This window comes from Trachypithecus francoisi, unplaced genomic scaffold, assembly GCF_009764315.1.
Source record: "Trachypithecus francoisi isolate TF-2019V2 unplaced genomic scaffold, Tfra_2.0 Lachesis_group16, whole genome shotgun sequence".
NCBI lineage: Eukaryota > Metazoa > Chordata > Mammalia > Primates > Cercopithecidae > Trachypithecus > Trachypithecus francoisi.
Window position 1 is genome coordinate 71,226,167 of NW_022681461.1, and position 63,555 is coordinate 71,289,721.

The window sequence follows — 63,555 nt, forward strand, 5'->3', positions numbered from 1 at the left end:
AGTCCCATTCTGAGGTTCTAGTGGTTAGGATGTCAACATGCAAACTGGGGATACAATGCACCCATAACAATCTCGCATTGCTTGTTCTTGGTTTCAACTGCAGTGACAATCCAAGGTGCTCTCATACGTTTCCATGTTACAGTTATGCCAGGCAGGCACTGATGCCCTGAAGCAATGCATGGGAGAAGGAAAGAATAGGAGTCACGCCTGTCCCCTGGTGAGGCTCCCTGTCCCCATCTGTCTCTGGCTCACATTTCCTTCTGAGTCAAGATTCCTTCCCCTGCAGTACCCCAGAGTTTTCCCACAGGTTTTGTGCTATTTCTTCAGCAGCTCCGTGCCTCCCTCTCCTTCCATGTCCCTCCAGAATTCAAGTTTTGGTGGTGGGGGCAGGAAGAGGGGTAGCGAGGATGGAGAAAACTATCTAGCCAGAAATCCCCATGATCTGATCACACTTTAGAAAGGTCTTTTTGGCTGGAGTGTAGAAACTGATTCAGACATGGGCAATATTGGAGGCAGAGAAACCAGATAAGGGACTATGGCAGCAGATAACCTGTTGACATCCTAAAAAGAGGTTCTGGCAATGGGAATAGAGAAACAGATGGTGTTGACAGGACTCAGTGCTTTTTTACAAGTGGGATAAAAGGCAAGGAAAAGGTCCAGAATGATTCCCAGGTTTCTGGCTTGGGCCACTGGGCAAATGGTGGGGACTTTCACTGTGATATAGGATGTAGCAGAAAGGGGAGGTTTTGGGGTTGAGGGAGGTGGATGGGGAGTGCCCATAAGACATCCCAATTGAGGTGTTTAGCAGGCAGTTGGAGCTCTAGCCCTTGCACCCAGGGGAGAAATGGGGACTGGATGACTTTGGAAGTCAGCAGCCTATGAATGGTAATTGAAGCCACTGGAATGGATGAGCTAAAGTGAGCTTCCTGGGATGGTGTGAGGAGGGAGAATAGAGGACCCAGGATATAACTCTGAAAACCACAACATTTAAGGGCTGATCTGAAAAAGAAGAGAGCAAAGGAGGCTCGGAAGGAGCTGCCAGTGAGATGGCAAGAAACCCAGGCATGTTAAAAGAGCCATGAGAAGAGCAGGTGTTAAGAAATGTGACCAAGATGGGCACAGTGGCACACGCCTGTAATCCCAGCACTTCAGGAGGCCAAAGAGGGAGGATCACTTGAGCCCAGGAGTTCAAGACCAATCCCGGGCAACATGGTGAAACCCCATCTCTTCAAAGAAAATAAAAAAATACAAATATTAGCCAGGTGTGGGGACACATGCCTGTAGTCCCAGCTACTCAGGAGGCTGGGGCAGGAGGATCACCTGAGTCTGGGGAAGTTGAGGCTGTGGTGAGCTGTGATCACATCACTGCACTCCAACCTGGGCAACAGAGCAAGACCCTATCTTAAAACAAATAAGTGAAACCAGAGGACTGAAAGGTGTTCCCTGGATTTAGGGACATGGAAGTCATCAGCCACCTCTGCTCCCAATAGGGGAGGTTGTCATTTTCACCATTGTGACAATAACAGTGATCACAGTGGTATCACCTTAGAATTATGTAACATTTTATACTTTTGTAAGCAGTTTATGTTCCACAACCTTCTTCTGTTTTATGGAAATTGTAGATCATAAAGTCACATGTTAAGGAAGTAGGGAAGTTTGTTCCAGAAAAGAGAAGATTCAGGGGGGATATTCTGAACATGCTGAGAGTTTTCAAATTCCCAAAAGGCTGTGCAGAGTCTTCCAAGCAGAGCTTCAGAGGGCTGCGGACATCAGGGCCTGACTCAGATGTTTGTAAAATCAGAGTTGTCCAACAACAGGATGTGCTACCTCCAAAGATAATGAGAGCCTCACCCCCACTCTACCCACTCCGCCTTCTCAAGCACTTTCAAGTTAATTGTCTCATTTCACCTTTGAAACAGTTCTGTGGGGAGAGAGAGGTGGTTTTCCCTGAACTTACAGATGGAGAACCTGAAGCTTCACTTCTTGTTCCAAGAGCAGTGTTTTGGCCATGCCTTCCATTGGAGACATCTGGGCTGAGCAGTCACCTGTCAGGGAAACCCAGCAGGAATTACTGCCCAGGGGGCCAGGCACGGTGGCTCATGCCTGTAATCCCAGCACTTTGGGAGGCCGAGGCAGGTGGATCATGAGGTCAGGAGATCAAGACCATCCTGGATAACACAGTGAAAACCCATCTCTACTAGAAAATACAAAAATATTAGCTGGGCATGGTGGTGGGCGCCTGTAGTCCCAGCTACTCGGGAGGCTGAGGCAGGAGAATGGTGTGAACCTGGGAGGCGGAGCTTGCAGCGAGCCGAGATCACGCCACTGCACTCCAGCCTGGGCGACAGAGCAAGAGACTCCATCTCAAAAAAAAAAAAAAAAAAAAGAATTACTGCCCAGGGGAAGGAGGAGGGAGCGCATATAGGAGCTAGGGGCCCCTACTAGCTGAGGTTGCTTCTAGCTAAACCATCAGTAACAATGGTTTTCTTTATCACATGGGGTAACGCTCTTTACAGATGAGGAAACTAAAGTACAGAGAAAATGTTAGTGAAAAATAAAGGTCCTCCCAGGTTGCAGTGAGCCGAGATTGCATCATTGTACTCCAGCCTGGGCAATGAGAGTGAAACTCCATCTCAAAAATAAATTAATTAATTAATATATAAATAAAATAAAACTCCTCCCACAGACCCACCAAAGGCAGTCCTTCTACAGACCTCAGCAACAGCATTCTAATCTCACAGGGTTCGAACAGTTATTGATCAGTTTTTGATGGGTTTGTCTGGAGTGGTGTTCTCCACACTGATGGGGCACTGGTCAAGGAATTTCTGTCTCTGTGCCCTGCTGGAACAACCCCTTAATGACTGTGCCCTGCACAGGATCAGCAGTGCCCTACACTCAGACTCTGGGTTACTGCTCTTTGATTCACACTCAGAAAACTCAGCTCTTCTTCTAACAGAGACACCATGTCAGGGAATAAGGACGCAAAGGACCTTGTAGGGCAAATTATGAGCAGTGGCACAATGTTACTATCCAGAAACAAGAGCAGCCATAGACTGCTTCAACTCTTGAGCAGAACTGATCTCTTCAACCTAGGAGAGTCACTGAGACTTCTGGACATCTTGGTGGAGGGTGGAGGGAGGGGGGAAGTGGGAAGCTGGATCCTCACGGATGACATGGAAACTTTCTGCTAATTGGGACAGGGAGTGCTTCTGCAATTAATTTGAAAGAAATGATAAGCAAATGCAATTAATTTGAAAGAAATGATAAGTAAACCAAGTATCTGTCAACAAGAGAATGAATTGATAAATTATGGCATTTCCACATAGCGAAATACTATATAGCATAAAAAATGGATAAACAAGGATATTCACATGTAAAACATCATAGTAGATTTTAAAAGGCAAATTGTATAAAAATGATGTCATATATACAGTATGACAGAATTTAATGTAGTTCAAAACCTGCAAAATAATGCTTTACATGGCTTAAGGATACACATTTGCCAGTGCAGTAAAAGTATAAGTAAAATGACCGGGAATGATAAAAAGCTCATTCAGGGAATTGGCTACTTACTGAGCAAGAAGGCGGCACAGAGGACGATGTGACAGGAAAGGGATGCACAGGAGGTTCTATCATATTGGAAAATCTTTGTTTCTTAGGATCGGTTGGGTATACCCACCTTACATTATTCTTTATGCCTTATTGCTTTCAAAATATGTTTCCTAATAATTTTTTCTGACCATGCCTATCCCCAAAGCGAGTAAGATAAGTCATAGCTATCACATTTATTAACAAATCTGCCTCCTCTGCTGAAGTGTGAGCTTATTCTTTCTTGAGGTCAGAACCACCCAGCTAATCTGGTCCCAGATTCCCGGTCCACAGAAACTGTGTAAAATACCAAATGTTTATTGTTATATTAAGTTTCTAGGTTTGGGAATAATTTGTTCCACAAGAATAGAAAAGTATTATGAGGAACAACTGAGTATTTTTGAGAAAGCAGAGACATAATGAAAGTGGTATTTTTCCAGACTATCTTGTAATCTCCAAAGGACCAAATAACCAAATTTATTTTTGATCTGCAAAGCCCCAGGGGTTAGCACAAATCAGGAAGGGCTGGTGGCCCCAGGCTTGGTGGAGGACAGACAGCATATTAGTAATTTCAGTGCAGTCTCAGCAGACCATTCTTGGTCAACTTTGCACTTTTTTCAATCAAATCTACTTGCCTCAAGGGGATACCCTCCCAAGGACACAAAGTAGACCTTCAGGCTTCTCTGCAAACCCCCAAAGCTCAGGCAGGCATAGGGGAGGGGCAGCTGATTACTGATACTTCAGAGGAGATAAGGAAAACATCCTCATCCTGGCTGGGAGATACTGTGCAGTCATAAGGGACAAAATGGCCAGGAATGGAATCAAAGACCTCTGACCTTCCAGCTCTCTTTGCAGCCTGGAAGGACACAATTCCTTGTTCGATGTCTCGTTTACCATCTTAGGTCAATGCTTCCAGTTAGCACAAAGGTGAGGGTAGGGTAGCGATGGGTACAGGGATGCCTGTGAAAAAAACATGCAAAGGGAAAAAGAAAAACAATTTGGTAAAGCAAAGGGAACAATCTATTTCCCTGGGCTGAAGCATCCAAAGCTGATTCAAAAAGAAAGCTCTGCTATCAAGTGGAAAATGGGTTTTTTCCTAAAGCAAGCTCTCGAAATTGTCCAAGAATTGAGTGCTCTGTGAGGGCGGGGGGATGAGGTTGATCACAGAAACAGATAGGGTCCCCTGAGTGGAAAACATGTGTTATCTTCATTCTGATGTGCTGTTAGGAGCTCAGCTCATGGGCATGGTAGGGAAATATTGTACTGGATTAGGAGCAATCGCTCTAAAGCTAAATTCATCTTCCCCATTTCTTAGGGGTGGAGAAGAGAATAATCAATTATATTTGGGCGCAGGTCACACTATAACAAGGAAATATGCCCTCTGTCAAAAAAGGTTTAAGAGAGAAGGAGTTGTTGTTTGTTTTCGGTGTTTTTTTGAAACTAAATAGTCTTTTAAGAGCAAAATGTAAAAGACTAAGTAAGACCTTAGAAATTTACGCAGAAGCCAAAGAGGCCTCAGCTTGTTCCCTTAGAAGCTCTCCAAGGATCCCATCCATCTGCAAGTGGGAAAGCTGAGGTCCAGAAAAGGGAAGCTGCAGAGTCGAGGTCATACAAAGATAGTTGGCAGAGCTTATACCAGAACCCAGGAACCCACCTGGAAGAGGGCAACAGCTATGAAGTGTTTGAGCCTTTGCAGTCCAGATGGAGGATGAATGTGAGTATGAAGAGCTGTTCGTTTGTTAGACATTATTAACACTAGTCTTCTTGGAGAAAGCCTACTCTAGTCATACAAGATGCTGGTACAGGAAAGAGGACTAGAAAGTAGGAACTCACTGACCCAAGAAGAGCTTATACCCAAGAGCAGCATCTTAGCCTCTGGAAATTGAGTTTTCTTGTGCCTGGGTCCAGCATGGACTTCCTCAGAGCTGGTTTTGGGGAAAAGTCAGCTTAGAAACATGGCAGCAGGGGCTACTTAAAAGAAAAGTAGCCATAGCCTGAATGAAAAGGCAGATAAAGGCAGCAGGTGGAGTGTCTCAGTACCAGAGAGACCTGGGTGTAAATCCTAGCTCTGCCGCTTCCAACCATGCAAGCTTGGCCAAGTCACTGTATATCTCTAGCCTCCATTTCCTCTGCTTTAAAATGGAGATAATAAATATGTATCTTGCAGTGAGCTCAGGGTATATAGGAGGTGATTAATAAATGTTTTTAACTCCATGCTGCGCTTAAGAAAAAAAGAAAAAAGCAGGGGGAAGAAGATACTGATGCATGCACAAACATACTACCTGCCCAGACTGACCCTACTTGCCTGCTGTTTGTAGACCATTCTTTTAGCTACCTTAATACACACTCATTTCCTGATGACAGAGATCTAAATACACACTGTGTGTGTCTTGATCACCAAACTTGCATGTAAGTCCTCCACCAGACTCACTCCCTGGCCACATAAAATTCCTGGATTTGGCCGGGCGTGGTGGCTCATGCCTGTAATCCCAGCACTTTGGGAGGCTGAGACAGGCAGGTCACAAGGTCAGGAGATCGAGACCAGCCTGGTCAACATAGTGAAACCCCACCTCTACTAAAAATACAAAAATTAGCTGGATGTGGTGGCACGTGCCTGTAATCCCAGCTATTCAGGAGGCTGAGGCAGGAGAATTGCTTGAACCCGGGAGGCGGAGATTGCAGTGAGCCAAGATCACGCCACTGCACTCCAGCCTGGCAACAGAGGGAGACTCCATCTCAAAAAAAAAAAAAAAATTCCAATGAATTTAGAAGCCAACATACCCTATGCCCTCCCCTCCCCACCACCTAAATTTTCCCTGGCTGTGCCAATGACAGCACAGAAAACAGTGGGCAAGCATGTAGGTCCCAGAGCAGGCAGAGCTGGGCTCAGATCCTGCCTCCAACTGGCTGAGTGAACTTGGGCAAAGTGTGGGCCCCTGTAGTTTCCTCATCTGTGAGACTGCAGTGACAATCAATACCTATTTTGCTGGTGTTTATGACGTTTAAAAAAGAAGCAATTAAACATAAAGTCAGCCAGTGTTTGTGGTGGTTGCCACTGTTAATATCATATACCATGAAATCGGGGTAGGCTGCCCTCCCCAGAGGGGCAGCTAGGTGTGGCCAGTCTTGGGAATCTGGCCTCTGCTGGGGAGTCGTTACATGGTTCTAAGCAAGTCATTTAACCTCCCTGAGCCCCCATTCCTTCTTCCGGACAATAGATTTTTTTTTCTTTCCAGACAGAGTTTTGCTCTTGTTGCTCAGGTTGGAGTGCAATGGCGTGATCTCGGCTCATTGCAACCTCCGCCTCCCAGGTTCAAACGATTCTCCTGCCTCAGCCTCCCAAGTAACTGGAACTATAGGTGTACACCATCATGCCTGGCTAATTTTTGTATTTTTTTAGTACAGATGGGGTTTCACCATTTTGACCAGGCTGGTCTCGAACTCCTGACCTCAGATGGTCCGCCTCCCAAAGTGCTGGGAATACAGGAGTGAGCCACCACGCCTGGTCTGGAAAATAGATTCTAATACTATCCAGACCTCAGAATGTTTCTGTAATATTCAACTAAGGCAATAGAAACAATAGTGGTTAGAAAACTCTGTAGCATGACTCCATAAAAGGAAAATTACGATTTAGATGTGACTGGACAACAGTAATTCTAAAATGCTTTCATTCCATAGTTACTCAGGATGCAGGCAGAAAAGAGATGAAAATTAGCAGTGGGAGAGGTAAGATAAAATCAAAATATTTGGGGCCTGGAGCCATGGCTCATGTCTGCAAATCTAGCACTTTGGGAGGCTGGTATGGGAGGACTGCTTAAGGCCAGTAGTTCAAGACTAGCCCGGTCAACATAGCAAGACCCCCATCTCTAGTTTAAAAAAAAATTAAAAAAAAAAAAAGATTTGGAAATCTCTAATAGCACAAAATCTACCCAAAGCAGAACATTTGAATCCCATCTTAAACCCTATTTAGTTATTTCTACTATTATTTCATTTTGGATTACAATCTTTTTTGTCTGTTTACTTCCCAAGAACAGTTGTCTTTTTTCTGTTCTCTAGCGTTACTAAACAATAGAAATACTCCAGTTAAGAGCTTTCATAGCAACAATCCTCCACATGACTAGTCAGGAGCCAAGGTAAAATTCTATGGGACAGGAGACACAAAGCACCTCTAAAGCAATACTGGTCTTTCCCAAGAAGGGAATGAGGAAGCCAACTGAGCAAATGCAGGAATCTTTATGGTGACCTAAAAACATCAGTTCCAGCCATGTGTCATCTTTCCAGGTCTTGGAAAGTGGACAAGACCAAGAGATCACACCACGCCCGATTGAATCCAAATGCTGCCCTTTAAAAAGGTACCTCATACATTAAAATGGTCTCCTCACCCAAAAAAGGGATGTGTGTCTAGAGGATTGTGGTGAGGGCTACATGAATAAACTCTGTAAAAGGTTTATCCAAGGGCCTAGTGCCTAATTCCTAATTAAGTGCTCAATAAACAGGTTTTTTTTAAATCTCCAGCTGGAACTTTGAGGCTTTCTGTTCTTTTCTATCTGATTTTCCATATAATACCCTCTTTTGCTTTCCCAATAACCCAACCAGATGTCTATAGATAGGACTCATTAGCACCACTTGACTGTTGAGAAAATCATGTCTTGGAGAAATGAAGTGACTTGGCCTAGGTCACACTGGGGATGACTAGAAGGGAAGACTTGATGCCTTCCAAGGCCTGCAGTAAAAGGCTGTCCTCACAGACCCCAAGGAGAAGCCCTGGAATCACCAGAGGAGCAAAGCAAGAGCCAAGAATGTCAAATCTCATACAAAGCCCCCTACACAGGGTGACATTCCAGACTCAGTATTCTTATGGAGGAGCAAATGTGGCTCAGTTTCCCCAACCCCGTCTGAGCCAGGGCCTGGTGCCAGTGCTGCCCAGCTGACCACTGTCAGAGCCACCAGCACCTGACCACAGACAGGCACCCATCAGCTTCCCACAAAGCTTGTCCTGTCGGCTTTGGATGGGCACGCCCCTCTGTGACCGGAAAACCAGACGTTCTGCACCATTTCCAGACTCTGACGTGGGTGCCTGCTGCTCAGCTGCTGTGGCAAATCTCTTTCCACAGACCATATCAGCAGGTTTACCATAAAGTCACCATCTCACAGCTTTCAGCCCAAGTCCCTGGTTAGTCATGCTCCTTCTGGTTTCCCTTTATATACGGGAACGGAGAGACCCCAGAGATGAGGGAAACTGCTCCCATGATTTTCACTCTCATGAGCCCCACAAGGCCCTAAACTTGAACAGGAATCCCTGAATTATCTAGACTACCAGGGCCCTAGACTTGCAGACTCTGACAGTTGGAAAACACCCTCAGAGAACATCTAATCCAGGCATGGGCCAACTTTTTCTCTAAAGGGCCAAATTATAAATATATTAGGTTTGGTGGGTCACATCCAGTTTCTGTCAAATATTCTATTTTTATTATTCCCTTTACAAATAAAAAAAAAAAACACTCTTAGCTCAAGGCCTGGGGCAGAATTTGGCCTGAAGACCATGGTTGGTGGATCCCAGCTTCACCCAACCCTGTCACCACACAGAAGGAAAAACGAAGATCCAAAGAGGTTAAGTACACTTCCCCCCATGATGGAAATGTTCTACATTTGCACTGACCCAGCACAGTAGCCAGTAGCCACTTGTAATGTTGCTAGTGGGATAGAAGAACTGAATTCATTTTCCTTTAATTGTAATTCATCTCAATTTAAATAGCCACCTGTGGCTAGTGATGACCTTATTAGACAGCTAGAGTGAGAGATTCCTGGAATCTCTATTCAGTGTTGAGCCATATGTCTTCAGACTCCTTGTTATATGAGAAGTAAATGCCTAATTTTTAAGTCACTGTAAATCAATACATTTACCTGCAGTTATATGTATTCTAGTAGATCCTACTGAAATGGGACATTCCCTTGACCCCTTCATGGGGCCCCTTGTAAAGTGGGCAGCTCATTTACTCGGCTGCCACGCTCCATCCCTTATAGGAGGGAGCACATGAGTGGATGGGTACAGGAACCAGAGCAAACAAAGGCTGGAACCCCCGGCCATTCTTTCCAGCGGGAGCAGGCCCTGTGCAGGCCTCACGGCTGTGTACAAGCATATTACAATGCTCTTTTAGCTCTGCCGTCCAGGATGGGGTGCCTGCAACCCCCGAGCCCCAGAGGGCATGTTACCAGCTCAGTGGCCCATTTTCCTCATCGTATAGAGCAGTTGCCCTCTGCCAACAAGGGCAAAGGGCCAGTGTGACAGCCTTTTGGAGTTCCCACACCGAATGGGTCCCCAAATTCTTATCTGGTATTCAGGAAGAATCAGGTCACACAAACGGTTTCAAAGGTGGTGAATGCAGAGTTTTTACTGAGTGACGGAGGTGGCTTTCAGTGGGATGAGGAGCTGGAAAGGGGATGCAGTGGGAAGACAATCTTGCCCTGGAGTTCAACCATCCCAGGATGAACCCTTCTCTGACTGTCCCCAGCCAAACTCCTCACCATGTTCAGACACTTCTCTCCTTCTCTGCCACACAACTCTGCTGCTCTGCTGCTCATGGATCCTGGGATCTGGAGTTCTTACGGGTATAGGATAGGGGGTGGAGTGGGCCAGAGTGGTCTTGGAAAGGCAACATTCAGGCACAAAAATAGGAATACCTGTTCTCCTTTAGGGCCATAGGTCCAGGCTTGAGGGTGGAGCCCTCATCAGGGACCCTGCCCTCCTGCCTCCTGTTCGAGTCACTACCAGAGAAAGAGAGATTAGGAGATCCCCAGGGCTTCCACTGCCCATGAGATAACATTCAAGTCAATCAATCCCATTTTATTTGCATCACAAAGGATAGTTACTATCAGCTAACAATGGGTTAGGAGAATATCCAAATGGAAAGGAAGGGGTAGAAAAGAGTTCTCTTCACTCACTCAGATCCTCTCTTTGACCAAAGACACAAACTTCTGTAACACCCAAGGTTGGGGGAAGCTGGTCATTTAGAGTCAAAGTGAAGAGTAGAATGAGATGCACCAGGCCTGTCATGTCCTGGCTCCGGTCCTTTCCCTGCCACACCCACCTAGGGCAAGTCACTTCTCTCTCTGAAGTTCACACCCGTCACGTGTAAGGTTGAGGATAATCAAGTTTCTCCTGCCTAGCTCAAGGAGTCATTGTAGGCTCAAGTCAGAATGGATGGAAGTACTTTGTATAAACAGTAAAGCACTAGTGAGGAAATTCCTAGAGAATATCATTCCAGGCAACACTGAAGGCCTCAGCAAGTCTCACCACCTGCTCCGAGAAGTAGACACACCTAACATCCTGCACTGGTTGGATGTTCACCACTAACTGTACTCTTCACTTTGACTCTAGATGGTCAGCTTCCCCCAACGTTGGCTGTTGTAGACGTTTGTGCCTTTGGTCAAAGAGAGGATCTGAGTGAGGGAGGAAGACTGTTCTACCCCTTCCTTTTGGTTTGGGATCTTCTCCTAACTCAGTGTTAGCTGATTGTAACTGTCTTTTGTGATGCAAATAAAATGGGATTGATTAACTTGAGTGTAATCCCATGGGCAGTGGAAATCTGGGCTCTTTAGGCCCATATTTCATTTTCAAGTAGTAGAGCATTCCACCACCTTGCCAGGTGTTGGGAGAGCCCCACTCTCATAAATGAAGATGGAGTAGGCACAAGGCTCCAGTTAGTACCTGGAATGACTACAGGTCGGTACCCTCAGACACGTGCAACATAGCTGAACCCTCATCACTGCCCCACGGTAGGTATTGATCCCCCCAAACGATGATAGGTCAAATCTGAACACAGAAGTAGGTAGTAGGCTAGCAAAGCTTCTAGGGTCGCTTAGAAGTAGAGAGCTGGGGAGAATGGATTCCCCTCCAGGAAACGCAGAGAGAGAACCCCAGGATCCTAGAGCGATGGCAGTGCACAGGATAAACAGAAGCCATAGGAAACCTGCCAGGAGGGAGGGTGTCATGAAAAATGGTTTGGGCCAGAAAAGCAGCCTCCAGGCTGAAATATATAGGAAGATTTATGTTAATATACTCCACCATCACCCTTTGCCCACCAAGAATGCCAAATAGAATTGGATTATACTTACCTATATACCGTTAAAGGATAATTGCTAAAAGAATGCATAATCACAACATTCACTGAAAAATCAAAGAAATGCATATCAATGATTTAGCTCATTAGTTTGTGACAGAACTAGTAGGATGTCACATCTAGTTGCAAGGATAATTCCAAGAACCAGATATACACAAGCAAGAAGTACTGAAATGAATAAAGATGCAAAACTGATTTATTCCACCGGAGATGGGTAAGACCATTGTATTACCACCAGAAAATGTATTTGCATATCTATGGACAAGAACCATTTGCATCACTCCCAGTCATCTACAACTTACAGTTCTGAAGCAGTTCAAAGGCAACAAAAGGCCCAGAGGCCTCATAGAAACACCTAGTTTTCTGAGGAAGACACCCAGTCATCTTTTCGGTCCATTTCAAAAGTCATTCACCATTTTTCCTACGATATCAAGGTCTTACCCCAACCACCTTCCCTCCTCACTCTCAGTTGTCCACGGGAGCATGGGAATGGACAGAACTTTCCAGGAAACGATATGGCCTATTCTGGAGCTAGGGAAAATGAATGTGAGCAGTAAGAAGTGGGCATGAAAATAGAATCCTTGAGCACAAAGAGACCTCATACCAAAGACATTGTTATACAGAAGCAGAAATAGACCAGAGAGGAAAGGGGATTTTCCTAAAGATACACAGCAGAGTGGACATGACGCCTTCCCTTCAATAACACACACACTTTTTAAGGCAGAAGGGCTGACAAAGGAGGGTGCCAAGGGATTATTCATTCTCTCTGGTCTAGGGAGAGTGACTACCAGAGACCTCTCCCCTAAGATGTGTTATTTATCTTCCTTGAGCCACATCTACAAAACAGGGGTGGTACTCACACCTCCCTCACTGTGTATTGTCAGGTTTAAAAGGGACAGGTTTAGATAAAATGCCTGTCCCATAGCAGGTGCTTCATAGACATCATTTCCTCTCACCGTCCTGAGTAGCTGTGTGACCCCAAAGAAGTGACAGGGGTCATTCTGCTTTCACTTGGCTGGGGGTTACAATCATATAAACAAGACTGCGGCTTCTTACCCGCGATGAGTCACAGGCTGCTTTCCAGCTCAGATTCAATTCATCTGGAGACAGTTCTGATGATTTCAGACCCTGGGCTCTTTCAGCCCCAAGGCCTCAGGCCACTACTACATTTCCCATGCCAAACTGGCCTCTTATAACAAACATGAAGAAAACACAGAAAAAGAGGAGAAGACAAAAAAATATATATATTAAGTATAAAAGTTTCGCCCCATTCTCCAGGAGTCAGGTGGTGGGTGGGTGGGTGGAGAGATGGCCAGGGCACGGTGGGAAGGGCCCCAGTGAATTGTACCCTTGGTGCAGGGAACCCACAAACAGAGACACTGGCCTTGTTTCCCATCACTGCGAAGCCATCGTGACCTTCAAACAGCTCGCAGGGCGGGGCCCTTCACATCTTCTGAGTCCTGATATGACTGAGCATCCATTATACAACCATGCTGTGAACAACTTGGTCTCAGTCCTCGACCACAATCTCAATTTCGGGGCATCCCTGATCTCTCTCTGCAGAGAGATTCAGAAGAGGCCCCAGAGATAGTAAAAGTTGGGGGATGGTGGGAGTTATTTTTTGCTACTGTTTTTTTCCGATTCACACCATCATGTGATAATGGGACCTTTCCCTTTCTCTGGGGGTGAACCTTGCAAAACCACCCAAAGTCAGACCAGGAAGCAACCCCCCAAAGTTCCTGGGATTTAGTCTTCTGCCTTCTACAAGGTGAAATGGCAAACCTAATAAGGGCAAAATCCTGACTCTTCCAGAACTGATAGAAATGTAGACCCTGCCAGGTGCAGTGGCTCATACCTATAATCCCAACACTTTGGGAGGCCGACATGGGTGGATCATCTGAGGTCAGGAGTTCGAGACCAGCCTTGCCAACATGGTGAAACCCTATCTCTACTAAAAATACCAAATTTAGCCAGGTGTGGTGGTACACGCCTGTAATCCCAATTACTCAGGAGGCTGAGGCAGAAGAATCGCTTGAACCTGGGAGGCAGAGGTTGCAATGAGCAGAGATTACACCACTGCACTCCAGTCTGGGTGACAGAGCAAGACTCCATCTCAAAATAAAAAATGTAGATCCTGAATAGAAGCCCTTTGTTTCTCTGAAACATTGGAGTTTACAAATCCTGTTTACGAAAAGGATCAGAAGAGAGTTGCTCTGCCTGAAGCCTGTGCAAGAGGGCAGAGCCCTTTCTGTTCAGCCATTCCCTGATTTCTGGGATGATATCTACATGAACCTAAGTTTTGTCAATGGGGAAATTGAGGTCAGAGAACATAAAATGATTCTAGGCAATCCAATGAGAAAACCGTGGGATTTTAGACTGTCTAAAGACTCACTCTAAACCCCAGGACTCTGAATGCCTTCCAAGTCGATAATCTGGACGTAGTAATCTTCCTCCTTTTTGAAAGATCACAAGATAAAGAAGTGATTGTAAACCTGGACACCAGAGGCATCCCAATCCTGGACACTGTCAGCAGGTGAGGCAGGGACTTCTGCTTTTCCCTAAAGAAGTGAGATTTCAGCTGCAAGGCTGTGACCCGAGGAACCAGCAGAGGAATCTTAATCTCAACATCATCTCCTTTATTAGAAGCCATCATTCTGCCCACAGGAACCATTGTCCCATGTGATTCAAACTAACAGGACATCAGTAAAAACAGCTATCATTTAATTAAAAAAAAAAAAAAGATGAACTGACAGGACAAGAATCTCCGGACTGCTCCTTCTAAGATCTAGTTGGCCTCTGATGGAAGGGGATTCAATGCAGTCCTGGGGAGCCCTTCCATCTCACAGCTGTTGATGCCTGTAGCCAATACCTTCAATCTCTCACCCATCCTGAATTCTTTTTTTTTTTTTAAGACACAGCCTTGCTCTGGCACCCAGACTGGAGGGCAGTGACACAATCACAGCTCACTGCAGCTTTGATTTCCCAGGCTCAAGTGATCCTCCCACCTCAGCCTCCTAAGTAGCTGGGAATACAGGCATGTGCCACCACACCCAGTTAATGTTTTAACTTTTTGTAGAGACAGGGTCTCACTATGTAGCCCAGAGTGGTCTTGAACTCCTGAGGAGCTGAGACTCCAGTCATCTGCCACCACACCCAGCTAATTTTCTAATATTTTGTAGAGACAGGGTCTTGCTATATAGCCAGAGTGGTCTTGAACTCCTGGATCCAAGCATTCCTCCCACCTCGGCCTCCCAAAGTGCTGGGATTACAGGCGTGAACCGCTACATCTGACCCTGAATTCTAAATGAAGTGAAATCACAAACCATGAACTAGTAAAAAGAAAGCACTCTCTTTAATGTATTTCAGCATAAGCCATGGAGGAAGGGGATAAAAAGGTGGAAACAAAACGAGACAGGCCCCAGATCCATTTAGCAAACTTATGGAGGTTAGGCTGGGTATACTCAAGTGACGAGAAAATGAAACAGCTATTGTTCCCTGGGGCAATGTTATAGAACATCTTATTCTGTCTTCTGAAAGCAGAGCTAGAATATGTTTTTAACTAATACATCTGCAACTGGTCAGTTACTACTTAAAGAGACATGAGCTATAAAGGAGGTAATCCCATCCAGGGTGCAGACAACCAGGATGTTCTTAGTGGCCCCAAAGTCTCAAGTAGGTAAGCCCCTTTCCTCTTATGAACCTCAGCATTCCCCAGAATTGCATAGTGGGAAAGGCATTTAGGTAAATTTTTGTCTTCAGACACCCTCGCTCTGACGTTCTTTGGGATTTGATGATGGTCACATTTGGCTTGCTCTAAAACAGGATCAGAAAGAACAGGCAGGCCCCCAGAGTTCAGCCCCTCCAACATGGGTCTGTTTCAGTGCCCTGGACATTGGCGCTGTGGATACCAAGGAATTGGATCTAACTTTGCTTGTATTTAACCCGAGTAAGCAAACAAAGCATTTAACTTTGTGTTTAAGATTTAGAAAGTTTGCCAGAATCACTTTTATTTCTTCCACAAAAGGAAAATGACCAAGTGAGGCCAGGCACCATCATTCATGCCTGTAATCCCAGCACTTTGGGAAGTCAAAGAAGGAAGATCATTTGAGGTCAGAAGTTCAAGACCAGCCTGGCCAACATGGCAAAACCTCATCTCCACAAAAAATACAAAAAAAAATAATAATAATTAGCCGGGCATAGTGGTACACACCTGTAATCTCAGCTGTTCAGGAGGCTGAGTCATAAGAAGTGCTTGCACCTGGGAGGTGGAGGTTGAGTGAGCTGAGATGGCACCCCAGCCTGGGTGATAGAGTGAGACTGTCTCAAAAAAAGAAAAAAGAAAAAGGAACATGACAAAGTGAGTGGTTCTTCCGAATACCATCAAAACAATTGAGTTTTTTTTTTTCTCACATTTATTACTCAATCTCTTGCATAAACTATTATGAAGTGTAAAATCAATGTTCAAATTAACAATGTTTTAATTTTTACTCTAACCATCATTTTATGACATACATAAATATGTAAGGATTATTTCGAAGGTATTTAAAACAACTAATGGTAAAGAATCTTCCCTATATATAACAGAAAACTAAATTATCCTCTTTTCTGGCTGGAATCATGGAACATGTCAAAAAGAAGGAGGTTCCTGCTGTGCTAGAAACCCTTAAGAAAAAGTCAAGGAATTTGCAGAGCTGAAGATAAAGTGCCTGAGAATGAAGTTTGCCCAAAAGATGCTTCTAAAGGCAAGGAGGAAGCTTATCTATGAAAAAGCAAAGCACTATCATAGGAAATATATGCAGATGTACAGAACTGAGATTCAAATGGCTAGGGTGGCAAGAAAAGCAGACAACTATGTACCTGCAGAACTGGCGTTTGCCATCAGAATCAGAGGTATCAATGGTGTGAGTCCAAAGGTCTGAAAGGTGTTGTAGCTTCTTTCCCTTCGTCAAATCTTCAATGGAACCTTTGTGAAGCTCAACAAGTCTTCAATTAACATGCTGTGGATTGTAGAACCATATATTGCATGTGGGTACCCAAATCTGAAGTCGGTAAATGAACTAATCTATAAGTGTGGTTATGGCAAAATCAATAAGAAATGAATTGCTTTGACAGATAACGCTTTGATTGCTCAATCTCTTGGTAAATACGGTATCATCTGCATGGAGGATCTGATTCATGAGATCTATACTGTTGGAAAACACTTCAAATAAGCAAATAACTTCCTGTGGTCCTCCAAACTATCCTCTCCAGAAGGTGGAATGAAGAAAAAGACCACCCATTTTGTAGAAGGTGCAAATGCTGACAACGAGGAGGACCAGATCAACAGCCTTCTTAGAAGAATGAATGAAGGTGTCTACCATGATGATTTTTCTAATCCGGTCAGTTAATAAGTACCTGCTCTTGAATTGAAAGAAAAAAAAAAGGAAAACTCAATTATCAAAACTAGTTTTATCTCCTTTAAAATTTGTATCTTATTTAAAGAATATATTACCAGAAGCCTAAAGAACCATGAAGCCTGGATTAAAATGCAGTGAGCTGCGATCGTGCCACTGTACTCCAGAGCCTGGGTAACAGAGCGAGACTCCGTCTCAAAAACAAAAAAAAAGTATTCTTAAAACTTTTTCCAGCTGAGCGTGGTGGCTCACGCCTGTAATCCCAGCACTTTGGGAGGCTGAGGTGGATGGATCACTTGAGGTCAGGAGTTCAAGACCAGCCTGACCAACATGGTGAAACCCCGTCTCTATTAAAAATACAAAAAAAAAAAAAAATTAGCCAGGCATGGTGGCAGGTGCCTGTAATCCCAGCTACTTGGGAGGCTGAGGCAGGAGGATGGCTTGAACCCGGGAGGCAGAGGTTGCAGTGAGCTGAGATCGTGCCACTGCACTCCAGACTGGGTGACAGAGTGAGACTTTGTCTCAAAAAAAAAAAAAAACAAACACCAACAACAAAAAAAAACTTTTTCCTTAGCCTTCTTTCTTGCTGACAAGTTCTATAGTACTTAGAAATTGCCCAAGAGAGAGTCCTACTTCTGATGTGTTTTGTTCTTGGTTTGCTTTTGTTTTTTTCCTGACTTGGCAGCAATGGGACTGAAACACATGTCCCTTGCTTCTCAGTTCAGTTCTCAGGCCACGGCACAACTGTTTCCATGTTATAAGCCTAGGACCTCTGAAAAAGCTTCTCATCTCCAAAATAGACTCTTCCCAATCCCAAAATAAAGCTTAAGAAGCCTTTCACAATGACTCACTCAGAAGCAAAGTTTCCCCAACAGAGAAGCAAGTCATGAAATAAACACCCCCTAAGCTCCAAGCACCTGCTGTGTGCCGTGGGCACTCTCCAAGCCAGGAGGGCCTCAGAGAACAGTAGAGCCATGGGAAACTGCTCTCTAGCATTTACTTTCCCCTTGTACTGGACACGATCAAGAGAACTTCCTCCCCTGTCTGCCTTTTTTTGCTGCCTTTCCATCCACCCCTCCATTCATTCAGTCATCCATCAACAATAGATTGGATCCATTAAGGCCCCAACTTTCCTTCCACCCTACACCCATGTCATAGATATAAAAGTGAGGTGTCCTCCTATTCTGTCTCTAGGCCCCAGCCATGTTTCTTATTTGAGCCAGCAGAAAATCAGAGAACATGACACAAACAGAGGCAAGAAAAATGACTAGTATGTTCCTACTTATCTCTTGTAGCCTCTTCCATGGTCATAAGCCAGCCTGCTGGGAGATGAGAGGCATGAACCAGGGTCAAGTCACCCAGTTGTCCCAGCCATGCCCATTATAGACCATCCAGTAGCCAGACAACTCCCCGGATGTATGACCAACCCCAACCAATTTCAGCAGAACTGGCTGGCCATCCCGGGCAGGAGAGCAAGAAACAGACATTGCCGTAAGCCACTGAGGTTTTTTTATTTATGACTAAGCATTATTGTGGCAATAAATCATCTCTACATTCCAGCTAGCAGGAAGGAGGAAGGACAAAAGAATGTTTCCAGAAGTCATACAGGATGCTATCAGTTATTTGTCATGGGCAAGAACTCAGTCTCACAGCTGCCTCTACTGCAGAGAAGATTGGAAAATAATGGTCTTTATTCCAGACAGTTATATTTCCAGCCACAAATCACAAGTTCTATTATTAAGGGAGAAGTGGAGAAAGGAAATTGGGAAACAATGAGAAGTCTCTGCTGCAAGTGCAGATAGGTTTGGGATCAAACAGATCTAGGTCCATACTGCAACTCAGCCAGGGACTCAACTTATGACCTTGGACAAAATGTTTCCTTCCGGGAGGCCTCAGTGTTCCTATCTATACAGTGGGAGCAAGGGAGAGTTAGTCTGCAAGGTCTCTTAAGCTCCTCCTGGCTCTTTCTTTGCTAGAAATCAGAGTGAAGATTTTGAAGGGGTTGACCTTCCATCAGATGCTAGCAAAGATGTACCTATTTATACACCTAGGTGAAATTGCCCTTCAGTCTGAAAGTATTTAGTGAACAAAAAGGCCAACATCTAGCAGACACTTGTGCTGGAAAAAGATCTGCCTGGGCTTGCTCTTGCTGCTTTTCAAGTTACACAGAAGCAGTTGTCTGGGGCAGGTATCTAGTACACTAAGGCCTCTAGCTATAACCCTCAGGTGCCCAGTAGAGGTCAGAGAACAAAGATCCAATTGTGTTACTCAACTCCTGCCTGGGACTCCATCTAAGGAAGCAGAGACCCAAAAAGATATGGAAAGGGAGTGGTCAGATAGTCGAATTCCAGCCAGGCAACATTTGTATGGTCCTGTTTGGAATAGAAACAGAGAAAACTACATTTTAATTTACTGCCATCAAATTATATAGCCCACATGTGTACTTTATAAAGAGGAAAGAAACCTTTACTCAGAGTCTAATTACAGTTTTCTAAAAGTCCTACAAAGCCGTATGGTTCTGCAATGAAAGAAACTTCTCACTTTATATTTGATAAATCAGACTTACGTAATTTACAACTCAAGAATCCTCTTACTCTTACTCTAAACCTCAAGTATTTATACCTCCTCTTGAGGAAAAAATATTCAAAATAGCACTGAAGCCCAGGGCCAGCAGAATACTCTATCTGCCACAAAATTCATGACTGTCCTGAATTTTGTAAGAAATGCATGAATTATAACAACAAAACAGCAACATTAGGTATTGAGTGTTTACTCTGTGCCCAAAACTTTGAGTTCAACGTTTCAATGAATCCTCAAAAAGCCATTAGGCATTACGACGCCACTTACAGGCATGGACACTGAAGCTCAGAGAAGCCACATAAGTCATCCAAGATCACACAGCTAACATATGATGAACTGGGATATCATCTTAGATAGTTGTCTCCACAGCAAAGCACTTGGCACAGTGTCTTACACATAGTTAACATCACAAATGTTACTATTATGCTTAATCCCCTTAAAATGATTCCTGCCAGTCAGGCACAGTGGCTCACGCCTACAATTCCAGCACTTTGGGAGGCTGAGTTGGGCACATCACTTGAGGTCAGGAGTTTGAGACCAGCCTGACCACTGTGGTGAAACCCTGTCACTGTTAAAAATACAAAAAGTAGCCAGGCGTGGTGGCAGGCACCTGTAATCCCAGCTACTCGGGAGGCTGAGGCAGGAGAATCCTTGAACCCGAAGGGCGGAGGTTGCAGTGAGCCAATATCACGCCATTGAGCTCCAGTCCGGGCAACAGGAGACTCAGCCTCAAAAATAAATAAATAAATAAATAAATAATTTTAAAAATAATAAAAATAAAAAATAAAATTTAAAAAAATGATTCCCACCTATATTGGGGTAAGGTGGTCCCACAGATTCCTTAACCCACAGCATCTAGATGATTTTCACTGGCAAACCCATAATTTTTCCTGTAAGTTTCCCACATCCCCGCCAAAGTCAGAAGATTTGTCTTATTTTATTGGTTTCTGAGAATGCTGATTTCACTTTTTAGGGTTTCATTGGGACAATCTTAAGAAATAATCTCCTCTGGCCAGGCGCAGTGGCTCAAGCCTGTAATCCCGGCACTTTGAGAGGCTGAGGTGGGAGAATCGCTTTAGTCCCAGAGTTAGAGACCAGCCTGGGCACCATAGTGAGACTCCGTCTCTACAAAAAAATAGAAAAAATTAGCTGGGTGTCGTGGTGCATGACTTTAGTTCTAGCTACCCAGGAGGCTGAGGTGGGAGGATCACTTGAGCCAGGGAAGAAGAGACTGCAGTGAGCCATGATAGTTTCACTGCACTTCAGCCTGGGCAACTGAGAAATACCCTGTCTCAAAAAAAAAGAGAGAGAGAGAGAGAAAAGAAAAGAAAAAGATATATCTTCCATATCTCTGGAAATTAGCACACTGTCTTGAAATCAGTTATAAGGCTCCATACAGAATCATCATGAACAAGCTTTTGAGCTTCATAAGCACAAAAGCATAGAGAGGTGGGTGGCTACTGAAAGGCAGAACAGTGTGTCGTCGGGGAAGGCACAGAAGTCTTTCCAAGATACAGCACACCGTGCGGTTCAACATGTAACTTCATACATGCCCTGAGCAAGGTGGGAATTGTGGGTGCCATTTTAAAGATTAGCAAATAAGACTCAGAGAAGGAAAGTGATTTGCCCTGCATGGGAAAGGCAGAAGTCTGAATCCAGCTAGGGGTGGGTAGCATGTTTGGCCATGGACATTCCAGATGACTTGGTGACAAGAAGAAAGCATATGTGGAAGGAAAGGGAAGCCATACTGACTCTGAATTACATATTGCCCTACACTGCGGCGGCTCCTTCCTCCTTCTCTTCCAAAAGGGAAGCACAAAACACATCACCAAGAGGAATGCCCACCAGGTGCTCCTGAGAGATGACCTGCACTGTAACACTGTTCCATGGGCCATCTAGTAGGGGAGAGAGCCTTAGAAAGGGACGGGCACCACCTCTTTGGAACCTAAGCCCTTTCCAGTACTGCCCAAGAAGGCTCAGAGTGATGCTCTCTAGCTCCACTCTACAGCAAATAATAGCACTGTGAAGTTTCACTGTAATAAAGAGATGATTCAGTGATTACTCAGAGAAACCATAGATTTTCAGAGATGCGCTCCTTAACCACAAACGTGTACAGCAATGCCAGCTTCTTCTCCCTGCTGCAGCCTTCGCATTTGGGGTCAGATCTGAGTAATAAATGACATCCTAAATGACTGGTGACAGTGTTCACTCTTCCTTCCTCCCTAGCCCCACCACACTCAGAACTCAGCCACTGTGGCAAAATTTTAATACAAAGCCTTCGACAAGAACAGTGAAACTTGTCTTCTCTTCATTTTCTCACAAGCCTCAAACTGATACTGGAAATTTTTTTCTCTGTCTCCAGTGTAATCGAAAAATATATTTTTATTAAGCAGAAATCCAAAAGTCAAGCCTATTTTTAGAATGGGAAATTACATTACAGAGGATGATTTTTTTTCCAAAAGGTTTATAAGTATCAACTATAAGAGCCACAGAAGGGTTTTGTTTGTGACGATCACCTCGGGGCTTTGAAGAGAGCTTAGGGGCTGGGATTCTTGGAAATCAACAATCTGAAGTCATTTGAAAGAATAAACCAAATTTCCAGCTCAAGAAGCATGGACAAGTGATGAGTTTACATCCATAATGATGCCCTCCCACAGCTTCTTAGGAGGGAAACAAAAACCATCCCATAACGTTTATTATGTAGGTCATGGATACAATGGCTGTGACAGTTAATTGTATAAGTCAACTTGACAGGATCATGAAATGTTCCGCTATCTGGTTAAACATTATTTCTGGGTATGTCTGGAATAGATCAGCCTTTGAATCAGTGAACTAAGTAAACTGGTTTGCCCTCTTCCATGGGGGTGGGCAGCATCCAATCTATTGGAGGCCTGAACAGAACAAAAAGGCAGAGAAAGGGAGGAGTCAACCTCTCCCTGCCTGACTGCCTTAACTTGGACATCCATCTTCACCTGCCCTCGGCACTCACAGTCCTCAGGCCTTCTGACTCACGCTGGATTGTATACCATTGGCTTTCCAACTTGTAGATGATAAGACATATATACAAACGGAGAGAGAAAGACAGAGAGAGGTCAAGAGAGAGACTGAAAGAGGGAGGGAGGGGAGGAAGGGAGAAAGAGGGAGAGGGAGGGAGAGACAGAGAGGTACAGAGAGATCGAGAGATACAGAGACAGAGAGAGACAGAGAGAAAGGGACAGAGAGAGAGGGACAGAGAGAGAGGGACAGAGAGAGAGGGACACCGAGCAAGGGAGAGAAGCCGAGAGAGAGAGAGACACCGAGAGAGAGAGAGACACTGAGAGAGAGAGAGACACCGAGAGAGAGAGAGACACACACAGAGAGAGAGACACAGAGAGAGAGAGAGGAAAGCAGGATCCTAGTGGTTCTGGTTTTCTGGAGAACCCTAACACAATGATGTATCTCAAAAGAGTGTTTTCTAAACTCCATTTATTCACACATCACTGTGATTCTAACCTCTACTCTTATTTCCTTAACATTTTTCTTTAAACAATATTATTCTTTTACATTAAAACAAAGGTACATATCACTACCATAAATAGAAAAGATCAACACAAAATAAACATAACAAAAACAAAACAATGAGCTTAAATTCTAGCCTGATGCCATCACCTGCCAAAGACTCAGAGCCTGCCTGCTATTCTCTTTTTATTGTGAGGGAGGTCAGCAACTGTTTGAAGGCATTACTGAGTGGGTAGCATCCAGCTACATTTAGGTAACTGAAAGCACTAAAAAGGGAGTCACTACTTCATGTTGCGAACCAGTGCTCTAGAATGTCATGTCCATGTTTGGCCTTAAATTTCCCCACTTCTCATCAGGGGACTGGGACCCACACTGCAGGAAAATATTTCACTGATGCCTTCACCTAGCAAACATCCCAAGATCTCTGATTGATTAGAGCTCTTGTTCACAAACAGAAATGGAATGAAATAAATTCATTCAACCATCATGGAAAAGTGTGGTGATTCCTCAAATAACTAAAAACAGAACTACCATTCAACCCAGCAATCCCATTACTGGGTATATACCCAAAGGAACATAAATTGTTCTATCATAAAGACACATGCACATCTATGTTCACTGCAGCACTATTTGCAATAGCAAAAACATGAATCAACCTAAATGTCTATCAGTGGTAGCCTGGATAAAGAAAATGTGGTACATATGCATGATGAAATATTATGCAACCATTAAAAAGAATATGATCATGTCCTTTGCAGGAACATGGATGGAGCTGAAGATCACTATCCTTAACAAGTGAATGCAGCAACAGAAAACCAAATACTGTATGCCCTCACTTGTAAGCGGGAGCTAAATAATGAGTATACATGGACATAAAGAAGGGAACAATAGACACTGGGGACTACTTGAGGGTGGAGGGTGGGGAGAGGGAGAGGATCAGAAAAAATACCTATTAGGTACTATGCTTAGTACCTGGGTGATGAAATAATCTGTACACCAAACCCCCAAGACATGAGTTCACCCACATAACAAACCTGCACATGTACCCCTGAACCTAAAATTAAAAATTTTTTAAAAAGAAGAAAGGAGAGTGAGTGATCTGTCCTCCCTCTCACATGGACAGTACTTCGTAGATACAAATTAAAAATTTTTTAAAAAGAAGAAAGGAGAGTGAGTGATCTGTCCTCCCTCTCACATGGACAGTACTTCGTAGATACAAATTAAAAATTTTTTAAAAAGAAGAAAGGAGAGTGAGTGATCTGTCCTCCCTCTCACATGGACAGTACTTCGTAGATCTTGTGCCCTGTATCTCACTTAACCACTCTGTGTAACAAACCACCCAAACGTTCAGTGACAACAGTCAGTTTTCATCACTTTCTTAGCTGTGAGTAGCATGGAGGCCAAGGGATCTCAGCTGGGCCTAGCTGGGTACTTACCTAGAATGACTCTGATCTATGTTTCTCATTGTCCTCATAACTGGCAAGATCATAATTGGCAGCACAGGGGAACTTTTAAGGCATAAGCTTAAAACTCTAATACTATTCTTCTGCCCACAAGCCATTGGCCAAAGCAAGTTACTTAGTCAAATCCAAAATCAAAAGCATGAAAACACATACTGTCCACAATGAGGCCATGGCAAAGGTATAACCATAGGCAGGGATAAAGAATTGGGAACAACAGTTCAATCTATCACACTCAATATCTCCTTTGATCTTTCTGGAAACTTCCATTTGAGTATCCTTTAGAGCCAAATGCAACATGATCAGAACTAAATTTAAATTCTTACATTTATGATCAGTTGATTCTCAACAAGAGTACAATGACCATTTAATGGGGGAAAGAATAGTCTTTTCAACAAATGGTGCTGGGACAACTAATTAGCTCCACGCAAAACTATGAAGTTGGACCCCATCTCATACCATATATAAAAATTAACTCAAAATGGATGATACACCTACATGTAAGAGCTAAAGCTATACAACTCTTAGAAGAAGACATAAGAGTAAATTAGGCCAGGTGTGCTGGCTCATGCCTGTAATCCCAGCATTTTGGGAGGCCAAGGCAGGTAGATAACCTGAGGTCGGGAGTTCAAGACCAGTCTGACCAACATGGTGAAACCCTGTCTCTACTAAAAATACACAAAATTGGCCAGGTGTGATGGTGTGCACCAGTAATCCCAGCCATTTGGGAGGCTAAGGTGGGAGAATTGCTTGAACCCAGAAGGTGGAGGTTGCAGTGAGCCGAGATCATGCCACCACACTCCAGCCTGGGCAACAAAGTGAGACTCCATCTCAAAACAAAGAAGACAGGAGTAAATAAATCTTTATGACCTTGGGTTAGACAACTGGTTTGTTAGATGTAACACCAAAAGCACAAGCATCAAAAGAAAAAAAAGATAAAGCTAACATCAAAATTTAACATTTTTTGTTTCAAAGGACACTATAACTATTAAGAAAATGAAAAGACAATGCACAGAATGCAAGACATATTTGCAATCCATAGATCTGATAAAGGTCTAGTATACAGAATATATTTTTAAAGCTCTTGAGACTCAACACTAGAAAGACAACTCAATTTCTTAAAGGGCAAAGGATTTGAATAAACATTTCTCTAAACAGGATATGAAAATGGCCAATACATACATAAAACGATGCTTAACATCATTAGTCATTAAGAAAATACAAATCAAAACCACAATGAGATAGCACTTAAAACATACGGGGCTGAAATTAAAAAGACAATAAAAAGGGACATCAAGGATGTGAAAAGACTGGAACCTTCACACATTGCTGGCGCATTGCAGAATGGTGCAGCACCTTTGGAAAAAGTTTGACAATTCCTCAAAATGTTAAACATAGAATTATCATATGACTTAGCAATTTCACTTCTAGGTATATAGTCAAGAGAAATAAAAATATCTGTCCACCCAAAAACTTGCACACAAATATTCATAGCAGCATCATTCATAGAGCCAAAATGTGAAAAAATGACCTAAATATTTGTCAACAGATGAATCAATAAACAAAGTATGATATATCCACACAGTGAATTTTTCTTTTTCTTTTTCTTTTTTTTTTTGAGACAGGGTCTCGCTCTGTTATCCAGGCTGGAGTGCAGTGGTACAATCATGGCTCAATGCAGCCTCAACCTCCTGGACTAAAAATATAAGAATGACAAAAGTAAAAAATAGTGAAAAAAAAACCCTGGAGAGGATTCAGAGAAGTGTGATTACTCATATATTGTTCATGGAAATGTAAAATGGTACAGTCACTCTGGAAAATAATATGGCAGTTTCTTTTAAAACTAAAAATGGATTGGCCATACAATCCAGCAATTGTATAGTAAATTGGGCATTTATCATACAGAAATGAAAACATTTTCACCAGAAACTAGTACACAAATGTTCTCAGGAGCTTTATTTGTAATAGCCAAAAACTGCAAACCATCCAAATATCTTTTAAAGGGCAAACGGCCAAAAAATATTTGGTACATGATTTACTATGGATTACTACTCAGCAATAAAAAGGAGCTAACTATTGATACATGTTCCGCACGTATATAAGGAACAAGGAAGTTGTGCTGAGAAAAGCCAGCCTCAAAAAGATACATACATACTGCATGTGTCCATTTATGTAATATTCATGAAATGACATAATTATAGAATGTAGAACAGGTTAGCGGTTTGCAGGGGTTAGAGATGTTAGGGAGAGGGGGTGGGTGTGGCCATAAATAGGAAGCAGAAAGGAACCTTGTGGTGATGGCACACACAGTTAAGTATCTTGATTGTGGTGGTAGTTACACCAAGCTACACACGTAATAAAATTTCATGCAGCTATACACACACACACACAACACACACACACACACACAAATGAGTACTTGAATAAAGACCAAACTTTGAATAAGCTCTGTAGATTGCGCCAATGTTAATTTCCTGATTTTGATTTTGTAATATACTAAGGCAAGATGTTAACATTTGAGGAGGCTGGGGGATGGGTTCATAGGAACTGTCTGCAGAGAGAAAGTAACAAAGTTACCTTTTTGCTTCTCTCTGCAGAGAGAAAGTTACAAAGTTACCTCTGTAACTTTCTGTGAATTTGTAATTATTTCAAAATGAAATTTTGGGCCAGACACAGTGGCTCAGCCTGTAATCCTACCACTTTGAGAGGCAGAAGTGGGAAAGTTGCTTGAGCACAGGAGTTTGAGACTAGCCTAGGCAACATGGCAAGACCCCCTCTCTACAAAATTTAAAAATTAGCCTGGTGTGGTGGTGTGTGCCTGTGGTTCCAGCTACTTGGGAGGCTGAGGTGGGAGGATGGCTTGACCCCAAGAGGCCGAGACTGCAGTGAGCCGAGTTCATGTCACTGCACTCCAGCTGGGGCGACAGACCGAGACTTTATTAAAAATAAAAATAAAAATAAATAAAATAAAGCTCTTGAAAAACCTAAATTGAATTCCCCAATTTCACATACACAGGTGTGAAAACTAATGCTTCACTCTCAACACCAGATAATAATAAGCAAATTTACTGAGTGCTGCATCTCTAGCAGGCACTACATTTACAGCTTTCCATGGCTAGTCTAATTTACTCCTCACACCAACTCTATTATTATTTCTATTTTAAAGTTAAGGAAACTGAGAATTAGAGGGGTTAATGGCTATGACCAAGGTCATGCATTAGGTTAGGAAGGCAAGCATCCCACCCAGATACTCGGACCCCAGAACTTATGCACTGTGAAATCACCAGAGTAAAAATCCACCCACTTGTCTTAACCCAGTGCATCAGGTCAAGATTTCATTATTCCCTACCTGAACCAGAAATTAATACAGAAGCCTGTTGGTCCATCTCCCCTCCCAGACCTGAGGAGAAAAATGTAATCACACCATACATGCTTGAAAGGTAAACCACCCCAAACAGAAGGCAGTTTCTTTATGCAAAGATTTTAAGTATTTTCTCCAATTTGAATATATACACATTTAGTACTATGGGTGAAATAATTACGCATCAACTTGTAAGTATTCAGTACCTGATATGTGTTTGCCAGAGCATATTATATAAAATACATTAATTTGGAAATACCCGTGTTGCTATCCATATTAGTCTGTTTTTTTACACTACTAAAAAGAAATACCTAAGCCCGGGTAATTTACAAAGAAAAGAGGTTTAATTGACTCACAGTTCTGCATGACTAGGGAGGCCTCAGGAAACTTACAGTCATGGCAGAAGGGGAAGCAGGCCCATCTTACACGGCACAGGTGAAAGAAGAGAGCAGGAGCAACTGTCAGGTGTAAAACCATCAGATCTCATGAGAACTCATTGGCTATCAGGAGAACAGCATGGAAGAAACTGCCCCCATGATTCAATGACCTCCCACCAGGTCTCTCCCCTGACATGTGGGGATTACAATTTGGATTACAAATCCAGATGAGATTTGGGTAGGGACACAGCCAAACTATATCACTATCCTCAATCTTTCACCTTCTGAAACAATTTCATTCAAATACTTCACACATCTTTAACCTCATCTAACACAGGTTTCCAGAATATATTATCTTCAAGTTATTTTTTAAATAATGCTTTTGAATTTGTATATAAATAATGCTGTTCCTGAAAAACTCATCCCAAGCTAAAAAGGATCCATTTGTATCACATCAATGAAATTTATTTAAAAAAAAAAAAAAGAACCTCTATAAATCAGTAGTTCTTAATGCTGGCTGTGAATTAAAATCAACTGGGGAGCTGTAAAATCTATCGACACCTGGGCCCTTGCCCCCAAATAGTGATTTTACTGACCTGGAGTGGGTGCTAGGAGTGGCATTTTCTAAAGTTCCTCCCGTGATTCTAATATACAGCCTGAGCTGAGAACCGCGGCTTACCTGTATATAATGTTCCCCACAATGGAATTTAGGAGTTCTTGATTATACACAAGAATCACCTGGAAATCTTTGTAAACCTACTGCTGCCCAGATTCCACACCCTACCAAAATTATAATTTAGCTGGGGTTAGGCTCCAGGTGTTGTTTTAAAAACACTTCAAGTGAATCTCACTTGCAGCCAAAATGGAGAACCTTCAATTACCATATAAGAGTGTGGCTTTAATCATTCTGAGCAAACTGTCGCAAGGACAGAAAACCAAACACTGCGTGTTCTCACTCATAGGTGGGAATTGAACAATGAGAACACTTGGACTCAGGGTGGGGAACGTCACACACCAGGGCCTGTCGTGGGGTGGGGGAAGTGGGGAGGGATAGTGTTAGGAGATACACCTAATGTAAATGACGAGTTAACGGGTGCAGCACATCAGCATGGCACATGTATACATATGTAACAAACCTGCACGTTGTGCACACGTACCCTAGAACTTAAAGTATAATAATAAAAAAAAAAAGTGTGACTTTACCTGTGAGCTTTCAAAGGCGGTTTAACTCACCATCAAATATTTATTAAAGGAATTCAGCACAGCTGTGCGGTCACATCACCCTCCCAACCACCTGAATGACCCCACAGCTGTGCTGAATTCCTTTGCTTTCTTCTGTTTCCATTGTAGCCAGTGACCTCCAGATGCATCAAATGATAGCCCTGATTGAGAACATGTTAATCCAATGTGGCTTCCTCAAATGTGTATAGTACTTGCTTGTCCTAAATAAAGGAATGGAAAGAGTGCCTCCTAAGGTGAGAGATTTTGTCAGGACTCCAATACAAAGTGATTCCCTCTTTTCTGAAAGATAAATTGGGAAGAAAATGTCACTTTATGTTTGCATATGTTTTTAATAGCTACCCTTTCTTTATTTTATTTTATTTTATTTTTTTGAGATGGAGCATCCCTCTGTCAGAGCCTCTCTCTGTCGCCCAGGCTAGAGTGCAGTGGCACGATCTCAGCTCACTGCAAGCTCCGCCTCCCGGGTTCACACCATTCTCCTGCCTCAGCCTCCCGAGTAGCTGGGACTACAGGCGCCCGCCACTACGCCCGGCTAATTTTTTGTATTTTTAGTAGAGACGGGGTTTCACCGTATTAGCCAGGATAGTCTCGATCTCCTGACCTCGTGATCCACCCGCCTTGGCCTCCCAAAGTGCTGGGATTACAGGCGTGAGCCACCGCGCCCGGCCACTAACTACCCTTTCTTAAAGTGCTTACTACATCTAGGCACTATGTTAAATGTTTACCTGATTTCATTTAATACTTAAAAATGCATACAGGACATATAATTATTATTATTCCTGGCCAGGGGAAGGCCACACCTATAGTCCCAGTACTTTGGGAGGTCAAGGTAGGGGGGATCACTTGAAGTCAGGAGTTTGAGATCAGCCTGGCCAACACGGTGAGACCCTTTCTCTACTAAAAATACAAAAATAACTGGACGTGATGGCGCATGCCTGTAGTCCCAGCTATTTGGGAGGCTGAGGCATGAGAATCGCTTGAAACCGGGAGGCAGAGGCTGCAGTGAGCTAAGATTAGGCCACTGCCCTCCAGCCTGGGTGACAAAGTGAGATTCTAGCTCAAAAAAGAAAAGAAATACATTATTATTCCCATATTGCAGAATGTGAAGTCCCTTTGTCTAAGGTTACTACCCAGTGGGTGGACAGAGACAGACTGGCACCCAGGTTTACAGTGTCCAGTGCTGTACTGCCCCCTTCTGGCCATCCTCTAGGTGCTTCCCGAGGCCCCAGGACTTGTGCCCCAGTGAACAGCCTGGTGGATGGACAGCATGGCATCGTGGTCAGCAGAACTCCTCCCTCCTCCTCACTGTTGTGGTTCAGTCCAAACCCCCTAGCCCCAACATTCCCTGGTTCCCCAGTTCTGTGACATCACAGACAGCCTTCTGTCCACTCTGCCAGCTGCAGGTGAGTGGGGCTCACAGTTTAGACCAAAAGGCGGGAGGTGATAGTTTTTCTGTACCAAAAGGGACAATGTCCCCACCACTCCTGGACACCTATTAATTTTGCTCCAAGAAGCAATCCCCATCCCTCATTTGCTTTAACCTCACTGTTTCTCTCTCTCTCTCTGGGTCCCAGTCTCCACCTGTGCTAAATGACCTCCCTCGCCCCCGCCCGCAACGCCAGAAGCCTTCCTGTTTGACCTCATTGATCTTTCTTCCGATCAAAGTGCAATGGGGTCACTAGAGACCTGAAGTTCCTAGCCCACTGGGGGACAACCCAACGGCCCTCTTCTTTAGTTCCTGCTTCCCTCTAGAGGGGGTCACTGGTAGTGCAAGAAGTGCCACCCACCCCCTAGGCATCTGCCTTACATATTCATCAGCATCAGAACCTTCATTTGTATTTATTAAGCCTTTACAACACACCAGAAAGCTGTGCTAAGCACTTTCCATCATTATTTAATCCTCAGAACTACCTTCTATTGTAGATACTATTATTATCATCCCCATTTTACAAGTCAGAAAACAGATTCAAAGAGGTCATAAATTCTTCTAAATTACCTAGCTAACAGTAGATCTCCAAGATTTAAACCCTAGACAATGTGCTTGTAACTGATACACTGCTGTCCCTAAGAGCCTTTTCATTTCTGAAGAGGGTTCAAGAGCTCAAAGCTCTCTGCCGTCAACACTCAGAGGAGAAAGTGGTTCTACTACCCTCTTTCTTGCAAAATTGTCTGGTAAACATGTGGAGAGAGCATCAGTACAGGGTGCCGACAAACCTACACTTCAAATCCCTGCTGACTGATAATATGGATGATCTCCAAGGTTTATTTTTAATTGAAAAAAATCAAGGTGCAAAACATGGTGTATAGTAAGCTATCATTTGTATTAAAAAGAGAAAAAGAGAATTTGAATAACTACATTTTCTTGTATATCCATAAGCTGCTTTGGTGGAAGATGCCTCCATTCACTATATGAAACAAAAACTGAATTTATTTCTGGTTAAACAAGGGAGAACTGCGCTTGTATGGCAAAGTCTCTGCACAAAGCTCATGGGTGATGCATAAGGGGCTTTGGGAGGTGTTGAGTTCACGTACTGGTGGTGTTTCAGAGACAGCAGTGCTTGGGAATGGTAGACCTTTAGCTATGAAGTGCACCTACTGGCATGTGTCTGTTAGAATGGTTACCGAGGGGCCGGGCGCGGTGGCTCAAGCCTGTAATCCCAGCACTTTGGGAGGCCGAGATGGGCGGATCACAAGGTCAGGAGATCGAGACCATCCTGGCTAACACGATGAAACCCCGTCTCTACTAAAAAATACAAAAAACTAGCCAGGCGAGGTGGCGGGCGCCTGTAGTCCCAGCTACTGGGGAGGCTGAGGCAGGAGAATGGCGTAAACCCGGGAGGCGGAGCTTGCAGTGAGCTGAGATCTGGCCACTGCACTCCAGCCTGGGTGACAGAGCAAGACTCCGTCTCAAAAAAAAAAAAAAAAGAATGGTTACCAAGGGAGTTTCATTAATAGATTAAATGGGTATCACACAGGTTCTGGGGATTTGTTGTTACCGTGGTTACAGGGCAATCCATCGTCATCTAGGAATGTGGGAGCTTCTTTTTTTATTCTCATTCTCTGCCTTCTGGTCCTCCCTCAACCAAAGCTGCAGGAAAGACCCTCCAAGATTGTCCAGATCTTCACCACTGTCATTGGCTTTTCTTGAAAACATAGTTCCATTTTTCCATGTACAGATATCTGGTTTTCATTTTGAGTATCAGTCTGCCTCATTTCTTTCTCATTTTTGTCTTTGAATCATTTGTTGCACCATTTGTCAAACCAGAGGCTACATAAAAGCATTCAGCTCTCTAGACAACAGAACCTGAATGATGCAAGACAATGATAATGAAGGCCAGGCGCAATGGCTCACGCCTGTAATCCCAGCACTTTGGGAGGCCAAGGCTGGCAGTTCACCTGAGGTTGGGAGTTCGAAACCAGCCTGACCCAACATGGAGAAACCCCCGTCTCTACTAAAAATACAAAATTAGCTGGGTGTGGTGGTGCATGCCTGTAACCCAGCTACTCGGGAGGCTGAAGTAGGAGAATCGCTTGAACCCAGGAGACAGAGGTTGCAGTGACCCGAGATCACACCATTGCACTCCAGCCTGGGCAACAAGAGTGAAACTCCTTCTCAAAAAAAAAAAAGAAAAAGGACAATGATAAAAGTATTTTCAAAAGGATGTGAAAGCCTCTCTGGAATCATGCCCCATGATTTCCCTGGCATGACCATCTATCTTTGATAGCCAGACTGCTTTTTCTTTGGGCTTAGCTATAGATTAACCTCACCTGTGATATTAATCCAGGCACAACAGGGAGTGTTAGCAATGGTGCAGACTCCCCTAATCAGCTAAAATAAAACCCGAAGGTTTCTGTGATCCATAATTACTTGAGCTAAGGATTTTAAATTGGTCAGGTGTACCCTAGGATGTGGGCTATATGATTTTCTATGTCAGTCAAGGTGAGGGGGGGGGGGGAAGCACTTTAAATTGTTCAACTCAGAATCCTCAGAAGTCTGTTTCACGTACTAGTAGCTAAACCCCAAGGGTTTCATCCCTTCAGATTCTGTGTAAGAAGGCATAGTCCACTGTGGGTGCTGGAGAATCATGCACTGCAATGGTCTAAATATTCATTATGCAGAACAATTAGTCTTAATCATAGTTGGAATAGAAAAGTCTGATCTCCACATAAGAAACAAACCGTATCAACAAGCAAGCAGTATAGCTTATATTTATAGCAGTATAGTTCATCTATATTTATAGACAATGCCCCTTGGGAGTTTAGAGGCAAGATAGGAAAGTGTTAAGTGCAAAAGTCTCCTTAGAAAGACTCAGCAGACAGATACGGACAGCTGTCCTTCTGACATGGAACATTAGTTATTCTAATGGCCTTTCTACATACAGTAAGTGCAAGTGTTCTCCACAGACTCCAAATTCTTAAGGAACAGAGGGAATTTTGGTCCTGTCTTTATTTCAGGGGCCAGTTGTGTTATCTAGCAGGCCATAAGATTATTTTGATTTCCAGTTAACATTTTAGGACTCTTGGAAAATGATGAAGATATCTACACTAATGGAATTTCCCATTCCAATTGATTTTTTTCTAAATCCCCTATTTTAGATATGAGCTTTTGCACAGAGAAGAAAGGGCTCCTTTTACTTATACTCTTTGCCCCAGAATGTCCTTTGAAAGTGTCCTGAAGTCTATTAAGTCACCTATTGATTCATCATTTTGTTTGTTATTAATGAATCTTTGCCCTATCTACCCTTAAGAGAAAATCTTTTGAAATAGTTTCATGTGGCATACTTCCTATTTTTCTTACCCTCTCAAGTCCATTTTTAAAAATATTAGGCTTAGATGGGTTATTTGAATCTTCTGACCTTTCTCATCCTGCTACTCTTAAACATTTTCCCTGTCGTTGAAGGTCAAAAATTTTATTTATTTATTTATTTTTGAGTCAAGATCTCCTGTTGCCTAGACTGGAATGCAGTGGCATGATTATAGCTCACTGAAGCCTTGATTTCTCAGGTTCAAGCAATCCTCTCTCCTCAGCCTCTGAGTAACTGGAACTGCAGGTGCACACCACCATGCCCAGCTAAATTTTGATTTTTAGTAGAGATGAGGTATGTTGTCCAGGCTGGTCTCAAACTCCAAAACTCAAGCAATCTTCCTGTCTCAGCCTCCCAGAGTGCTGGGATTACAGGTGCGAGCCACTGTGCCTGGCCTGAAGGTCAACAATGAAATGAACTAATTGGTACAAATATGATAGTCCAAGACAATTAGTAATGAACAGAATCCTGAATCCCACAGGATATAGAAAACAAACTTTCTTTTGTTCTGAAATTTGGGAAGATTCTATTTTTACCCAACTCAACTCTTACTTGGTTTAAATTCAGCCTCTCTGGATCTACCTTCAGTGCAGAAGTTTTAGGCGGGTATTGTGCAATGTGATTGTTCTTTTCCAGAAAAATGCTCCCTGAAAAATTTATTAGGGCAACCAGGGGAAGGAATAAGAGGAGTATAAGTGGGTAGTAAGGATCAAGTTGGGTGGAGAGAGAAAGAGAGAAGCAAAGAAAGTAGGTGTCAGAGGTTTGAGTGAGAGTAAGGTCTTTCTTTTTTTTTCTTTCTGAGGCCAGAGCATTCCAGACAAAGAAGCCTTCTATTATATGTTTGACATTTTTGTCTTCTCTCTTCTCTAGAGCTCCTCTTAAATCTGATTTTTGACATCAAAACTTTGTCATCATGGCTACAGTAATCCTAAGTCATCTAGTGAATTTTTGCCATTTATTAAGACAAATACATGAGAGTACCTATAGTGGGAGTATATATATGGAGTTTTTCCAGGAAGAGGCAACAACCTTAATGCAGATGAGACCATGACAAGCAGGAAAGAGTACACTACAATTGATAAACAGTTTATACTTGTGCACAGCATCTTGAATTTCTTGGCCAAGCAGAGCCTAAAAGAGGCCACATGATCAACAACCTGAAAATTACTGACTCCCAAATATAAGCTAAAAAAAAAAAAAAAGTGACCTTCTTTTACGATTTACCAAGACAGAACACATGCTGACAAAGGTTTAGAGGGACCCAAGTCCAAGTTTTAGCAATTTCCCCTAAACAAATTAATTACCACTCCAACAAAACTCCAACCACTCAGGGCTGATTCATGGTGGGGGCTTGTCAGAGCTATGCTTCCATTCCTTTCTTATGAAGCGCTTCCTTCTACATTCAACATACACAAGGCAGTCTGGAACAAAGCCAAACTCCATGAGGCAAGCATTTTTATAAGTGGATGAAGACAATGGAAACTAAAGCAAGTAGCAGAATAAGAAGCAGATTAATGGCAAGGATGTTTGCTAAATGGTGCATCGCCAAAACAAAAGATCTAACTGCCTATATAAATTTCTATTTCTTTACAAATTATAGAAAAACAAAATAAATCCACTAAAGAGAGCTCAATAAAATACATCAGAGCTCAAATCACATTTAAAAAATAAAATCCCATGATATGACACTAAGTCTAGGGGAAAAAAAAGAAACCTCACCTGGCAGCAGATCCAAAAGACTATTGGAGATTGGGGCTAAATGGACATAGTGAGTGCCCCCACTTTGACCAAAAAATCCACACAATGGGGATATCTGTGCATGTCTAGCCTGCATCGTATCTAACCATAGGGAACAGCTTATGTGCAGAAAGTTAAAAATCAGTTAGTGGAAGGGAGAAAGGAGATCTGCTGGGCATAGTTTTTTTCCAACAGTCAGAGAAGGTTCATGTGTTTATTCAACAAATATGTATAAAGTACCTATTCTTTGCCCATCCCTGGGCTGAATGCTGAGGATACAAAAGTGAATAAAATACTGTCCCTGTTTCCATGGACATTTGTCTATCTTGTGTCTTGTTCACTGCTATATCTCCAGCACGTAACAGTACCTGGCACATGGCAGGTTTTCAGTAAATACATGTTAAATAAATGCAGAAGAAAAAAAAAAAAAAACTTGGCTGGGCTCAGTGGCTCAAGCCTATAACCCAGCACTTTTGGAGGCTGAGGCAGGGAGATTGCTTGAGCCCAGGAATTCGAGATGAGCCTGGGCAATATGGCAAAATTCCACCTCTACCAAAACAAAACAAAAAAACAGACTATAACCGGGCATGGTAGTGCGAGCCTGTATTCCAAGCTACCCAGGAGGCTGAGACAGGGAAATCGCTTGAGCCTGGGAGGCTAAGGCTGGAATGAGCCCTGATGGTGCCACTACAGTCCTGCACAGGTGTCAGAGTGAGACCCTGTCTCAAAAAATAAAAAACTAGAAAAAAAAAGAAAAAGGAAAAAGCTCATGAACTAGTATCCAGACTGTCAACAATAGGCAGTTACAAGACAATGTTTCAGCAAGTATTTATTGAGCATTTACCATGAGTTAGGCAGTCACTGTACAATAACAGGCTGTGATACAGGAAAACATGGTGGGCCAGCAGGGGAGTGCTGTAGGAGCACAAGGGAGGGACTCCTAACTCATCCCATGCCTTCCTGTAGCCCCTGAGCTGAATCCTGGAGTTTGATGAATGAAGGATTGAGGTGAGAACATCTCAGGCAGAGGGAACAGGATGTGAACAGATCCATTTAGTAAAAGGTGATTGGGAGAGCTGCCTATACAGCATCTCTTATGGCTGTAGGGCGGTGAGTGCAACCCAGAGAAGATGAGGCTGAAGAGAATAACAGTGGTGATCACAAAAGGAGTTGGACCTGCAGACTTGGGGACCCCCTTGGTGGGGCGGAGGGTTGTTGGGGCAGAAGAGAGATAGGATTTACATGTCTACCAGATAACTCTAGCTTTAGGTGGAGGCAAACAAGCCAATGAAAAAGTTTAAGCAGTGGTTCACATGAGAAGTGATGGTGGCTTACACTATGGTGAAGGAAATGGCAAAGGATTGACTGGGCAGACAGACTGAAGAGATATTTGGAAAGTAAAGTTCAAAGACTGATGAACGTGAGCAGACAGCAGGAGGCTGGCAGGCTTCTGACTCTAGAGACAGCGTGAATAATAGGACCACCCCATAAAATAGGAAACATGGGAAGAAGATAGATATGCTTTGCAGCAGATGGGGAAGAAAAATAGTCCCAACCAGTAAACAGAGAGCAGAACTAAAATTGACTCATGAAACCATCAGAGTCAGCTTAGCATGTGAATGGGGTAAGCTGTGTCCTACAGCTTGTGATATTCCTGACACAAAAACTACACCCCACCTCTCTACTGCCCCCAGGGCCTGCAAATGCTTTTACTCAAGACAAGAATACATGCTAGTTTATTCTACAAACACCTTCAATTTTTATTCTACAAACAATTATTGACTTTCCATACTGCGCTAGGTACTGCTCTAGACACTGAGAATAGAACAGTAAACCAAACAGCTAAAATCCATGACCTCATGTGACTTCTAATTTAGTGGGGAGAAGCAGACCTTAAGCACAGTAATTTAGCAAATTATGTAAAGTGTTAGGAAATGAAGCTGGGCACGGTGACTCACACATGTAATCCCAACACTTTGGGAGGCCAACATGGGAGGATCACATGATTTCAAGACCAGCCTGGGCAATAGAGTGAGACCCTTTCTCTTAAAAAAAAAAAAAATTAAGAATTTGCTGGGCATGGTGGCATGCACCTGTAGTCCCAGCTACTCAGGAGGCTGAGGCAGGAGGAGCCTAGAAGTTCAAGGCTGCAGTGAACCATGATTGTGCTACTGCACTCCAGCCTGAGCATACAGCTAGACCGTGTCAAGAAAGAGAGAGAGAGGGCCGGGCGCGGTGGCTCAAGCCTGTAATCCCAGCACTTTGGGAGGCCGAGATGGGCGGATCACAAGGTCAGGAGATCGAGACCATCCTGGCTAACACGGTGAAACCCCGTCTCTACTAAAAAATACAAAAAACTAGCCGGGCAAGGTGGCGGGCGCCTGTAGTCCCAGCTACTCGGGAGGCTGAGGCAGGAGAATGGCGGGAACCCGGGAGGCGGAGCTTGCAGTGAGCTGAGATCTGGCCATGGCATTCCAGCCTGGGCGACAGAACGAGACTCCGTCTCAAAAAAAAAAAAAAAAGAGAGAGAGATTGAGAGAGAGACAGAAGGGAAGAAGGTAGGAAGGAAGGAAGGGATGGAGGGAGGGAGGGAGGGAGGGAGGGAAAGAAAGAAAACATCTGAAAAGTAAGCAAGGAAGAAAGGAAGAGTTAGGAAGTCTTGGGGTGCTGGACAAGGGGGTATAATGTTAAATACAACCGAGAAAGTCTCACTAGAAAAGGTGACATTGAAGCAAACACTTGAAGGTAATGACAGAATGTTGTTATCTAAGAGAACTGAATTCCAGGCAGAGAGTAAAACAAGCACAAATTGTTGAGTTGAGAGCTTGCTGTGTTTTAAAACTCAGCAAGGGGGCAAATGGAATTGGGGAACTGAAGGAACTGAAGACAGAGTTGGTGATGAGGGTTGTGAGTGGACAGGGGGGAAGAAGGATGATTACATTACAGAATATCTTAAGACCCAAGTGAGAACTTTGGTTTTTCTTCTGAGGAATATGCGAAACCACTGAACAATTTTGAAGAAAAGAAAGACTAAGAGAAAAAAATCTTTTTGACTCACTCCTATAATCCCAGCACCTTTCGAGGCCAACGTGGGAGGATTACTTGAGCCCAGGAGTTCAAGACCAGCCTGGGCTACATAGGGAGACCCTGTCTCTATAAAAACTACAAAAATTAGCCAGGTGTGGTGGTGCACTCCTGTAGTCCCAGCTACTGGGGAGGCTGAAGCAGGAGGATCACTTGAGCCCAGGAGTTTGAGGCTGCCGTGAGCTGTGATCACGCCACTGTACTCCAGCCTGGGTAACAGAGTAAAACTTTGTATCAAAAAAAAAAAAAAGTTTGCATTTACCCCCACATATTTGCTATTTCTTATCCTATTCATCCCTTTCTGTAATGTGAATTTCCATCTGGTATCATTTTCCTTTGATCTTTCAGCATTTTTTGCAGGCTGGGTCTTCTAAAGACAAATTCTCTCTATTTTTGTTTATCTTATAATGTCTTCATTTTGCCATAATTATTGAAGGATGTTTTCATGGAATATGAAGTGAAAGGTTTACAGGTTCTTTTTTTCATCTTTATTTATTCCAGTTGTTTTAAGAGCCTGCTCTTCAGTTTACTTTTTGGCCATTTGACTAAAATGTGCCTAGGTGTGATTTTCTTTTTGTTTTTCATGTTTGGTGCTCACTGAGTACTTATGTTGATGCTTTCTATCAAATTTGGTAAATTTTCAGCCACTTTTGCTTCAAACATTTTTTCTGCCCTTGGTCCTTCTGAGAGTCCAGCAACGCGTGTATGTTACACAGCTTGGTAGCATCCTGCAAGGTCACTGGTGTACCCTTCATCCTTTTTAAATCTTTTTTGCTTTCTCTGCTTCAGTTTGGATAATTTCTTTTGACCTTTTTGCAGGTTTACTGATCATTGCTTTTGCTTTGTCCAATCTCTGGTTAACCCTACCCAATACATATTTTCTTCAGATACTGGTTTTTACAGAACTAGAATTTCTATTTGATTCTATTTGAGTTTCCATTTCTTCCTTCCATATTATATCTCTCCATCTACTATTCCCATTTTTTCCTGTCCTTGGAAGTTTTGAGCTGAAGATGACATGATACATTTTAACAGAACTACCCCACCTTTTGTATTAATTATGGAGGAAGTCCAGGGCAAGAGAAATAAGGAGACCAGTTAGGAGACTATTGCAGTAATTCAGGCAAGAGATGATGGTGGCTCCGGCCAGGGGATGGCAGTAGAGAAAATGAGACTCAAGTGCCTATAATGAAGGCAAAACTCACAAAGCAAAGTGAATGAGGTATTGTGAGGGACACCTAACCAATACCATGATCAGAATTTCCTTTTAAAGGGGGGTTTTGCCACAAGAAGGGGAGTGAGAACAGAATGTATCCAGAGATCTGAAAAACTTGATACACAAATAAAGGAATCTGGGACTAAAGCAAGGCCTTATAATCCTGGACCTTCAAAACTAGAAAGATCCTTGAAGAGATCATCTAGCCTAACTTCTTATTACTGATGAGGAGCCTGAGACACAGAAAGAAGCATGGACCTACCCAAAGCTGTCCAGCAAATTAGTGGCAAAACCAGAATTTAAAGCTACGAGTCCATATGCTTCCTTTCCATAGGACCTGGACCAGCTGGGATCATTTGAAGCCAGGAAGCCACATGAAGAGAAGGGAGGAAAATGGAATGACCATTGACTGAGCACTTATCGTATACCTAGCACCACAGGAGCTACTTTTCATATATATGATTCTTTACTTCTGCAAAGTAGGCACTGCTATTCTCATTTTTCACATGATAAAAGTGAAGTTCAAAAAGGGTAAAGAATCCACCCAAGAACATGCACCTGTTAATGGGGTAGGACACAGAGCTATCTGAAACCTGAGCATGTTTACGTGCATGTCTGCATGAGGTGGGATTTTGCTGTCATCAGATCCTATCTGGAGTGTGAACACAGGTGAAGGACTAGCATTTTTCAGCCACAGTCTTATGTTTACTTAGGAAACAGCCCAGCCCAGTGAATTGGGCTCAAACTCAAGATTGGCTGATTCAACAAGGCACCCCTGCAGACAAAGCTGGCAGAGTAGAGATTTCAACTCCTTTCCATGGGTAAGAAAATTTGTACAGAATAGGAAAAAAAAAATGGCCTAGGTGGAAGGGACTGGATCTGCTGGCCATGGGAAGCTACAGAAGATTTGGGAGAGGGGAGGAGTATTATGTTAATACCCTGGGAGAGGCTGACCCAATGATACCCCCCCCGCCACCACAGTCAATTTCCAATAGGTATCTGGAATTCAGATTCCAGAACCCATGCCCCTCATTCCTTTGCCTCCAACAGCAGCCCACCAAAACCTGATCTCGAAGATCTTCTGTTTATGCTGCAGGGACTGTCAGGAGCCCTATGCCAACGATGACTCCAAGGTTCCCAGTCAAACCCAAGAGCACAAGCCATCGACCCAATGTAGGTATCAGATAAGGACACTCTGCGTGGCCTCTCTAAACCTCAGTTTGCTCACTCTCTGCCTGCTGGGATACCCCCAAACTGCCTTCATCTTTTGAGTGATAATTCCAATTTAAAATGAGGTGGGTGTTGGATAGCTAAGTACTCAAACCAATAAAAAAGAGAGCTTAAACTCTTGTACTTAAAGTGTAGTCTACAGACCAGCAATACTGGCATCACTTGGGGGCTTGTTACAAATGCATTTTCAGACCCTGCTCCAGACCTACTGAATCAGAACTGGCACTTTAACAGGATCTCCAGGTAAATTTGAATATACATTATAGTCTGAGAAACACTGGATTAAAGACTATAAAAATAGTGGGTTAAGATCCCTGTTTTGGGGGCAATACATGCTAGTTTAAATCTCAGTTCTGCCACAGAAGTTGGGCAAGTCTCTTGACCTACCTGAGCCTCACTGTCCTTACCTGTAAAATAGGGCTATTCATAATACATCATTATTTTTCAGGATCATTGGGAGGGTAAAATGAGGCAATATAAATAAGCATCTAGCTCAGGGTCTGGCACAGAGTAGGCACTCAACATACAGAAACAATATATAGGTATTGATCAGGATAGAGTATGTTTTGCTGCTAAAACAAATAAGCCTTGAAATCTCAATGGTTTACAAAATAAAAATGTATTTCTTGCTTACACAAAGTCTAGTACAAACCAGCCATCCCCTTTTTAATCTTTAGCCAGGGCCTCTGGAACATGAGGCTTCCTAGGCTACCATGTCAAGGGAAGAGAGAGAGACAGAGAAGACACCCTGGCCTTCAGTTTGTAATCAAAATCTTCTTGAAGATCCAGGAAAAGAGATCAAGCAGAGAAGATCAGGGATCAAAATCAACTATTTCAGACAGAAAAAAAAAAAAGGAAGCATTGTTGTCAAAATCAGCCACATTTAGGACTCACACAAGTGGGAGGGGGTGAGCACAGATGGCCAGGAACCTGGCAGACTCCCATTGAGAGACAGGATAGTACAATGATTTGTTTTGACAGAAATCCATATGTGAGGGTCTTTAAAATACTTTCCCTGGAAGTAGAGTCACAATAAAAATCAAGAACCTTAAAAATATGAATGCCTTTTCCCAAGGGAAGGATGATGATAATTACTGAGAACCTATAATATGCAAAGCACTGTCTAGGCACTGGGGACCCAGCTGTGATCAGATAAATCCCTTACTGTTTCAGAGCATATATTTCACATTTTAACAGTAAAATGATATTATTTAATCCCCACCATAACTCGAAGAAGTGGACATTAGTATTCAAATTGGACATACCATTTTGCAGATATGAATGAAGAGGCAGGCGGGGGTTAAGCAAATAGTTAAGGTATGCAGCTAATAAATGACAGAGCTGTCTATCACAGAACACAGCTCAGACTGTCGACAAAATTTGTTGTTGTTCTTCTAGAAACCTAGAAGTATATAAAGACAAAGTCTCATATACAACAATATTCATTGCAACAATATTTATGGTAGAAAAATTTGGGCTGGGCACAGTGGCTCACACCTATAATCCCAGCACTTTGGGAGGTAGGAACATCACTTGAGCCCAGAAGTTCAAGACCAGCCTGGGCAACATGGGAAGATCCCACCTCTACAAATAATAAAAAATTAGCCAGACTGGGCACGGTGGCTCACGTTTGTAATCCCAGCACTCTGGGAGGCCAAGGTAGGTGGATCACCTGAGGCCGGGAGTTTGAGACCAGCCTAGCCAACATGGAGAAACCCCGTCTCTACTAAAAATACAAAGTTAGCTGGGCATGGTGGCACATGTCTGTAATCCCAGTTACTCAGGAGGCTGAGGCAGGAGAATTGCTTGAACCCGGGAGGTGGAGGTTGCAGTGAGCCGAGATCACGCCATTGCACTCCAGTCTGGGCAACAAGAGCGAAACTCCGTCTCAAAAAAAAATTAGCCAGGTATGGTGGCACACACCTGTCATTTCAGCTACTCAGGAGGCTGAGGTGGGAGGATCGCTTGAACCCAGGAGGTCGAGGCTGCAGTAAGTCATGATTGCACCACTGTACTCCAGCCTAGGTACCAGAGTTAGACTCCCTCAAAAAATAAATAAATAAATAAATAATAAAAAAAACAACATTAGAACTTTGGTTAAATAAATCTTACATTATTCAAAAACTAGAATATTGTACAACCATTTTTTAAAATTATTGACATAAAAAAATATTTATGCCATAATGTATATAAACAAAGTCAAATGCAGGGCTGGGTGAGGTGGCTCACATCTGTGATCCTAGCACTTTGCGAGGCTGAGGCTAAAAGATTACTTGAGGCCAGGAGTTCAAGACCAGCCTGGCAACATAGTGAGACTCCCGCTCTCTACAAAAAAAATTTAAAATTTAGCTCAGCGCAGTGACACATGCCTGTAGTCCTTGCTACTTGGGAGGCTGAGGCAGGAAGATTGCTTGAGCCTAGGAGTTTGAGGTTACAGTGAGGTATGATCACACCACTGCACTCCAGTCTGGGCAACAGAGCAGATCCTTGTCTCAAAAAATAAATAATAAATAAGTAAAATTCATCCATAATACATAGGATATGACGGACTATGTAAAATATGCATAGGAAAAGACCGGAACTGTGATAATAACTTGGGGAAGAGGTGTTTGGGGTCACTTTTTCCTCTTTTATACTATTCATTATTTCCTAACTTTTCTATAAAGCATATGCACTACATTTATAAATGGAAAAAAGTTAATGTCTTAAAAGGAATACATACTTTGCCCTGAATTGATCATTATACATTCTATGCACATAACAAAATTTAGTATGTAGCCCATAAATACATACAAATATAATGTATGATTTTAAAATACACACTTTGAATTCAGCACCTACTTGTGAGGGGAAGCCCTCAGAGGACAGGAGGTGGTAGTTTCAGGTACACCCCCACCCCATAGTAACCCCCACTTGTCTGTATGCACTGCTTCAGAGCCTACAAAACACCTTCACTTCCGTGATCTCACCTAAGCCTCCCCACGTGACCCTGTGGAATTCTCATTGCCAGATTTGCAGCTTCAGAAGGATGAGCTTGACAGACAAAATCCCAAGCGCATTAACGCAGCCTCCCATTTGCCTTCGAGAACACCCCTGATCCAGTCAAAAAAGAGCACTTCCTCCAGCAGCAGTGAGTTTGAGGGTGAGTCCCAAATTGGGGTCCTAACACTGACCAGAAACCCCTAGACAGGGAGCCTGGTCCTGATAACCAGACCCCATTGATATTTCAGCTAAGCGAGATGGGGAGATGGAATCGCTCCCATCAAGCAGCCCCAGTCATATTCCAGAGCACACTGGGGAGACCCTAGAGTCTAAGACCTGACTCCACTATCTTCCAAGCTAGGAAGAGGATGAAGAGGAGCAGGTCTGGGGGGAATGGGCACACATCCATGCTTTCCTTTCAAAGCTTGGTGGCATCATCTTTTTTTTTCCTTTTTTTTTTTTTTTTTTTTGAGATGGAGTCTCCCTCTGTTGTCCAGTCTTGAGTACAGTGGTGCAATCTCTACTCTCAGCTCACTGCAACTTCCGCCCCCCAGATTCAAGTGATTCTGCTGTCTCAGCTTCCTGAGTAGCTGAGATTACAGGTGCCCACCAACATGCCTGGCTAATTTTTGTATTTTTAGTAGAGAAAGGGTTTCACCATGTTGGCCAGGCTGGTCTCAAACCCCTGACCTCAAGTGATCCACCTACCTTGGCCTCCCAAAGTGCTGGGATTACAGGTGTAACCACTGCACCTGGCGGCATCATCTTATACGTGTATTTTTCATATGCTTAGTTGATGTCTACTTTGGCCACTAGACAGTAAGTGCCAGGAGGGCAGGGCCCACATCAGTTTTGTTCCCTGTTATGCCCCCAGATCCAGCCAGGTGCATGGCAAGTAAACAATACCAGAAAACACTTGTGGATTAAATGTAGTTCAACTGGGGGTGAAATGCCTCCAGGTCATGGAAGAACAGATGCCCAATCCCGGGACAGGGGCACAGCCCAGGAAGAAGAAATGCAGCCACATTGCTGGGCAGCAATTCTATGCCCAGGTGGTCTCACATAACTCACAGCCACCCCAGGAGTCCTGTTGAGAACTAAGGATTACCCAACCCAGTCATTTTGAAATCCCCTTGAAAACAACATTTCACAGAGTCCAATTTCTATAAAAGACCAAAGAGGAACAGCTCTGCTTGAATCAAGCTTGAGAAGGTAGGAACCCCACTACCTCACCCTCTCCTTCCTTCTGCCCTTCCCACCCCACCAAGGGGTGAGGTTCACAGAGGGAAAGGGACTTCCCACGAGTGCGCTAGGGAATGACGTAAGTGTCAGAGCCACAATGGGCCCAAGTCTCCTACCTTCTATGTCACTGTGCTTTGCAAGACAGCCTACCGTCACTGAAGCCACCAACGTAGCACAACGCAAAACACACTGCAAGAAACTCCTCCTATCACAAAAGACTTCCAAGTCCTAAGCTAGGGGCTGCCTTGGGTCCCTTGGGATTCAAGAATCTGAGGAATGATCAGCAATGGATACAAACAACAAGAACAGTTCATCCAAGCCCTATTCAAAGGCCTTCACCCAGCATAATGTTTTCCTTTCTTCTTTCAGATCTGAGTGCATATGCCTCCCAAAGAAATTTTTACAAGAGAAACTTAAACCGCTACTGCCAGGAGCGCTGGCCATTCCAGCCGTGCCTCATTGGGAGGCCCTGAGCATTCTAGCCGGCGGCTGCACAGCTGCTGGGGCGCCTCCATGAGGAGAAGGGTGGTGGACAGGAGTCATGAAGATGAATTCGGAAACTCCCCTGAAGGAGGAGAAGACATCTGAGCCATCCTTGGGCCACCAAGCAAGAGTCACCCCAGCTCCTGAAAAAGCCCCCATGGGAAGAGCTGCCTCCAATTAAAGTTCTTGATTGCACCAGAGGATGTGTCCTTCCTCTTTTCCTTTCCCCCTTACCAAATAATGTCTTATTATTTTTAAATATATTGTCACATCTAACTAAGCTTTAAAAAGTTAGCCTATTGGCCGGGCACAGTGGCTCACGCCTGTAATCCCAACACTTTGAAAGGCCGAGGCAGGTGGATCACATGAGGTCAGGAGTTCAAGACCAGCCTGGTCAACACGGTGGAACTCCATGTCTACTAAAAATACAAAAATCAGTGAGGTGTAGTGGCGTGCTTCTGTAATCTCAGCTACTAGGGAGGCTGAGGCAGCAGAATCACTTGAACCCAGGAGACAGAGGTTGCAATGAGCTGAGATCTCAGCACTGCACTCCAGCCTGGGTAACAGAACAAGGCTCGGAGAAAGAAAAGAAAGAAAGAGAGAAAGAAAGAGAGAGAGAGAAGAGAGAGAGAAAGGAAGAAGGAAGGAAGGAAGGAAGGAAGGAAGAAGAAGGGGAGAGAGAGAGAGAGAGAAAGAAAAGAAAGGAGAGAAAGAGAGAGGGAAAGAAAGAAAAGAAAAGAAAGAAAGAAAGAAGGAAGGAAGGAAGGAAGGACGGACAGAAGGAAGGAAGGAAGGACAGAAGGAAGGAAGGAAGGAAGGAAGGGGGAGAGAGAGAGACAGGGAGGGAGGGAAAGAAAGAAAGAAGGAAGAAATAGAAAGAAAAGAAAAGAAAGAGAGAGAAAGAAAGAAGAAAGAAAGGAGAGAAAGAGAGAGGGAAAGAAAGAAAGAAAAGAAAGAAAGAAAGAAAGAAAGAAGGAGGAAGGAAGGACGGACAGAAGGAAGGAAGGAAGGACAGAAGGAAGGAAGGAAGGAAGGAAGGGGGAGAGAGAGACAGGGAGGGAGGGAAAGAAAAAAAGAAAGAAAGAAAAGAAAGAAAAGAAAAAAAGAAAGAAAAGAAAAAAAGAAAGAAAGAAGGAAGGAAGGAAGGAAGGGAGGGAGGGAGGGAAAGAAAAAAAGAAAAAGAAAGGAAGAAAGGAAGAAATAAAAGAAAGAAAGAAGGAAAGAAAGAAAGAAAAGAAAAGAAAAGAAAGAAAGAAAGAAAGAAAGAAGAAAAAGAAAGGAAGAAATAGAAAGAAAGAAAGAGAGAGAGAGAGAGAAAGAAAAAGAAAGGAAGAAATAGAAAGAAAGAAAAAAGAGAAGAGGAAGGAGAAAAAACTTTAGCTTTTTGGATACCTTTTGAAATAATTTCAAATTTACAGAAATGTTGCAAAAATAATACAGAGAAATTCCCATTTACCTTTTACCCAAAGTCACCAATTGTTTAATTTACATTTTCCCCATTTGTACCACCTTAGCTCACTGCAGCCTCCACTTCCTGAGTTCAAGTGAGTGAACTCAGGAGTTCAATCCTCCCGAGTAGCTGGGATTACAGGCGCCCGCCACCACGCCCGGCTAATTTTTGTATTTTTAGTAGAGACGGGGTTTCACCATGTTGGCTAGGCTGGTCTCGAACTCCTGACCTCAAGTGATCCGCCCTCCTCAACCTCGCAAAGTGTGTGATTACAGGCGTGAGCCACTGTGCCAGGCCAAGGTATATCTTTAATAACACATGAGAACAGATTAATACAGTGTACCTTTAGGGTTAATTTTTAAGCATGAACTTTTTAGCCAAATGAATAAACATACACAGTTTTGTTAGATGCTGCCAAGCTCTCTTCTATAAGAGTATACGATATCTGAGATACGTGTTTCCCCACGCCCTCAGCAACTGTTTAGCCTCTCCCAATCCTACAGGTGAGAAATGGTATCTCATTTTGGTTTTAACTTGCATTTCTCTTACCATGAGTGAAGACTAACATCTATTCATATGTTTAAGGGTCATTTTTATATGTTTTTATTAATTACCTGTTTATGTCTTCCACTCTTTTTTATTTTTCCCATTAATTTTTGAGTACTCTTTATATACTAGAAATACGAGCTCCTCAAAGTCAAGTTTATTAATGTTTCATTGAATCTGGACTTTGGGTTATCATTAGAAAGCCTTTTCCTACATCCAGTTTCTAGAGGAATTCACCCACACTTCTTCATTTGCTTATATAGCATTATATATTAGAATTATAACCTGTTCCATTTGGCATTTATTATTACGTATTTAGGAAGTATGGATCTAACTTTACACTTTCTCCTAATGATTACTTAGTCATTTCAGCATATTTATTAAGGAGAATATCTTTGGTCCAATCATCCAACTGAGATGACACCTTTATCATATACTAAATTTTCATATATATTTTTGTCTCTTTCTGAACTTTCTATTCTACTCCACTGGGGAGTCCGCCTGTTTTATTCTTGCTTGTATTTTCATGTAAATGTTAGGATCAATTTGTCTAGTGTCAGAAAAAATCTTGATGTTATTTTCACCATGATTGTGCTAAATTTATAGATTAACTTAGGGAAAATTATAAATCAGGAAGAACTGACACATCTGTAACATTGATTCTTCCTAACCACCAACCAATGGCTTTTCATTTGTTCAAACCTACTTTGTTGGCTTTCAGGACTATTTTCAAGTGTTCTTTATATTAATTTTGCAAATTTCTTATTAACTTTATTCCTAAGTATTTTATCTTTTGTTGCTATCGTAAATGGAGTTTTCTCTCTCACTATTGTTGTAGTTATTGCTTGTGTATAATAACACTATTGAGTTCAGTATGCTAATTGTATGCCTTGCTTCCCTTCTGAATTCTTTCATTGTTTGAGTAGTTTTCTTTCTGCTTTCCAATGGTTTACCAGTAATACCATTATGTCATCTGCAAGGAGAAATACTTTCAAATTCTTCTTCTAATTTTTATGTGTCTGATTTACCTTGTCTAATTGCGATGGTTAATGCCACCGGTACAATGTTAAAGTTAGTAGATATCTGTGCTTTGTTCCTGATTTTAAATAGCTCCAGTATTTGCACATTAAGGAAGAAGTTGAGTTTAGGGCAAAGGCTTAGAGGTAGAGATAAAGAGAGAGTGCCATTTTATCATATTAATATAATAGCCATCAACTCCCTCTTTTTTTCCCCGCATCTATAAGAAAAAAGGCACATAATTTCTTTACTCATATTGAATCAAACTTCCATTCCACAGATAAATTTCACCCAACCATGATTTATTATCCTCATACTATGAGGTTGGATTCTGTTCGCTAATATTTTATTAAGTATTTTTGTATCAGTATTGGTAGGTGACATTGCCTTGTAATTTTCTTTTTGTATTATCCCTATCAGATGTGGTTATCAATATACATTTGCTTCACAAAAAGAATTTGGAAGTTTTACTTTAAATGCTCTAGAACAATTTATGTAGTACTGTAACTGGTCTTTCAAAGCTTGGTGAAACTCTCCTTGTGAAACTCTCTAGACCTGTTGCCTATTTGGGGGAGGGTAATTCCTTAATAAATTTCTTCTACAGAAATTGATAGTTTCTATCTTTAATGCAGTCAATTTAATAAACTGTATTTTCCCAGAAAATTATCTACTTCCTAGTTTCTCAAACTTTTTAAAACAAAAGTATGTTATGGACTCTCAAGATTTTTAAAATTTCTTTTGTTTCAACAATTATTTCCCCCTCATTCTTTCTAATTTTATATACTTGCGCTTTCTCCTTTTTTTCCTGATTAAGCTACATAGTATTTCTATTTTGTTAATTGTTTTCAAAAAAAGATTTCAATTAATTAGATCTGCTTTTTAACATTCTAGTAAATTCTGCTTTTAAACGTTTGGTTACTTTGTTGTTGTTTTTCCAGCTTTTAGAATTGGGAAATTATTTCATTCTTTTATTTTCTTGATACAAGTGTTTAAACACTGTGGTAGACAGAATAATGACCCCTGCAAAACATTAAAGTTGAAGATACAATTAAGGTTGCTAATCGGTGACCTTGAGATAATCCACAGTTACCTGGGTGGGCCCCATGTAATCACATTGGGAGAATCTGCAGCCCACTCTGGGGCAGGTTTCTGCCACAACAGCACAGAGGCCAGGACAGGAGAGGAGGCAGCAGCAGTCAGAAATTCACCAACAACATCTTCCTGGTAAGAAGGGACTAAATTGTCATGTGACTTGGTTGGCCAATGAAAACATAGCAGATAAGACACTAGCAGGGGCTTAGAAATGTGTTTTCACAGTGGGGCTTGCTGTGTCTTCCTCTAGCAGCCCCAGAAGAACACGCCTAGCTGTCTACTAATCCAAAAGGGGTAAGAGACAAGTGAGGCAGAACCACTCCATCCGACCTGATAGGCACAGTGGACATTATGGCATGGTGGACAAAGGGATGGACCCCTGGAAAGGGGCTCAGCATATGTCCTCCCTCCTCCCTTTGTGGTTCAGTCCAAACCTCACTGTCTCCAACATTCTCTGGTTGCCCCACACTGTGACATCACTGCCAGCCTCCTGTCCACTCTGCCAGCTGCAGGTGAGTGAGGCTCATAGGTTAGACCTAAGGGTAATTCTGTACTAAAATAGAAAATGCCCCCAACACTCCAGGACACCTATTCACTTTGTTACAAGAAGCACCCCTTATTTGCCTTGACCCCACTGTTTCTCTGTCTCTGGGTCCCAGTCTCCCTACCTGTGCTGAAAGACTCCTAAGGGCTCCCCTAGCTCCAGACGACTTCCTGTTTGCCCTCATTGATCTTTTCTTACTCTGATCAAAGTGCTGTGGGGTCCCTAGAGAACCAAAACTCACAATCCACTGGGGACAGCCCAAGGGCCCTTTTCTTTGGCTCCTGCTTCCCTCTAGAGGCGGGCATTGGTAATGCAAGAAACACGAAACCCCACTCCGTCCCAGCCAGCATCTCAGTGACATTAAACGCTTGCTATGTGCCGGATACCCTGCAAAGCACTTGATATCTTTATGTCACCAAATCGGTACAACGGCATTCTGCGGGTAGCTTTCACCATACCATTGTACAGACTGGAAAACTGAGGTTCAAGGAGGCTAAGTGGCCCGAAATTACACAGCAAGATGCAACAGGAATTAGGAAGTGAAGTCCATCTAAGTTAAAAAGGAGTGTGCTCTTAACTGTTATGCTGTTCTGCCAGGCTTCAGATGGAATCTTTCCATTTAAAAACCACTTACCATCAACTCTTGGAGGTCAAGGTGGTTCTGGACATCTCATTCTGGAATTGTATAGACAGAATAAACTCTGGCTTCAGATAAAACTACATTAAAATCCCAGCTGTTCCTGTTGGCTGCCACACCTGAGCAAGTCACCTTTCTTAGGCTCAATTCCCTCCACCTGGAAAATCAGACAAAGTCCCTTCTTTGCAAGGTGGAGAGGAAAATGAAATGAGCTCAGAGATGTCAAAGGACCTGCCCAAATGCTCAATGAATGTCAGTGTTCTTGACATCATGGCTATTTCTATTTCCATAACTTTCTGAGATTAAAAAAAAAAAAAAAAAAGTCTGTTCATGGAAGGGAGAATGGGGTGAAGGATTGAGCTTCTTGAGGAGGTGACACCTGAGCTGTGCATGTTGCAGCTTGTGCAGAGGCACAGGGATGGAACAGTAAGAGAAAGTCTGGAGCACAGCCAGCAGCTCCTATGGCCGAAGAGTAGTGACTGAGTTGGAACCAGTGGAGCTGGCAAAGTCGACAGGGGCAGCTCCTCAGACAAGTTTGAACAGCAGAACAGGGGAGCCACTGAGGGTTTAAGGCAGAGGAGGAGTGACCTAACAGGATTGGCACCAGGGACAGATCTTCTGGTTGCAGATGAGCCACCAGAGAGGCTAGTGGGAAAGCAGTGGTCAAGATCCAAAGACAGGAGGCGCTAGTGGTGAGGGCAATGGGAATGGAGGGTGGCCGACAATGGAGATATTTATGGGATAGATTCAAAAGGCCTTGATGAATGTGAACAGACAGGAGGTAAGGGGTGCCCCATTTCTAGCTGCAGACACAAAATGAATAGTGGTACCTGTCCCCAAAATAGGAAACATGAGAGGAGGAAAAGCAAGTTTGGAATGAAAAGGGTGGGGAAGAGAGGTGGTCCCACCAGCAGGCAGCCAAAAGCAACCCTATAAGTCATCCATAAAGCCATCAATCAACTTGGCAGGTGGGTGAGGCAGGTGGTGTCCTGCTGGTTGTGACATTCCTTGCTGCTCCCTGGTGACAGCACCTGCTTGGACCCTGAACCAAAGTGAGATACATACAGGTTCATCCAACCATGCCACAAATGCTGTTAACTACCTGTCCTACACCCTGCACTGGGGACTTAGCAGCGAACACAGGAGACTCCCTGCCTTCCTGGCTTTACTAATGGGAAAGTGAGTACGAGAACATAAATAAATTCTAGGCTACTTCTGAACATGACAAGGGCTGCAGAGAAGCATGAGGTGGGGAAGGGAAATAGAGAGTGCTGGGAGTGGGGAGGAAGCTTAAACAGAGGGAATAAATGGAGAGAATTAAATAGAGTAAATGGGCCAGAGAAGGCCTCACTAGAAAAAGTGTTCATAGTCGCGTGTGGTGGCTCACGCCTATAATCTTTGCACCTTGGGAGGCCGAGGCAGGCAGATTTCCTGAGGTCAGGAGTTCAAGACCAGCCTGGCTAACATGGTGAAACCCCGTCTCTACTAAACACACAAAAATTAGCCGGGCATGGTAGTGCGTGCCTGTAATCCAAGCTACTCAGGAGGCCAAGGAATGAGAATCGCTTGAACCCCGAAGGCGGAGTTTGCAGTGAGCTGAGATCACCTCACTGCCCTCCAGCCTGGGCAATAGAGTGATACTCCATCTCAAAAAAAAAAAAAAAAGATAAAGTGTTCTCTAAGCAAAGGTTTGAAAGAAGTGAGAGAATGAATCTTGTGGATCTCTAGGGGAAGAGCATTCCAGCAGAAGGTGGAGCAAACGCAAAGAGCAGTGTGTTTGGTGTGGCAGGAAAGGGATGAACGGTAAAGTATCAGTAGACAGTGAGGGACAGGTGGATAAATGGTTAGATTATGAGTGTTTTCAAGACAGGCCCAGGGAAGGACTTTTCTTTTACTCTGCATGATACTGGAAGCCACTGGGAGGTTCTGGGCAGAGGTGTGACATGATCTAATGTCTGTAGGAGGAGGATTCATCTGTGTTGATGCTTAATGCTGATGCTTTGGAGCCGTTGCAATAATCCAAGTAAGAGATGCTGGTGACTGAGGCTGGAGAGGAACACTGGACAGGTGGGAAGCCACTGCCCAAGGATGAGGCCATGGAGTGAACCCAGTGTGCTGTGATTGACACACAACCACTGATGATGGAAATTTCCAAAGTGGGGCTTTGGCCACAGAGAAAGAGGAGCAAGAGCAGATGGCCAAAGCCTGGAAAAGAGAAAGGAGGTTGGGAATAAGATAGACTTACAACCTTGGGTCATCAGAGCTGGGAGAATCCTTGGAAAGATGGATGATGCAGCCCACTGACTTCCTGTGGCAGATGCGGGGGACCTCAGCATAGGCTGGCCCAAAGCCACACAGCAAGTTAGTGGTAGTGCCAGGGCTGGGACCAGCGAAGCTGGGCTGCATCTTCATGCTCCCATGCGATCTGGGCCCAGCTAGAATAACGGAGCCAACAAGCCATATGGGAAGACAACGAGCACAGAAAGCATTTTGAGGCACCTCCCATCAGAGCGGCCAGTTTACAGACAATTAAACACTCATCACTCCAAGGTGGTATTACTGTTCCCATTTTCCACATAAGAAAGGGAGGCCAGTGGCTGGGCAAATTGACTCATGCCTGTAATTTCAGCACTTTGGGAGACCGAGGCAGGAGAACCACTTGAGGCCAAGAGTTTAAGACCAGCTTGGGAAGAATAGTGAGATCCCGTCTCTACAAAAAGTAAAAAAAAAGCCAGGTTTGGTGTCACACATCTGGAGTCCCAGCTACTCAGGAAGCTGAGGTAGGAGGATCACCTGAGCCTAGGAGTTCAAGGTTGCAGTGAGCTATGATTACGCCACTTCGCTCCTGCCTGGGCTACAAAGCAAGACTCTGTCTCAAAAAATAAACAAATAAAATAAAGCGAGGCACGAAGAGATTACAGAACCCACCCAAGAGCACACATACACCTAGAGAGAAGGCAAATCTGGCTCTTAAACACGAGCTTGTCTGTGTGGGCTGCCGCATCTCCTGGGGTTCTGCTGCTATAGGACCTGGCAAAGAAGAGATTCACGTTTTTCAGCTACAGTCTTAAGTTCATCTAGAAAACGACGCTGCCCAGAGAACTGTGCCGGACCTCCAACATCTGCGGTTCAAGAAGGCGATGCTACAGGTAAAGACTGGCAGAGTGGGGGCTCCAAGTCCTTTCCACAGGTAGGAAAAATGTGCACACTTGAGGAAAGACTGACCCTCAGAGTGGTGGGCCCAGGCAGGTGGGCCTGGAACTGCTGGCCACAGGGAGCTACAGCAGGTCAGAGAAAGGGGAGGGCCCACTATGACCCAGTGCTTAAATAACAATGGGTTTCTGGGATTGGAGCTGCAGAGTCAGGAGCCCCAGTGCCCTTTCCTCCTCCCACCACCCACCAAAACATGGGGTCCAAGATCTTCTGTTGTTGCCGCAAGGCCAGCGAGGGGTCTTCTACCACCGCTGGCTTCCACAATCCAAGAATGTTCCAACAGCATCATCCACGGTCCTCTAGTAGGTTCCAGGCGTGGGTGTGTGATAGTGTCAGGAACATCTGATGATTCTCTGTGCCTCGGCCTCCCCAGCCACCTCCTGCTGGGACATGCTTAGGTTTCTTTCAGCCTTCTGGGAGTTTGGAAAGGGCGTACTCAAACCTGTAACAACACAACCTAAAGACTCTATCAGTTATTAGAGATTAGTTATTACGTAGTAGATTAGATTCGTTGAAATCACTGGCTTTAGTCCTCCATAGTAGTTTATTGATTTATTTAATTTCTCACTGAGTTTGTGGTATTTTATTAGATGGTAGTTTAAACTCTGCCTCGGCTGCTTACTGAGTTTGGGCATGTCGCCGACCCTCCCTCTCTAAGCACAGCATCCTTCTCTCCAAAATGAGGATAACGATAATATATCGTCCACTGTGCAGGCTGTTAGAGGATGAAGGGAGACACTGTGTGTAAGCGAATGCATATGGCCACATACAAAGAAGACATTCAGCAAATGATATCTGTGGATGTGTATTAGGATCAGCTGGGCCATGCTGAGGTAATGAGTAAACTCTAAAATCTCCATTGCTTTACCCAGCTTGAGATCATTCTTAGCTCATACAAGCAAACTTTTATTTTTAAAGCCATGAATGATCTGAGGAGTCTCTGAGTGGAGTATGGCCAAGACAGGTTATTCACATATCACTCAAAGCCTTTACCCAGGATAAGTTTATTCCTCTATCCTTTCAGATCTGAACACAAATTCTCTCCACAGTGCTGCACCAAACAGACATCCACGCCTCCCGCATGACAAACGCATGATGCTCAAGGCGTGCCCCCTTAGGAGGCCATGAGCATTCTAGTCGGCGGCACCCACGTGGTCCCTGAGGCTGCACGGCTGCTGCGCTTCCATGAGGAAGAGGGTGGTGGGCAGGAGTCATGAAGACTGATTCAGAAACTCCCCTGCAGGAGGAGAAGACGTCTGAGCCATCCCTGTGCCACCACCAAGAGTCACTCCAGCTTCTGAAAAAGCCACCAATGGGGGAGCTGCCTCCCATTAAAGTCCTTGGTCACATCAGAGGAAGTGTCTCTCCTCCTTCCCCCTTTGCCAGCCCTACCTCTGGGATTCCCAAGAATGTGGAGCAATTAGACCCTGGCACCTCTTGGAAAGAAATGTGGTTTTATCATTTTAACACATTAACACATTTTTTTTCAGTCACTCCTAACCAACCTAACAAGGAAGTGCTCTATTAGGAGAGGCCAGTTTACATAACAGGCCGCTGTCATAAATGTCCAGAGCTTGAGGGCACAATTCTGCTCACCTACTATGCGACTCCATTTGATGCTCAGGGCCACAGGGAACAGCAGGGCAGGTTGTGAAAAACTCTGCAAACAGCAGCCCTGAGTTATGCAACAGGTAGCCAGTGCAGATACGCAGCACTGCTTGTGCTGAAACATGGAGCATGCAACTGTGAGTAATATGCAGAAGACCCCACATGGTTTCCACGTTAGCCAGGGAGCCAGGCACAGAAGTGTATCACTCTGCCATAACAGGGCAAACGCTTGGAGAGCAAAATGACAAAGAAGCATTTTGCCACTGACTTGGGGATTCATGGAAGGCTTCCTGGAGGAGATGGTGCTTCAGTTTTCTGAAGGTTGAAAGGGAGTTAGCCAAAAGGAGAGGGGATGATATTCCAGAAGGAGGGAACACAATCAGCAAAGTTGGAAAATAGGGACACGACCTGGGAAGGCATGAGGGTAGCAAAGTACCAAGTCTGGAGTAACTCAAGTGAAAACCTGAGCCAGGGTTTGGTGGGAGGTGAATAGAACATCAAGAGCTTTGTATCCAGGGAAAGGGAGCTGGACTCTATCTTGAAAACAACGGGAAGCCACAGGTGAGTTTTAAGCAACAAAGTGACACAGCCTGATTTCCGACTTTTGTACTATGAACAGTGCCTTAGTCTGTTCAGGCTACTAAAATAAAATACCATAACTGGGTGACTTACAAACAACAGAAGTTTATTTCTCACAGTTTTGGAGGCTGGGAAATCCAAGATCAAGGCTCCAGCAGAATCAGTGTCTGGTGAGGGCCCGTTCCTCATAGAGGGCGCTTCTCGCTGTGTTCTCACATAGCAGAAGGGGTGAGGGGTCTCTCTCAGGCTCTTTCATAAGGGCACTAATCTCAATCATGAGGGCTCTGCTCTCACGACCTAATCCTCCTAAACCTCCCAAAGTCTGCAATTCTGAAACCATCACCTTGGGAGTTAAGATTTCAACATATGGCCGGGCGCGGTGGCTCAAGCCTGTAATCCCAGCACTTTGGGAAGCTGAGGTGGGCGGATCACAGGGTCAGGAGATCGAGACCATCCTGGCTAACACGGTGAAACCCCGTCTCTACTAAAAAATACAAAAAACTAGCCAGGCGAGGTGGCGGGCGCCTGTAGTCCCAGCTACTCGGGAGGCTGAGGCAGGAGAATGGCGTGAACCCGGGAGGCGGAGCTTGCAGTGAGCTGAGATCTGGCCACTGCACTCCAGCTTGGGCGACAGAGTGAGACTCCGTCTCAAAAAAAAAAAAAAAAAAAAGATTTCAACATATGAATTTGGGGGACATTAGCATTCAGACCATAACAAACAAGGTGAGTTGGAAGAAAATGCCTTTCTGTTTGTTTGTTTGTTTATTTGAGATGGAGTCTTGCTCTGTCACCCAGCCTGGAAGGCAGTGGCATGATCTCCACTCGCTGAAACCTCCACCTCCCAGATTCAAGGATTCTCCTGCCTCAGCCTCCCAAGTAGCTACAGGAACGTGCCACTACACCCAGCTAATTTTTGTATTTTTAGTAGAAACAGGGTTTTGCCATTTTGGCCAGGCTGGTCTTAAACTCCTGACCTCAGGCGATCCGCCCACCTCGACCTCCCAAAGTGCTGGGATTACAGGCATGACCCACTGCACCCGGCCAGAAGACAACTTATTAATTAGCACTCCTTGTGCCTACCCTGCCTCAGAAAAGTGAAGAATAAAGGAATATGGCCATGGAATTGTGGAGTAAAAGTCATACCTTCAACGAAAAGCCAATCCTGGCTACAATTTGAAGGACGGATTTTTTTTTTTTTTTTTTTTTTGAGACAGAGTCTTGCTCTGTCATCCAGGCTGAAGTGCAGTGGTGTGATCTCAGCTCACTGCAACCTCCATCTCTCGGGTTCAAGAGATTCTCCTGCCTTAGCCTCCCAAGTAGTTGGGATTACAGGCGCGTGTCACCACGATTTGAGTATAATAATAATCGCAATAGACAGTTCGGTACATTGCTTACTCTGTGCCAGGTCCTCTTCTAAGTGCTTCATAAATATCAACCCAATCAGCAAAATAACCCAAAAAGGTTAGAACTATTACTACCTGATTTTACAGATTAGGGAACTGAGACACAGGTTAAATAAATCTTTTAAGGTTTACACTAATTCACATTAAGTGCCAGAGCTAAGACTTGAACTCAAAAACGCAGCTGCAGAGTCCACACTCTTAACCACTTGGTTATGCAGCCCCTCGATAACGGTAGAATGACATTCAGTTATTGCTCTGGACCCCAAATTGACTGTTCATTGCCTGCTCTTCAAAAATGGAACTGGCCCTTTAAATATTTTTATGTTGGTAGTTGGTGCAATATTAGGCTCTGTCAGGAGGGGGTGCTAGAGACATCGGAGGAGGAAGGGGCCTTCCTTCCTGGTTGTACGGGGCCCATCTTAACAGCACACAACTCACAGCTTCTCCAACATCACCCTCCTGCAGTGCAGGCAACTTTTCCAGAACAGGAATCCTACAGAGGATGGTGGTCAGTAGCACTTTGCAACTAACAGCTTCTCCTAGTGTCCCCCACAAATAGGTGTGCCTCTAATCAGACACCGTTCCATGACAGATTTCCCTGGCACCCAAGGGCAGACTCTAGAACATTCTCCCAGACTTTTCTGCCATTGTAAGCCACAGCCACCCCCTTCCCAGCAAGATCTGGATCTTAGCTGGGGATAGAGCCTGGGGGTGTTCTTTCTTAGTTCTAGGGGTGCTGGCTGCTCCTTATGTCCATTATTCCTATATTCTTTAAAACTCTCCTGACTTCTTACCACTCCTTCATTACTCCAATCCCCTGTTCTAGTTAGTACTTATATTAAACTTCTCATATTCAAATTGTTATGTGGTTTCTGTCTCCCAATTGGATCATGACTAATGCAGAAATCAAATTAAGAGGCTGGGCTTATGTCTGTGGCCCCAGAACTACAGGAGGCAGAGACAGGAGGATCACTTGAGGCCAGGAGTTTGCGATCAGCCTGAGCAACACAGCAAGACCCCATCTCTACCAAAACAAAACAAAACAAATTAAGCGACCGCCTAAGGCGATCAGGACAGACAGCGATACAGGCCTACAGTAGGGCAGCAGCAGTAAGGATGAAGAGGACCTTGAGTCGTATTTCTCAAGCAAGGCTGGCCAATTCTAACTCAGAACCGTACAGGAAAGAAGATTCTAGGGAATGAGGTCCTTGTGGTATTGAGGCCAAGTGGACAACACACAGCAGATCACTTAATTTTGGGCTATGCCAAGCTGGAGGGGCCTGTGGGACATCTGGATGGCCATTATTAAGAAGGTTGGCAATATTTAGCAGGAAAAGGTAAAAGAACTATAGCTAGAAGGAAGCAGAGGGGCTTATCACATGTGTGCGGAGTTGTCAGCTCACTGCATTGTAGCACCTCTTCCCCATGGGATGAGACCTCACTGACATCCATTGGGTGAACATACAGTTCACTTTCCCAGACCTCATATCCAGAGTCCTCTTCCACTGCCCATTCTCATACTGTATCCACTGGACCCACCCTCTTCCCCAGATTCCCCTTGTCCTATGCATTCCTCACCTCCTCCCATGCCAAGGTCCCACTTTCCTTCCCCAGCAAACCCCATGTTCCTTATTTCTTGGAGCTGCTTCCTGCAACAACTATAGCAGGTGCTTTACACAAAAAAGATGCTCCTTAAATGTCACTTCCTGTTTTGATAATTTAGAAACTCCTTCACAGAAGGGATGCAAAGAAGCCTCCATCCTGTGACATTTTAAAGGGCTCTCAGACACAGGGTGACATCTTTCTTTGAAGGATTCTCAAATAATAACAATAAAAATAATCATGGAGGCCACAGCTGGATTTACTTCTGATCATGGCAAACTAGTTTATATCAGACCAACCCTCCTGCTGACAGCAGTTTAAAAGCAATTGTTTTTTTTTTTTCTTTCTTAAATGTGTTTGAATGCATCAGAGAGGTATCAACACAGTGAGGATATGAGGGGCCAAGATGCTGAAGAGGAAAGTACAGAGAGAGGAGATGAACAATGAAGCCTTCTTATCCCCTTGAGGCACCTGCCAAGTCCTAAACAGAGTCCAAGTAGCTGAAAAGCAGAGTAAAGCTTTCAGAAGTCTCACAGCTTGGGGTAACAAAAATTGGAGGTTTAGGACTCACCATGAAAGAGGAGTCCTGGTTAGAGAAATATATATATATTTATATATATAATAAATATATAAATATCTAAATATATATTATAAATTAATATAACATAAATATATATTAATATATACACATATATATATTACACACACACACACACACATTTTTAGCTAAAACCCCTGAAGGGCTACAACCTGAGAGTAAGGTTTAATCACAACTAGACTAGCTCTTACAAAGCCCAGGGTCAAGTTTATCTCAAGCCTACGTTTCCCAGAGGTAAAAGTAAATCCTGTCTGAGGGAAGATCCAGAGCCTTGTATAGCTCCTTTGATATTTCATTTTTCAAAATATCTAGCATTTAATGAAACATTACCACAAATATCAAAAAATAAGATCAACTGACTAAAGAGCAAAAGGAAAAAAAAAACAGATATTAGAGTTTGCAGACATGAACTTTAAAAGCAGTACAATTAGCTGGGCGTGGTGGCTCACACCTGTAATCCCAGCACTTTGGGAGGCCAAGGCGGGTGGATCACAAGGTCAGGAGATCGAGACCATCCTGGCTAACACGGTGAAACCCCGTCTCTACTAAAAATGCAAAAAAAAATTAGCCGGGCGTGGTGGTGGGCACCTGTAGTCCCGGCTACTCAGGAGGCTGAGGCAGGAGAATGGAGTGAGCCCGGGAGGTGGAGCTTGCAGTGAGCCAAGATCACACCACTGTACTCCAGCCTGGGTGATAGAGCGAGACTCTGTCTCAAAAAAAAAAAAAAAAAAAAAAGGCAGTGCAATTAAATATTGAGGAGAATAGATGACAAGATTGCTAATTTCATTTGAGAACTGGAAACTATTTTTTAAAAAACAAAATTGTAGAACTGAACATTATGATAGATGAAATTAAAAACTCAGGTTGGGCATGGTGGCTCACACCTGTGATCCCAGTGCTTTAGGAGGCAGAGGCAGGAGGATTACTTGAGGCCAGAAGTTCGAGATCAGCCTGGGCAACACAGCAAAACCCTGTCTCTACAAAAAATTTAAAAATTGGCCAGGCATGGTGGCACCTGCCTATCGTCCTAGCTACTTGGGAGTCTTAGGTCCCAGGAGTTTAAGGCTGCAGTGACCTGTGATTGTGCTACTGTACTCCAGCCTGGGCAACAGAGCAAGACCTTACCTCTTAAAAAAAAAAAAAAGAAACTGGATTGACTTTTAAATGAAACATAGGGTTAACAAAAAAAATTCAATTGATAGGATTAAACACAAATGAAGGCAAGATTAATGGAGAAGACTAGTCAATAGAAAATATCCAGACTAGGCCGGGCGCGGTGGCTCAAGCCTGTAATCCCAGCACTTTGGGAGGCCGAGGCGGGAGGATCACGAGGTCAGGAGATCGAGACCATCCTGGCTAACATGGTGAAACCCTGTCTCTACTAAAAAAAAAAAAAATACAAAAAACTAGACAGGCGAGGCAGCGGGCGCCTGTAGTCCCAGCTACTCGGGAGGCTGAGGCAGGAGAATGGCGTAAACCCGGGAGGCGGAGCTTGCAGTGAGCTGAGATCTGGCCACTGCACTCCAGCCTGGGCGACAGAGCGAGACTCTGTCTCAAAAAAAAAAAAAAGAAAAAGAAAAAGAAAATATCCAGACTGAATTACAAAGAGCCAAAAGAATGGAAAAATACCAAGAAGGGTCTTAGAGATATAGTGAAAAGGTCTAACACTTATCATTAGAGTCCTGAACAAGATGAGAGAAGAGGGTGAATGCCATGATGAAAGATATCATGTCACAGATTCAATATGTGCTGTGAACAAGCACAAGCAGGAAAAATACTTTAAAAGCTACAGCTAGGCACATCAGAATATAACTGCTAAAACTCATAGAAAATGTTAAGAGCAACAATGGGGCTGACAGATGACTTCTCAACAGAAACAATAGAAACCAAAGACATTTTCAAAAGGTGAAAAGAAAATAACTGCACTAACCTAGAATTCCTGACTTACCAAAAATATCTTCCAAAAACAAAAACAAAATACAGACTTCTCAGCAAACAAAAATTGAATTCATCACAAGATCTGTACTGAAAGGAAAACACTAAAGGTATTTCTAAATATACTATACTAAATATGATACTATATTGAAGAAAAACTCTAAAGTTAGTTCCAGGAGAAGAAGGATCCAAAATAGATGCATGGAAATACAGAAAGGAACAAAGGGTAATAAAAAAGAAATAACAAATAAAGAGTAATAAAAAGTAACATGTGAATAAACCTAAATGAATATTGACTATAGAAAGCATTAATAAGAATGTCTGTTGTGGCTTAACATACAGAGAAAACTGAAATCCATGACAAGACTACCACAACAGGTAGAAACGTAAAAGAACTGTATAGTTGTTGGGGCCAGGCACGGTAGCTCTCACCCGTAATCCCAGCACTTTGGGAGGCTGAGACAGGTGGATTACTTGAGATCAGGAGATCAAGACCAGCCTGGACAACATGGTGAAACTCTGTCTCTACTAAAAATACAAAAATTGTCAGGGTGTAGTGGTGCACACTTGTAATTCCAGCTACTCAGGAGGCTGAGGCAGGAGAATTGCTTGAACCTGGGAGGCAGGAGGTTGCAGTGAGCCAAGACTGTGCCACTGCACTCTAGCCTGGGCCACAGAGGGAGACTCCATCTCAAAAAAAAAAAAAAAAAAAAAAGAATTGTGTAGTTGTTGGGTTGTCCAGAAAATGGTAGAAGTGACCACTTATAATACACTTCAGTAAGTCAAGGATGCTTGTTAAATCTAGGGTAAGAACTAAAAGAAAAGTTTACTTCATATGCTAATAAAGGAGAAATTACCCAGAACAAACAACCTTAATCCAAAAGAAGGAAAAAAGACAGAAAAAAGAAAAGAACACAGTAAGAGAAAACCAGT

At 43.5% G+C, this 63,555-nt stretch overlaps 2 protein-coding genes and 1 pseudogene across 5 annotated transcripts; all 3 read left to right on the top strand.

The window, feature by feature from the left end:
* Nucleotides 1–16,325: 16,325 nt before the first annotated feature.
* Nucleotides 16,326–17,095, top strand: LOC117099257 (annotated as a pseudogene).
* A 13,765-nt stretch (nucleotides 17,096–30,860) lies between these two features.
* On the top strand, nucleotides 30,861–46,698 carry TEX48 (testis expressed 48). Of its 3 annotated transcripts, XR_004443591.1 has the most exons (6): nucleotides 30,861–31,022; nucleotides 31,194–31,906; nucleotides 41,175–41,282; nucleotides 41,558–41,634; nucleotides 44,702–44,833; nucleotides 46,285–46,698. XR_004443591.1 is itself a non-coding variant. In XM_033237671.1 (5 exons), exons 2-5 carry the CDS (start codon nucleotides 41,279–41,281, stop codon nucleotides 46,386–46,388), a joined length of 363 nt encoding a protein of 120 aa, XP_033093562.1. In that variant the 5' UTR covers nucleotides 30,861–31,022; nucleotides 41,175–41,278; the 3' UTR covers nucleotides 46,389–46,596. The 3 variants fall into 3 exon arrangements, 1 of the variants encoding a protein (XP_033093562.1); XR_004443590.1 differs by lacking the exon at nucleotides 31,194–31,906 and having other exon boundaries at nucleotides 46,285–46,649; XM_033237671.1 differs by lacking the exon at nucleotides 31,194–31,906 and having other exon boundaries at nucleotides 41,512–41,634; nucleotides 46,285–46,596.
* An 8,349-nt stretch (nucleotides 46,699–55,047) lies between these two features.
* Nucleotides 55,048–56,249, top strand: TEX53 (testis expressed 53). 2 transcript variants are annotated; one of them, XM_033237686.1, is made up of 2 exons: nucleotides 55,048–55,199; nucleotides 55,922–56,249. In XM_033237686.1, exons 1-2 carry the CDS (start codon nucleotides 55,091–55,093, stop codon nucleotides 56,023–56,025), a joined length of 213 nt encoding a protein of 70 aa, XP_033093577.1. In that variant the 5' UTR covers nucleotides 55,048–55,090; the 3' UTR covers nucleotides 56,026–56,249. The 2 variants fall into 2 exon arrangements, 1 of the variants encoding a protein (XP_033093577.1); XR_004443595.1 differs by having other exon boundaries at nucleotides 55,103–55,199; nucleotides 55,947–56,249.
* Nucleotides 56,250–63,555: the final 7,306 nt, after the last annotated feature.

Excerpts from the sequence above, each read along its gene's own strand:
- TEX53 (XM_033237686.1), top strand. The coding sequence starts at position 55,091 with ATGGGGTCCAAGATCTTCTGTTGTTGCCGCAAGGCCAGCGAGGGGTCT. Across the intron at positions 55,200-55,921 it reads GCATCATCCACGGTCCTCTA|ATCTGAACACAAATTCTCTC; the intron begins GTAGGTTCCAGG and ends CTATCCTTTCAG.
- TEX48 (XM_033237671.1), top strand. Across the intron at positions 41,635-44,701 it reads GCACAAGCCATCGACCCAAT|ATTTGCAGCTTCAGAAGGAT; the intron begins GTAGGTATCAGA and ends TCTCATTGCCAG. Across the intron at positions 44,834-46,284 it reads CAGCAGCAGTGAGTTTGAGG|ATCTGAGTGCATATGCCTCC; the intron begins GTGAGTCCCAAA and ends TTCTTCTTTCAG.